The 71738-nt window shown below is 41.5% G+C and overlaps 3 protein-coding genes across 8 annotated transcripts in view; all 3 read left to right on the top strand.

The window, feature by feature from the left end:
• Positions 1-707, top strand: part of RPS6KA3 (ribosomal protein S6 kinase A3) — a 113367-nt gene extending 112660 nt beyond the window's left edge. For all 4 annotated transcript variants that reach the window (XM_039247386.1, XM_039247388.1, XM_039247389.1 and 1 more), the window contains one exon: positions 1-707. This exon is cut by the window's left edge and continues 674 nt beyond it. The gene's annotated coding sequence lies outside the window, so the exon portion shown is untranslated.
• An 11554-nt stretch (positions 708-12261) lies between these two features.
• Positions 12262-33824, top strand: EIF1AX (eukaryotic translation initiation factor 1A X-linked). The gene is made up of 7 exons (XM_039247403.1): positions 12262-12517; positions 19213-19296; positions 21828-21931; positions 23682-23732; positions 26432-26513; positions 29271-29362; positions 32712-33824. Exons 1-7 carry the CDS (start codon positions 12502-12504, stop codon positions 32715-32717), a joined length of 435 nt encoding a protein of 144 aa, XP_039103334.1. The 5' UTR covers positions 12262-12501; the 3' UTR covers positions 32718-33824.
• Positions 33825-43494: 9670 nt separating this feature from the next.
• The window catches only part of MAP7D2 (MAP7 domain containing 2), a 116898-nt gene continuing 88654 nt past the window's right edge, over positions 43495-71738 (top strand). For all 3 annotated transcript variants that reach the window (XM_039247407.1, XM_039247406.1, XM_039247405.1), the window contains exon 1: positions 43495-43621. In XM_039247407.1, the coding sequence (XP_039103338.1) occupies positions 43495-43621 (127 nt within the window). The remainder of the gene's footprint in view (positions 43622-71738) is intronic.

Below are 71738 nucleotides of genomic sequence, written 5' to 3'. Positions count from 1 at the left end.
TGACTATTAAATCTGGTTAAATAGTTCACCTGGATTAACAGTATTGTTGGACAGCCCTAAAAATGGCCAGATTGTGGAACAGCTGTTGAATGTAATAACTTCCAAAATGTACATATCTTTCCCCGTGTCTGTTTCACTGGTTCGTTCATTTGTTTGTTTCTTAAAGTCAGGTGCTTTGTCAGACTAACCTAGAGAGCTGTTATGGTAGAGAAAGTTATCACATGTGTGTGGCATGACATCAAGAGTACAACTATGAAGTTAGTCCATATACGTTGCAACTCCTTAGGGTTCTTTTTTCCTTAATTAAGGAAGTAGTTCTTGCACTTTTAATCTTGAATAGTATCCATATTTAGTATTTGGCATATAATTCGGGATTTTGCCAATATACATCAAAGGCCTTTAAGAGTTATGGTGAAGAGATTGGCAAAGGAAAATTTAGCAACACATCATTCAAGTCCCATTGGATCTTTCATATTTAAATAGATGAAGTTGCAGAATTTAGCATATGAATAACAGGATACCTGTTCTTGTATACCTGCAAGAAAAGTATGCTTTTTTTGGAAAAAAGGTAAATCATAATGAGTTCTATCCCATTACCATGCTCTATATTAAACACTAATTTGAATGTAATAAAGGCCACCAGCCTCTATATGAAATTGGATTTAAACTTTCTTATTCGAGGGAATAAAACATTCTTGATCAAACAATATCTGTTCTCACCTGAAATCATAGCTAAGGTAGGCTAAGCGAATGTTCACCATTGTTTGCTGAATTCCTTCTGATGATTTATAGCCATATAATGTTTCCTTTAACTTCAGAAATGATCAGCTTTCATAGTGGTCACTGGGTCTGCTTCCATTACAGTATTCATTATCTACATCTAATCTGGGTAGTTTTCACAATTTTATTTGATTAAGGAAATTTTTGTATCCATTATTACCTGTATTTTGGTCAAGCTATCTACCATACATCAATTTATAATATGAAAAACATGAACAAGGAAAAAGTGGTTTGGCTTAGCCTTATCAAGAATGTGCCCAGTGGATCTTAGTCATCTACTGAGCCATTTACATCAGAAGTCTTTTTTTCCTGCCTGAAGCTTTAAGGCTTCCCTTGAAAGTAAAAAGCCAAGAAAGCATACTTCAGTTAAATGTCTTGGAAGCCACTTATTATTTCTTAATTTCTCCTCTATGCTACTAAAGATAAAGGGAAAATCTGTAACATTAATTTTGCTTAAGTGACACAAAATTATTATCACATAGAAATCAAATGTAAGTTTATCTTCTAAATAAAAAATATATAGGAGGAGGGACTTCAGAAGATCTAGTAGGAGGAAGTTCTTCTTTTTAATTTTTGAGTATATGAATGCTTACTATCAAAAACTGCTTCCCATTGCCTGGAAAGAAAGCTTTCTTTCCTTTCTCTCTCTATTCAGTAGTTCAAACTGTGACCATCCCAAATTCTTGTCACTTGTAAAATGTTAATGTAACTCTGGGCAGAAAAAAGATACATTTGCAATTTTTGGACACTGTTGCTATTCCATAATTGCTTAGGTGTGTTGTCCACTAAGACTATGGTCTTAGAACCAGAAGTAAATGTGTAGTAAATCCTTATAAGTTATCTAGTCCAACTTTCTCACGTTGCATGTAAAGAACCTAAGACCCAAAGCAAAGACTTCTCATTTGGTTTTTTTACCCTCATAATACCACGCTGCCTTCCCCTCATATTATCACCCAACCAGGAGCAGACTTGTTCAAATATATACATATATTTCTTAGGACAATACTCTACTGGTATATGAATGCCAAGTTGATTGCTTTCAGAGATTTTGCCTTCTTTGCCTATTCCAGCTACCAATTTTATTGAAGAAAAGCAAGTCATATGTTCACAAAAGTGAAGGCTTTTGCCTAAAATGAAGTTCATGAGCTTAACTTATTTCATCTGTGGTCTTGGTTTTCCTATTGCCTTTGACTTAGAACAGACAAAGTTGGGCAACAATTGTGCTCTAAATGTAGTGCTTGCACTGGGTTTACCTTTTCATTAATTTCTGAGTCCAGTTCCTCCAGACCCTTCACCAGTTAGTTCTGCTGGTTACCAGGGCTTTTCCCAGAAAGATTTTAGTTCAGTCTTAAAGATATTTCAATGTGAAAGAAGGAAGGAAACTGTCAGGTCACTTTTACAAGCCCCCTTTTAGCTTATAATCCAAAATAATATCTAAAATTGAAGATTGCACTTAACTTTGCCAAGCACATGCTGAAAAATATGGAATACACTACCATGTGTTTTGTATCTTCCCTTTCAAGTGATGATGTTAAGGTAAGTTTTTGTCCTTTTAATTTTTTATGTAAATCATTTCAGCTCCTAATTTATAGAGATGCCTTTTTCTAAGTACAATAGACCCTTCCTTAACTTTAATGGTTTTGATGTGGATTTGTTTATTCACAAGCAACCCTAGAAGTCCAAAAATGTAATAATTTTGCCACGAATCAAGATGTTGCAAGGTTAATGTGTGGGAAAAGTCACTTAGTGAGTGATGTGGTGTGTATGCATTAGAGATTCACATTTCACATGCCATTGGCTGCAACGTATGGGTTTGGATCAACCATTTCCGACCTAATTTTAAGAAGTAGTTGCTGTTGGGGCCAGGACACATTATGGGAGGTGGGGCTGGCCTGTTTGCTGTGCCCTGTACCCTAAGTACCAGAAAGACTTAAAGGGGGGCGGGGGGGGGTGCAAAGGCTTCATGAGTAAGCAGAATGGGTTGGGTTGGAAAGGGGCTGAGGTAGGTCCAGCCTAGGATGAGAGCAGAAAAGCATTCAAGATTTGGGAGCCTTGGTATAGATGTGCTTAATCACTATGGGAGTCAGCAATACATATCTCAGCGTGACTTTGATGTTCTCTACTTCCTGGCCTTCATAAATGACTGAACAGTTTTCAGCTTGCTTTACCATATCTTATAGAGAAAATTCTCATGGTGATAACAAGCGTTTGTGAGATTTATGAAGGCATTGGGACAGATATCTCAGGAATGTAAAGGGTTAGAAAAGGTCTGTTTTCATTGATGAACAAATGCGGTGGGTTCCGTGGTTGACCCTTGGTGCTTAAACCAAGAGGTTCCAATCTAGTCCTTGAGTTCTGTCCCTCCAAAAGCTTCAACTCCTTGTGACTCACAAACTAGATGGATGCGTTGAGTTGTAGTTAATTCGCAGATAAGTTGACTTAACTCCGTATTTATATTTCAGTTAGTGAAAATAGTCCTCTTTTCACCTCCAGATTGCTTACATTTTGCTGGTTTCCCCAAGTGACCATTGGTGGAGACCAATTAATGAAGGAATGAAATTTGCTTTCTTGGAACTGTGGTATTCTGCAGAGCCACGTTTAACCACTTTTTCTAGTGAAGAATCTACAGAATGATAATACCTAAATATGGATGGCCAAGAACAATTTTATCTACAGTGTGCTTTATGTACTTCTGACACTGCTGTATTTTGTGTGGTCAAGTGACTTGTAACTGGTTCCAGTGTGACTGAGTGTTCTCAAAGAATTCTGGTAATTAAGTCGACTTAATTTTCTTAAGCCTTGTATTACTATCAGTCTCACATTTACCACTTTGATTCTAGTCTTTTAACTGTTCATAACAGGGCATACCAAGGGTTGGGATGAGAGTCTATTTCCTACCTCTTAAGGCACTTTCCTCATTATTTTGCCATATAACCTTGAAGTGCATGATAAGCTGTTTAAATGTCCATGACTTCTCCCAGAGCAACTAGCAAAGTATATGACATTGAATAGAGATTAGTGGAAAGGAAAACTTAGAGACTAAGTTCAGAGATGCAAACCTCAAGAAAACCTCTTGAGAGCGCGTACCATTTGAATACGAAATATGTAAATGTATGTGAGAGGAGAGTCTCTGTAATAGTCTAAGTAGATTAGTTCATTATCTAACGGAAGTGAAAATCTTTACTCCTATTATCACTATAGTACTGAATGAACTGTATACTGAGTTTTTCAAACAAGTATTTAAAGTAGAACTTTCAAATACAAAGCAAGGGCATAAGGATAAAGGTTTTGGTTTATGTTTCTCAAAGTGTAGTTTACCATCTAAAGCTTTTTTTTTTTTTAAATGTGTAATTGCCATTCCTTAGCATCCTTAATAATTGTGGGTGATGAGTTTTTAATTCTTAAAATTATGTACATGTGTTAGGTTTATCTTAACTCTTACCCTGAGCAAAAGGGAAGGTATATGCCTAAGGGTTGTAATTATTTTGCATTTCTGGCCTTGGGTGGGAATGGGGTGGGCATCTACTTAAACAGTTTTTAAAAAAGAAAAAAAATCACAAGTATTTTTCTACTATTATACATGATCTTACTTTATACTAGTTTCTCTCTAGTGAGGCATGCGAGAAGCCCAAGGTACCTTATCATGAGTTCCTATGTATTGTACCTTTTATCGGTGGTTAAATCACATCAGATGCTTGGCACCTGCTGCCATAATTATGAAATGCTTGTAAAGGATCAAATATCACTGAATACTTTAAATTGTTTTACTTAAGAGTTTAATCTGGGAAGTTTTCAAATCATACTATTAGTGTGTAATCTAAGCTCTTTCAGATGTATCCATGAATAATCCTGGAACAATATTGCTTGTATTCCTGTCACAGAACAGGTTTTGTAATCTTTAAAAGAAATGAAAATTTATATAATAAAGTTTCAAATAAATGCATGTATGTCATTTATCAAGTTATTTCAATTATATAATTAATCCTTCATATTGCCAAATTCTATCCAAAGTATAGTATCAGTCCAGATTGGATTGATAGAAATTAAAACAGGAATGTTTCTGAGTTAATAAGAAGTGCAAAATAATTTTTGTATGCAAAGTCTTGGTTAGCCCAAAGAGTGTCACATCAGACTCATAAGTTATAGATCTTACCCAGTACCAAACTGGAGTAATGATTCAAAGGATACAGAGGGATCGGTTGAAACCGGCTTTTCTTGGAGAAGTCCAAGATTATCAGACTTAGCTCCAAAATACCCTTTTCTTCCTCATTATGGTACATTTTGGACTCAGAATTAAAGGACAAGTTTCCTTCCGAGCAATGTATGTGGAGACATTGTTTAACTCCTTTGGTTTTGCAACATCTTTTTTTTTTTTTTAATGTTCTTTATTTATTTCTAGGAGAGAGAGACAGCGTGAGCAGGGGAGGGTCAGAGAGAGAGGGAGTCACAGACTGAAACAGGCTCCGGGCTCTGAGCTGGCAGTCAGCACAGAGCCCGACGTGGGGCTCGAACCCACGAACCGTGAGATCATGACCTGAGCGAAAGTCGGACGCTTAACCGACTAAGCCACCCAGGCGTCCCTGCCACATCTTTTTTTTTTTTTTTAATGCCTCATTAATTGCACAAATGATGAGCCCTCATTCTCCAGCCAACCATGCTTCATAAATCCAGAAGTTCCAGGTTTTAGAATAAGCCATCTCTGTACACCAAATGTATCTTACTAAAGGCATTTTGGAGATAAGGACTTCTCATTTTCTTTCTGCGAGTAAGTATTGGCACATTTAAAAGGAAAGTTGATTGGGGGCGCCTGGGTGGCTTAGTCGGTTAAGCGTCCGACTTTCGCTTAGGTCATGATCTCGCGGATCGTGGGTTCGTGCCCCGCGTCGGGCTCTGTGCTGACTGCCAGCTCAGAGCCTGGAGCCTGTTTCAGTCTGTGACTCCCTCTCTCTCTGACCCTCCCCTGCTCACGCTCTCTCTCTCTCTCTCTCTCCTAGAAATAAATAAAACGTTAAAAAAAAAAATTTAAAAAAAAAAAAAAAAAAAAAAGGAAAGTTGATTGAGGTCATTGATTCCTGGTAGAGAGGGAATGGGCTACAGGCCTACAGTTAGCCCTTTCCTTCCCAGTTGACATTTTTAGTAGCTTTTTTTTTTTTTTAATATTATGATGGTGTATTTATTAGTAGCTCAGGTTGCCATAACACAATACCACAGACAGGGTGGCTTCAACAACAGAAATTTATTTTCTCACTGTTCTGGAGTCTGAAAGTCCAAAATCAAGATGCCAGCAGGGTTGGGTTCTTCTGAGGTCTCTCCTTGGCTTGCAGATGGCCATCTTCTTGCTGCCTCTTCATGCGGTCATCCCACCCCTGATGTCTCTTCCTCTTATAGGGACACCAGTCATATTGCATCAGGTCCTCACCCTAACAGCCTCATTTTAACGCAATTACCTCTTCTCAAAGACCTTAACTCCACGGTACAGGGGCTAAGGGCTTCAACATATGCCTTTGGAGGGAGATGCAATTCAGCCCAAAAGAGACAGTTTAGGGATTATCCACTTGGATTAATTTAGGTATTTAGGTTAAGGTGGAGAGCTTCAAGGTCTACTTAGCATTATACAGAGGCAACATGGGAATGATACTGTATTTGTTTTCTGCTGCTTTAACAAATCACCACAAACTTGGTGGCTTTTAAAAAAATTTTTTTAATGTTTATTTTTGAGAGACAGAGCACACGCGCGCGAGAGACCTTGAGTCAGGGAGGGGCAGAGAGAGGGGGAGACACAGAATCCTAAGCAGACTCTAGGCTCTGAGCTATGAGCATGGAGCCTGACATGGGGCTCGAACCCACGAACCGTGAGATCATGACCTGAGCTGAAGTCGGAGGCTTAACCGACTGAGCCACTCAGGTGCCCCCTTTGTGGCCTAAAACAATGCAAATCTATTAGCTCATAGTTATGTAGGTCAGAAGTTAAATATGGGTCTCACCAGGCTAAGACCAAGGTGTTGGACAGGCTGAATTCCTTTCAGCCTGTAGGGGAAGCTGTAGGGGAGAATTGCTTCCTTGCTTTTTCCAGTTTCTAAAAGGCCACCTGCATTCCTTGCCTCTTAGCCCCCTTCCTCCATCTTTAAAACTAGCAACGGTGGGTGGAGTTGTCTTCACATGAATCTCTCTGACTCTTCTCTTCCGCCTTTTTCTTGCACTTTTAAGGACTCATCTGATTGGCCCCCTCAATTAATCCAGGATAATCTCCCCATCTCAAGGTCAACTGACTATCAACATTAATTGCATCTGCAGCCTTAATTCCCTTTACCATTGTAGGGTAACATACTCAGTTTTCAGGGATTAGGACACGGACACCTTCGGGGTCCATTAGCCAGCCTACCACAGTTATCTAGAGAAACATCTGGCTCCTCAGGCAAGCCAGCATGGAGCAGCACTTTTTGCCATGGTCACTCTTATCCAGCTTTGTAGATCCAAAAGTTTTGTTACTCCACCCTAAAATAATAGAATTGACTGACACTAGCAAAATTAGGTGAAGGAAGTGCAGGGTGCTGTAGGAATATATAGCAGAGTTGCCAAAGGATCAGGGCAGACCTTCTAAGAGAACAATGAATATGCTGCAACATAAAAGGTGAAGGGTAGACTAGAATGTACAGAGAGAGTTAGAGACACTCAAGAAAATGAAAAGTTCCAGGGGCGCTTGGGTGTACCCTCCTTTGCTCACACTCTCTCTCTCTGTCTCAAAAATAAATAAACTATAAAAAAAAAGAAAAAATTTCCGTATGAATGGAATTTAAAATGTAAGAAGGAAGATATAAGGTTCAAGAGCTAGGGGCCAGATCATCAGAAATAGTATGTCATAGGGGTGCCTGGGTGGCTAAGTAGGTTAAATGTTCAACTCTTTTTTTTTTTTTAATGTTTTATTTATTTCTGAGAGAGCGACAGAGAGAGAGAGAGAGAGAGAGAGCAGGGGAGGGTCAGAGAGAGAGGGAGATGCAGAATCGGAAACAGGCTCCAGGCCCTGAGTTGGCTGTCAGCACAGAGCCTGATGCGGGGCTCGAACCCAGGAACCGTGAGATCATGACCTGAGCCGAAGTCGGCGCTTAACCGACTGAGCCACCCAGGCTCCCTTAAATGCTAAATGTTCAACTCTTGATTTCTGCTCGGGTGGGTCATGATCTTTCGGTTCAGGACCTCAAGCCTTGCGTCAGCCTCCGGAGCCTGCTTCAGATTGTCTTCCTCTCTCTCTGCCTCTCCCCCACTAACAATCTCTCTTTCTCTCTCTCTCAAAAATAAACAATAAATAAAAAATAAAAATAAGGGGTGCCTGGGTGGCGTAATTGGTTGAGCATCTGACTTTGGCTCAGGTCGTGATCTCACGGTTTGTGAGTTTCAGTACTGCATCAGGCTCTGAGCTCTGTTAGCACAGAGCGTGGAGCCTGCTTTGGATTCTGTGTCTCCCTCTCTCTCTGCTCCTCCCCACCTCACTCTCTGTCTCTCTCTCCTTCAAAAATAAATAAACATTAAAAATATAAAAATAAAAATAATTTTTAAAAAGAAACAATATTAAGGAACTTGAATTTTATACCTTTGGTTTCTCCCCTCCCCCCCCCCGCCCCGAATCCTCATTCTTTCTTTCCTCCACTAGCAGGCTGAACTTCCTTACATCTTTGCTTTTATACTATACTTGAGCAGTAACTGATATGTTGGAAAAAACATACAATTTTGCCAATTGCTACCACTGCGAGTTTACATTTTTCTAATCTCAACTAGGCTCTCAGTACCATTTGACAATTCTCTCATTTCTTCTTGGTCAGATCCATTTTCCCAGTTCTTTTTTTTAACAGCTTTATTGATATAATTTACATACTATAAAGTTCACCCATTTAAAGAGTATAATTTATTGTTTTTTAATATTTTCACAGAGTGTGTAACCATTGTCATAATGTAATTTTAAAACATTCTCATCATGTCACAAAGAAACCTTATACCCTAGTCCAAGGCAATTGTAGCATCCTGCATGGTGTATTCCTCCTTTGCCCCTCTACAGTCTGTTCTTTTTTTTTTTTAATGCTGTATTTATTTTTGAGAGAGAGACAGAGCATGAGTTGGGGAGGGGCAGAGATAAAGGAGACATAGAATCCGAAGCAGGCTCCAGGCTCTGAGCTGTCAGCATAGTGCCAGATGAGGGGCTCGAACCCACAAGCCCTGAGATCATGACCTGTGCCGAGTCAGGACACCTAACAGACTAAGCCACCCAGGAGCCCCTACAGTCTATTCTTTATATAGAAGCTGAAATGATCTGTTCAAAACCTACCCAGGATTATAACAAGTCATCTGGTCTCCTTCCTGCTCTGATTTCATCTGCCCCATTTCCCCCTGGCTTGCTGTTTCTTGAATATACTACACATGCTCCCACTCAGGCCCTTTGTCCTCTGCTCAGTATCTGTTTCCCCCAGATGTCCCTATGACTAACCTCTTTGCAAGTGATTCTGATGATTAGTCAAATGTAGGAACCATCCTATAATAGAAAATTGGCAGGGACTTTTGGTTTTTAAATATTTGAACTTCCAGACACTTTGGAGTCTAACTGATTATTTACCATGTACTAGGCACAACTGCTAAACACTGAATGCATTATATCAGTTTTTTTTTTAAATTTTTTTAAAATGTTCTATTTATGTCTAGGAGAGAGAGAGAGAGAGAGACAGCGTGAGCAGGGTAGGGGCAGAGAGAGAGAGAGACACAGAATCTGAAACAGGCTCCAAACTCTGAGCTGTCAGCACAGAGCCCGACATGGGGCTCGAACCCACAAACCGCGAGATCATGACCTAAGCAAAAGTCGGACACTTAACCGACTAAGCCACCCAGGCGCCCCTGCATTATATCAGTTTAATTCCCACAACAACTCAATATGGTAAGTACTATTCCTATACCCAATTCACAGCTGAGACACTGAGACATAAATAGGTTAAGTGACTTCTCCAACAGTCATACAGTAATCAACTGCTGCAATGCTGCATTTGAACCCAACTCTAACTTCAAAGCCTAAGCTCATAATCGTTTGGTTTTGAAGCAAAATTCAAATAAATTTCATAAATATCCTTCATCCTCAATTGTGAATATTGCAAAATATTGCAAATGGAAAGAGAACCTCAGAACTTTAAGTGCCCGGCGTCTTTTAGTTTCCCTCTAAGAAATGCATGTCATTGGTTTCTCATCCTTAGCATTACTGGTGGTTTGGGCTAAATAATGCTTTCTTTGGGGGGTGGGAGGCCTGTACTGTACACCGTAGGCCCTTGACTAGCATTCCTGGCCTCTGTCTACTAGGTGCCAGCAGCAGTAGCGTTCTCGGTTGTGACAACTAGAAATACTCCAGACACTGTCAAACGTCCTCTGGTAGAGAACTGCTGTTTTCAACAATTATACTTCATTTCCCTGTCACTTAGGTATGTCCATTTCCCTAGGCAGATAATGCTGAAACCGTGATGTTTGCAGAAAGATGATTTATTTAGGGGCGCCTGGGTGGTTCCGTCGGTTAGGCATCAGACTGGCTCAGGTCATGATCTCATGGCTGATGAGTTTGAGCCCTGCATCTGGTTCTGTGCTGACAGCTCGGTGCCTGGAGCCTGCTTCAGATTCTGTGTCTCCCTTTCTCTCTGACCCTCCCCCTGGCTTGTTCTCTCTCTCTCTCTCTCTCTCTCTCCCCCTCTCTCTCCTCCCTCCCTCAAAAATAAACATTTAAAATAAAAAAAAATAAAGGTGATTTATTTAAAATAAATTTCTTTTTTAAAGTTATTTATTTTATTAAAAAATTTTTTAATGTTTTTTATGTATTTCTGAGAGAGAGAGAGAGAGAGAGAGAGAGAGACAGCGTAAGCAGGGGAGGGTCAGAGAGAGATGGAGATACATCTGAATCTGAAACAGGCTCCAGGCTCTGAGCTGGTAGTCAGCACATAGCCCGATGCAGGGCTCAAACCCACGAACCGTGAGATCATGACCTGAGTGGAAGTTGGACGCTTACCCGACTGAGCCACGAGGCGCCCCTTAAGTTACTTATTTTAAGAGAGGGAGCACACGCACATGAGCAGGGGAGACGCAGACAGAGAGAAGGAGAGAGAGAATCCTAAGCAGGCTTCCCACAGTCAGCACACAGAGCCAGATGTGCGGCTCAATCCCACAAACCTTGAGCTCATGACCTGAGCCAGAATCAAGAGTCAGATGCTTAACCGACTGAGCCACCCAGGTGTCCCTAAAATAAGTTTACTTTATAGTGAAGCTGTACATCCTGCATAGTCAGCTGTATTAGTTGGCTGGGATTAATATAACAAAATACGCACAAACTGAATATGCCTTAAACAGTAAAAATTTATTTTCTCGCAGCGTTAGAAGCTAGATGTCTGAGATCCAGGGGTCTGCACTGCTGGTTTCTTCTGAGGCTCTTCTTGGCTTATTGACAGTCACCTTCTTGTTCACATGGTGTTCCCCCTGTCCTAATCTCCTCTTCTTTTTTTTTTTTTAAGTTTATTTATTTATTTCGAGAGAGAAAGAGAGAAATTGCGCGCGTGCGCGAGGGGCAGAGAGACTCCCAAGCAGGCTCTGCACTGTTAGGGCAGAACTCGAACCCACAAACTGCAAGATCATGCCCTGAGCCAAAACCAAGAGTTGGGCACCTAACCGACTTAGCCACCCACCCAGGTGCCCCCTCATTTCCTTTTCTTATACAGACACCAGTCAGTATCGCATTCGGGGGTCCACCTTAATACATTCATTTCAACGTAATTACCTCTTTAAAGAGCCTCTTTCCAAATACAGTCACATTCTGAGGTGTTAGGGGCTAAGAATTCAACATAAGAAATTTGGGAGGGCACATTTCAGCCTGTAACACGGAGTTTGTCTTCTCCCTTCCCTCCCTTCCTGTGTATATTGAGCACCTACTGTGTGCCAGACATTCTGCTAAATGGTGGGAATAGTAAGCAACAGATGTAGTCTTTGCCTACAGTCATGTGGGGAAGACAGATATAAAGTAATAATAAGTGTCATGCAAATGTTATGCCTCGGTAATGGGGCTTACAGGAAAGCCCAGCCCTTAGCCTCAGGCCCCAGGCCAGGTCGGGCGGGTGAAAGGGCCAAGTTAAAACTCGCTGTGAGATTAATGAGTCAGCAGCTCAACCCAGAGACACCGGCTTTGTCACAAAGCAGCAGAGAGGTCTGACGTCAGCCAGCAGCGGGCGCCTCCTGAGTCCGTCCTTTAGCCTGACGCCTGGGCCCCGCCCACTCCCTCCCCGCCTCCTTCTCCTTCCTGCTCGTGACTCCCTCCCCCGCGGGTTTCTGCGAACTACCGCGAACGCTTCAAACGCGCGTCACCCTCCGCCCTTAACAATGAGCGGGGGGTGGTGTCAGTCGGCCAGGCCTGCGCTGTAGGGCTGGGGAGGGGGGGGGGGGCGGGCCAGCCGGCGTTGGTAGGCGGGGAACAGCGACGCAAGCCGTCGCGACGCCATTTGCTGCAGCCGAGTGTGGGCGCAGGCGGATCTCGGAAGAACTCGGTTTCGAGACTCTCCCGCGCACGCGACCCGGCCACGCTTGCCTGCTTGGTACAGCGCGGTCCCACGCGTCGCCCTTGGGGCCCTTCGGAAGAGTCGCCGCCGCCACCTCCGCCGCCGCCCCCACCACCACCACCCGAATAGGAGTCGGAAACGCCGGGAGGCCGCCGTCACAGCCATGCCCAAGAATAAAGGTAATGCCGCCCTGGACCCCGGGACCACGACTCCGCTCGACCCGGTTCTCCGGTCCTGCCCGCGCCGCTCCGCCGTGCCCAGGCCGCAGTGACCTTACTCTGCTCGCTGCCTGCACGCGGCTGGACGACCCAGACGCGGACTGGGGCTTGAGAGGGGAGCCGAGAAGTTGCCCCCGTGCACCAGTTTGGTCACATTGGGGTGGAGCCGACGCCATTTTTGTAGGGCCTCCTGCGGGGGAATGTGGGCTTTTGCTCCCGATTCGCGCCAGACTGACCGCGGCGCTTCACGGACCTGTGAGAAGACGTCTCCTGGGCGGCCAGGGTTTCTCCGATGGGCGCCTTTGGCCTTCCTGGGCAGGGACACTTAAGCCCCGGAAGCAGTTCTTAACTTTGAAAGAGTATTGCCTGCTTTAGAGACCAGCTACTCCTGCATGGGTTTCTTCATGAATAGTTGAGTGTTGTTGACACTACTCCCTCTCCGTTTCTAAACAGTGAATGAAACCTTAATGCAGATTTACATATTTAGGGTTCATTTCTAGAGATTTGCTCTTCCCCATCCCTTTACAGGGTTTACCTTTTTTTTTTTTTTTTTAAAAAAAAAAAACCCCAGAACACTTCTTCCATATTTAACCAGGTTTTCTTGTTTTTGCTTCAGATGTTGTATATATTGTATCGGGAGTAAAGACCTTTACGTTTCCTCCATTCTGAGGCTAAACGTCCGCAAAATTATCGGTCTTGAAGTTTATTTGGAACTTCCAAAATGGAAGGCCTAACCTACCTAAAACCAGAAGAGGCCTAAAGAAATTATCCCTTTTAGACTTAAGGGAATTTCTGCCTTTTGAAGTATCTTTGTAATTTCTCCAAGGAAGTAGTGCCACGAGAAACAGGGAGATCATTGTATTTTCCTCAGGAGAGGAGCATACTACACAACCCGCGGGACGTTTTCTCTGGTTATTCATCCTTGAGACCCCTACCTGGACCCAGGCATACTTCTGTTCTCTTATTCTCCCTCACAACCGGCACCAGGGATTCTACCTCATTTCCTCTTCGTGACTGTGGCTACTCATTTTATCCCTTGGGGTATTTGCTTGCAGTTTGGAGCAGGATTTGGTGCAGTTCTTTCAAGGCACTCCACTGCCCTCAGAAATCTAGCTTGCAGGTCCTTTTTGTCGCTTTTTCCTGCTAATTGTTCTGGGAAAAATAGGGTTTTAAAAGTCATAGTTTTCTTGTAACCTGTCCAGTCTCTCATTTCCTCTTAGATGGTAATTGGATCACCTCGGTAAGTATCTTCTTCTGACTTTATTTCTAGTGAGACTTCCAATTTCCTCACTAGACTGCAAGCTCTAATAGGCAGTAATGGTATCTGTCTTAAATCACATTGAATTGCTAGCACTTGACACTTGGTAGATGCTCAATAAATATTTGTTGTATTAAGTCACCTTCCTTTTGTAGACTTCACTCTCAGGTGAATAATAATAGGTTCCGCGGGAACAGGACTTTTGCATTAAACTTCTACATTAAATCACGTGTAGTTCACTAGCCTCCTTTAAAGTTGTAGTCTCTTACATGGCAGTAGGATAGACGGGAGTGATCAGGGTATGGTTAATTTTGATAAATTGACAAACAATAAATAGATCATTCTGTATAAATAGTATTTGAAGCTTAAAACAAAAAATATAATAGATAATACAGTGAACACCCGGGAATCCATTATTGTGAACTTGAGAAGTTAAAACACAGAATCAGTTAAATCTCTTTGTGTCCCTCTTTCCAGTCCTCTTCCCCTGTCTTCTTGTTCTTTGGAGGTAACAACCATTCTGAATTTGGTGTTTATCATTCCAGTACGTGTACAACCAATCTGTTCCCTTAGAGGAACAGTGCTTTCCAAGACCCCTGGATTTTATGAGATGAGGTTTACTAATGTAGAAATAAATTCATGTTTTTTGCTTGTTTTTCTTTGTTGGAAAAGCCGGAAGTCCTGTGAATATAATTTTGGTGATGCTCTCACAAGGATATAAATTGCCATGAACTGTGTGTTGAATGTGTTTTAGACTGATTCTTACCAGCTTGTTTCCTCTACTATCCTGTAGATGCTTTTGGCTTACTACCTCAGGAAAAAGGGTATCCTTTGGTCCACTCTTGATGACCATTTGGGGTAAGGTGCTGCCACACTTTGAGGAAGTTACTACCTATAATTTTAAAATTGCCACTCCTTTGGGAAGGTATGGACTAGTTTTGACGGACTCATTCAAAGAATTGCCCAGCTTGGGTATATAACTCCGTAAACAAAGCCGTTAAGATCCTTGCCCTAAAGGAGCTTTCACTCTGTTTTGTCTGACTTGAATGATTAATGGCTTGAAGCAGAAGTTACTTTACTCTTCCGGGGAAATCAGTTTTGCTTTGCCTTAAGAATGCCTCACATACTGAACTCTAAGGAGTCTGAGTGGGTCAGGAAATTACAGAGGCCCACCTGACAATAGCACCAAGCATTATGAAACTGCCCTTAGAACTGATTAACTGCACTGGATTCTAGAAGTTCTGTGTCTCTCTCTGCAGTGGCCGGGTGCATATTCATTATTTTCTTTGGACTGTGAACCATTTGCTGCTTCCAGGTTCTACCCACGAGTTCTTTAATATCACTACCACTTACAGCCTTTCTCCCACCTTGTGAAAATGGCCACCGGTGTGGTTTAGTAGGTTCTGGAATGGGAACAAAACGCTATGGAGAGAGACCCTAATGTGAGGGCTAGGAACAAAAAGATTAGGTTTGAGTCTCTTCATCCATACACCCTGGAATATGTTAAAATTCTCAGGGGTTCAGTTAATGAAGTCCCTGATAAGCTGGGGATAAATATTATTTCATAGGGTGCTTGTGACAAGTAAATGGGTGGCTTTATCGTATAATGGTTAAGAGTATAGTTAAGTGGGGACACACTGCTCCCTTCAAATCCCAGATCTCTCACTTCATATCATATCGCCTTGGATGAGTCACTTAACCTTTCAGAGACTATTAATCTCTTGTGAAATAAAGACAAAATAGTACCTGTCTCACAGGCATAGGCTTGTTAGGGGTGAGTTACCAGGACAATGAGAAGTCTATCTACTTGGACTGAAGTATAAGATAGTGGAAGAGAAGTATTGAGAGGTCGACTGGTGTGTTTTATAGGTTGAGAGATTTATGTTCTTTAAAGTGATCATGTTACCACTAACAGAAATGGGGGCGTTGGTTAAGGACCAGGTTTGTAAAGAAAAAAAAAAATGAAAAGAAATTGAGTTTTGAATAAAATCTGGAGCTTGAGATGACAGCAGCCCATTCACTGGAGCCATTAGAAATATGAAACCAATGCTTAGTTGAAATAGCAGGCTGAGATATAAAATTATTAGCATAGAAGTGATAAATGTAAGAGAAAATTTAATTTCCTTAGAAAGTGAGTTAGCAGATGGTAGGACTTTGGAATTAATGAAGCTCCAGAGGAATAGGCATAATGTGGGGTGGGGGCTCATAAAGATCAAAAATAATGCAAGTGGCAGGGCGCCTGGGTGGCTCAGTTGGTTTAGCGGCTGACTCTTGATTTTGATCTCACGGTCCGTGGGTTTGAGCCCTGGGGAGCCTGCTTGGGACATTCTCTCTCTCTCTCTCTCTCTCTCTCTCTCTCAGTAAATAAACTTTAAAAAAAAAAAAATAGTGCAAGTGGCCCTCTAAGTCAGAAAAAAGAGAGTTGGGGAATGAGTAGTAGTATCATCCTTCAAAGTATGAAAACCAAGGGGAGGGAGAGAATTACGCTTTTTTTAAGGGTGTCAGTACATAGAAGAGTCTAGGATTCTAAATGGTAGAAGGAATGTGGAGGTATTTAGATCTTCTCTTCTAACTCCCTCATTTTACATAGTCTGTAACTGAGATCCTGAGAAGTTTCTTTGTGAAAGCTCCATTCATCCTTTGCTTCTCCCTCCCTCTACATCTGGTCATAATTCTCTTGTTTACATCTCGGAACTATTCCTCCTGTTTGTCTCTTTTATGGCTTGGCTAGGCCTGCTTCATGGTACATGTAAGGACAGTGGCCTTAGAGGATCATATATATACCTCTGCATTTGTTGAAGTATTTTTTAAATTTTTGAGTAGTAAATATATTCACAGTTCAGATTTCAAAATGTGAAAAGTGCAGTGTCTTTCCAGAACGTGTCCTTTTGCCAACAAGTTCTCCTCACAGGCAGTCATTGTTAACTTTTTTACATATGCCTTTCCAGAGGGTTTTTTATGTATACGTAAGCAAATATGAGTACTCATTTTTCTTTTTTTTTCTTTTTTGCGTTTTTATTTTTTTACACCAATGGTAGCTTTATATTCTTCACCTTGTGGTATTCATTTTTAAATTCATACTATGAAGAATTTTGAATATATACATATGTACAAAAGTATACTGGTATAAACAAACATTTAGGTACTTAACCCCCTGGCCCCAGGCACAATCAGTTCACAACTAAACTTGGACTAGCACCGTCCACACCAAATCAGGATCCAGATTTGGTCTACACATTGCCATTGGTTGATAATGTCTTTTAAATCTCTTAAAAAAAAATCTGTAAGTTCCCCATCCATCTGATCCCCCGCCCAATAATGTATCTAGTGAGAAAAACAAATTGTCTAGTACTGCCCCCACTGTCTAGATTTTGCTGATTTCATCCCTGTCTAAGAGAGAGAGAGTGCACTTGCTTGCCAGCAAGCAAGGGAGAGGGGAAAAGAAGAGAGAGAATCTAAAGCAGCCTTCATGTTCAGCACGATCCCTTGACCTTAGTGATGAAATTTGAAGTGGAGTTTGTAGCAAACGGCTAAGAAAGAATTCTTGAGACATCTTTGGTGCAAAAAAGTGATTTTATTAAAACACGGGGGACTGGACCCATGGGCAGAAAGAGCTGTGCTGGGAGTGTGAGGAATGACTGGTGATATACTTTTAAGTCTGGAGGGAGGGGGGATAGAGAGAAAATTCGTTTCTAAGGAATTTCTGTATGCTGAAAGCAGGGTCTTTTAGGACTCTGAAGATGGAGCTGTTGTCAAGATAAAATTGCTTTTAGTTTTTGTTTTTGTTTTTAACGTTTATTTATTTTTGAAAGAGACAGTGCGAGCGGGTAGGGGCAGAGAGAGGGAGACACAGAATCAGAAGCAGCCTCCAGGCTCTGAGCTGTCAGCACAGAGCCCGACGTGGGGCTTGAACCCATGAACTGAGATCATGACCTGAGCTGAAGTCAGACGCTCAACCCACTGAGTCACTCAGGCGCCCTGGATGCTTTTAGTTTTTAATATCCTGTAAATATTTATGGCATTAATTAAGGCAGCCATAAACTCCTTGCAGAGGGTTACACGCTGCAGGTCTCTGGTGTCTTTCAGTGGGCTATAAGCTGAAAGGGGATTTAATTTACATTTTTCTTGCCTTTGTTTCCCTCATCACTGGGATCATGACCTGAGCCAAAATCAAGAGTTGACGCTCAATTGATCCAGTCACCCAGATGCCCCTGTTTTTTGATGGACTTTGTTTTTTAGAGCAGTTTTCCGTTTGTAGAGAAATAAGCAGAAAGTAGAATTCTCCCATTCCTCCCAGCATGTTGTTAACTTGAGCCACTGTATTAGTAGGATCTGGGCCTTGGTTTCTCCCAACCTGCCCAGCCAACTCCATAGATGACATTAAGGTTCATTCTTTATGTTGTATATTGTGTATTTGGGCATGTGAATAGTGAAATGTATCTACCATTACACTATCACACAGAATCATAATTTCACTGCCCTGAAAATCCTCCGTGTTCACATATTAATCTGTTCTTTTCCTCCTCCCCAGCTCCTGGCAGCTACTGATTTGTTTGTTTGTTTGTTTGTTTATTTTTACTGTCTAAATAGTTTTGCCTTTTCCAAAATGCTACCTAGTTGGACTCATACAATTCAGCCTTTATAGATCCCTTTAACAGTTTGCGTTTAAGGTTCTTCTCATGTTTCTTTTTATTGCTGAATAACATTCCATTGTATAGATGTACCACAGTTTATCCATTCCCCTACTGAGGGACATCTTGGTTGCTTCCAAGTTTAGAAAGTAGTAACTTGCTTTTTTAACTTCAGCTACTTTGCTCAGTAAATCTTTGCTACTGCTAGAAGATAGAATTCAAATTCTGAAGGTAGCCAGAGTAGTTCTTCCTCCACCACAGCTCCCCTTCCAGGGGATGTAACTTTACCCTCTCACCCCCAGTCATCCTAATTGAACTCAGACCTTTCATGGGGAGGTCTGGTAAGGGGGTGGGCTATTAATTTATTTAGAAAGTTATCAGTAACTCGTTGTATCTCCCACCCTGGCCCTTGTGGGCCACTGTGGAAGGGGTTCATTGAGCAGTGTGCTCAACCAGGTGATCATTATGATCCAGGAACTTTGGTCATTGAATGCAGATGTCCTCAGGGATGTATATACTTTTATATAGTATCTGCTTTCAGTTTGTATTTTATGACAGAAATAACCCAAAAGGAATTTCCAAGACGAGTAGGGGAGTAATGCTATGTGTGTGTTTAATATGATTAGAGATTGTGAATTTAATATGGTGTAACTTTATTAGGTGAATTTTTAAATGTAAGTGATTTTTTAAAAGAGTGTTGTGAGTCATTTAGTTTCTTTCTTATTTTGCAAATAATTAACATCTTTTTCTTTCTTTAAAACCTTTAGGTAAAGGAGGTAAAAACAGACGCAGAGGTAAAAATGAGAATGAATCTGAAAAAAGAGAGCTGGTGTTTAAAGAAGATGGACAAGGTAAGCGTTTCTGTAAGTGAGGGTTTTTTTTTTTTTTTTAGTAATAATTTTTTTTAAAATAGGGAATTTTCGATTGCTAAACATAGAAGATACAACTTTGTAATGCTGAGCAATAAGGTCTTGTGTTCCGGTTTGTCTTCCATTTCTCAGTCCTCCCCCACCTCTCTAGAGCCTTTCTTTTGGTAATCAGTTTTTGGTACGCTCAGTGTGTGTTGATTGGTGGCATTTTTATAAACCTCTAGGTTTCATTGTTTTGCATGAACATTCATAAGTAAGAATGAATTGTACAGTTCAGAAAGAACTAAGCCTCGAAAGCTATAGTTAACAATTCCATGGTTTAGTAAACCCTTTTTTTTTTTTTTTTCCTTAAGTAGGCTCCATGCCCAGCGTGGGGTCCCAACGTGGAGCTTAAACACGCTTAACTGACTGAACCACCCAGTAAATGTTGCTACATAGTCTTTTCATTAGATAATGAATTTTTAAGGGATGAGTTAGAGGCCTTGGCCTCATTTCTCCAGTACTATTAGCATATAATTTCAAAAACTAGAATACAGTAAAACTAAACAGTTGACCTTTCCAAACTAAGATCCATAACACTAGTTTCCCATATTTTTGAGCAGCTTCTTTCTTCTTCTTCTTCTTTTTTTTTTTTAACGTATGTTTGTTTATTTTGAGAGAGAGGAGAAAGCACGAGCAGGGGAGGGGCAGAGAGAGGGAGAGAGAGAGAGAATCCCAAATAGGCTCACCTATGTTGTCATTGCAGAGCCCCAGGCAGGGCTCAAACTCATGAACCACGCATGAGATCATTACCTGAGCCAAAATCAATAGTCAGACGCTTAACTGACTGAGCCACCCAGGTGCCCCACAACCCCTGAGCAGTTTCAAAAGCTGCTTCAGAAGAGTTGCAGTATTGGTGCAATCAACTCCCTTAAGCCCTTCATGTGTGTGTATTTCCTGAACCATTTTAAAGGTAGTTGCAGACATCATGATACTTTTACCTTACGCTATATCATGTCTCTTTAGTTTATTCTCTTTCATAATCACAATAGAATTCTCACATTCAGATAACTTAGCATGAATACATATATATTTTTGAAGTCCAGTTATTCCAGTAATTTCCAACATATTTTAACAAAGAACTTTTTTTGATTGTCCTTTTATCGTAGAACTTTGGTGGATTTGTTCGTGGCTATGTGTATATATAAGCCACCAAAAATGAAACACGTATTGTGGTTAAAAGAACTTTCAGTTTCTTAGCCTTCCTCATTCTTCCCTCCATGAACAGTTGACTTTATTACGATCATCACTTTTTCACTTTGGAAGACATACTGCCTTTGAGTTGGCCTACCATGTTGAAACTCTAGGTTCGTTGTAGTCTGAGCAACTAACTTCAGCGTGTCAGCCCCACAGTTGAGCCTTTCAAAGTTAGGACTCAGTGTATTTACAAATCAGTGGATAGCCTGTTTGGCGTTCAGTCTTCTGTACAACTTGAGTAAGCTAAAGGTTCTGAGGTAATACCCGCCCTTGCCCCCCTAGTCAAGGCCCCTGTGCAAGCTAAAGCTAATCATCTCCTCAGTTTTCCGAGTGGCTTCCTGGGTATCCTTTTGGAAAGGTTTTGATTAAAAGTTTGGCATTTTGCCGGAGAATATCTTTCTGGGTTCACAAAAACTTTAGAATAATCCCTAATGATGAATGCTAATTTCACAAAGACATTACTAACACTTAAGCTACTTTTATGTGCCAAATATACCAAGAGTTATGTTGGGACTAGCTTCTAAAGGCTTTGAGGGAAAGGAGGTCCAAAATTGGGAGAGGATCCAAGTGTGAGAGATTGATGAGGTGTAATGTCCACTTTGGAGCACGCCACCTTGATCTCCAAAGTAAAGTATACAGTTACGGGGTGCCTGGCTGGCTCTGTCCAAAGAACCTGTGACTTTTTTTTTTTTTTTTTTTAAATGTTTGTTTATTTATTTTGAGAGAGAGAGAAACAGCATGAGCAGGGGCGGGTCAGAGAGAGAGGGAGACACAGTATCCGAAGCAGGCTCCAGGCTCTGAGCTGGCTGTCAGCACAGAACCCGACGCGGGGCTCAAACCCACGAACTGTGAGATCATGACCTGAGCCGAAGTCGGGCGCTTAAGCAACTGAGCCACCCAGGCGCCCCACGAACATGTGACTCTTAATCTTGGTCATGAGTTCGAGCCCCATGTGGGATGTAGAGATTACTTAAATACAACTTTAAAAAGTAAAGTATGGTTATGAAGATCATAGTCATTCTGCTTATTCAAAATCAGTAGATAATTAAAGCATTTCTGTTAGCAGAGACAGTTTGCTTTAGAAATGGCATTATGGAGTGTAGATTCTGGCTCTGCCATTGGCTTGGTGTTTATCACTCATTTGTATTTATTTTACCACACATTTATTCCTATCCAGTATACCTATGTTTTCAAGTCAATTTTATGTGGATTTTTAAGTTGCTGTCTTATGAAAAGTTTGACAGTATCTTGTACACTTTTCTTTTCTCTCCCCTAAGAATATGCTCAAGTAATCAAAATGTTGGGAAACGGACGATTAGAAGCGATGTGTTTTGATGGTGTAAAGAGGTTATGTCACATCAGAGGAAAATTGAGGAAAAAGGTAGGTGTGGAGATTTGTTTTACTTTAAAATTACGATTAAGGGGGGAAATAGGTCTATAGTTTTTATGGGTCAGGGACCTCATTTTTGTAAATTCCTCAAAGATTTCAGTAGAACAGTGATATAGTATGAAAAATCAAAACAGCAAGCTCAATGATGGTAACTTTATACAGATTCCACCTAAAGACTCATTTACGAGCAAATCAGAGAACTCTAGATGCTGGCGAGGATGTGGAGAAACGGGCACCCTCCTACACTGTTGGTGGGAATGTAAACTGGTATAGCCCCTCTGGAAAACAGTGTGGAGGTTCCTCAGGAAACTAACATTAGAACTACCCTATGACCCAGCAGTAGCACTGCTAGGAATTTACCCAAGGGATACAGAAATGCTGAGGCATAGGAGCACATGGACCCCAATGTTCATAGCAGCACTCTCCACAATAGCTAAAACATGGAAAGAGCCTAAGTGTCCATCAACAGATGACGGGATCAAGAAGATGTGGTTTATCTATACCATGGAATACTACGTGGCAATGAGAAAGAATGAAATCTGGCCATGTGTAGCAACATGGATGGACCTTGAGGGTGTTATGCTGAGCGAAATAAGTCAGGCAGAGAAGGACAAATATCCTATGTTTGCACATATAGGAGGATTAGGAGGAACTTGACGGAGGAACAAGGGGGAGAAGAAGGGCGGAAATGGTGGGGGAAAAGGAGAGAGGCAAACCATGAGAGACTCTTGAATGCTGACAAAAACTGAGGACTGATGGATGTGGGGGGGAGGGGGGATGGGCATGGAGGAGGGCACTTTGGGGATGAGCACTGAGTGTTATGTGGAAACTAATTTGACAATAAACTATTTGTAAAAAAAAAAAAAAAAAACCTCATTTACATCACCTCTGTTGTTCTGCCCAAAATGTTTAACCTGATCAACAAATCCAAATTAAGGGAGACTGTAAAACAAATGGCCAGACCCTTACTACAGTGTTAAGTGACTTTAAATGTTGGGGTGGGAGGGCGGGGGAAGGCATCAGCAGGGGGGCTGAAGGTGGGAACTATTCCAGTTGAATGGAGATTAAAGAGACCTAGCAGTTAAATGGGGTAGGTGGCCCATGTTTGGATTCTGGTTTGAGAGTGGGGGAAATCCTTGTAAAGCCTGTTGAGAAAATTTGAGTATGAGTTAAATTAAATGTTAATGGTAATACTAAATTTATGGGATTGTGATCCTGAATGCCTTGGAAAGTAATGATTCATTTCCCATCAGAGTGGGTGTTAAGGCCGATTTATTAATCCAGTTGGGTAAAAGTCCCTCTGATTCTGATCTTATGGGTTATTTTTTAATCCCTTTATAAACTTTAAGGTGGTTTTGCCAGCTTTGTGAATGTTGGTTGGTAGAAGGGAGGGCAGAAGAGAAAAAACACATTTCTAACTTTCTTTTCTCGCATATAATGGATAGATAACTAACCACTTAGAGTAATTCACTATTACAAATTACTAAATTTCTAATCATCATTCTTCTGGAATTAATAAACTCAGTTAAATAAGATCTTTTTTTTTTTTTTTTTTAACATCCCCCATTACAGGTTTGAAACCTTCTCAGCTGTTTACTATAGGTCCCCCCCCTCCCCCACCAATTCTAACTCTAGGTACTTCACCCACAGTTGAGTGAATAATATTTTATGGAAAGACTGACTAAATGTTGCTTTGATTCTTTACTTTTAAATGTAACATGCAGTGACTTTTCTTTCTTAGGTTTGGATAAATACCTCAGACATTATATTGGTTGGGCTCCGAGATTACCAGGTAAAAAATAATAATTTTTTCATTGTTCACTTGATTGAATTTGATGAGCTATTAATTCTTAGAACTTAAGTCATGACCGTTTTTGCCCAGTTCCACCCCATCATGCTATTCACTGTTGTGTCGACAAACATTTCTTAAGGGCTAGTTACGTTTTCAGTGTTGTGCTAGTACACTAGTCATCGTGGTGCCCAGATGGCCAGTCTGTGGAGTCCACATTTTCACTATGGAAAAAATAACAGGCAGTGTGAATTTTCCATCAAGCTATAAATGGTCCTTTTTCCTTTTTTAGATATTTAAAAAGTTCCCTTTTTTGGAATAAGTGATGTTACATAGTGGTGGTGGTGTTCTTGTTCTTATTTGTCAAAGTAAAAATGTAATTTTAGGGTGGACTCCACATGCCAGTTTTTCTTTCTTTTTTTTTAAAATATACATATTGAAATCAAAATCTGGAAACTGCTGCTGTAGTGTATACAGCTGAATGAGTCAAGCTCCCATCCCAGAAAATACTTATGGCGTGGTAGTGAAGAAAATAAGGCACACAAGTAATTACAGTACAAACCATGATATAAGTATGTGCTCTAAATGTGGATTAGCACTTAGGAGAGAAAATGGTAGTTGCCCTTCATGATCTCAACCTGGAGAGTATTCATTGTGGGTCGGTGCAGTCCGTTTGGTTTCCACTTGTTAGAACTCATCACCATGTATTTAATCACGTTTTCTTTTTTTTTTTTTTTTTTAATTTTTTAAAATTTATTTCTGAGAGAGAGAGAGAGACAACGTGAGCAGGGGAGGGTCAGAGGGAGAGGGAGACACAGAATCTGAAGCAGGCTCCAGGCTCTGAGCTACCTGTCAGCACAGAGCCTGACGTGGGGCTCGAACCCACGAACCGCGAGATCATGACCTGAGCCGAAGTCAGACACCCAACCGACTGAGCCACCCAGGCACCCCATATTTTAGTTTTCTTAAATATATATTCCAGAATAAAGAATTAAAATATTTATTATAAATCAGTGACTCTCAACCATGAGTGAATTCTTTTTTCCTCGGGGGACATTTGGCAGTATCTGGAGACCTTCCTTGTCGTTACAGCTGATGGGGGGAGACCAGGAGCGATGCTGACTAAGCATCCTGCATTGCACAGGACAGTCCCTACAACAAAAGAAATATCCAGCCTAAAGTATCAATAGTGCTGAGGTTGAAAAAGCCTGCTTTAATTAATACCATTTTTTTTACATATTTTTAATTTTGTTTTTTAATGTGTGTTTATTTTGAAAGAGAGAGAAAGCACGTGCATGTGCATGCGAGCAGGGAAGGGGTGGAAAGAGACTCCCAAACGGGCTACACACTGTTAGCACGGAACCTAATGTAGGGCTTGATCCCACGAACTGTGAGATCACAACCTGAACCAAAATCAAGAGACGCATAACCAACTGAGCCACCCAAAGCTTACCCCAGTTAATACCATTTAATGTCCATTTTCCTCTTTAAATCTTAAAATAACCCCAGAAATAGGAAGAATAATCAGTTCTTTGTTTGACAGATGAGAAAACCAAGGTTTGGAAAGATCCAACATTCTAACTATAAAATGACAGCCAAGGTCAACGTTTCTGATTCTTAATCTCCCATGAGCCACCTTCTCTGCCCCTGCCACTTCGGGGGAACCAGTAGAATCAGTGGCTTTTGGGAACTTGTTAGAAATGCAGTGTTTTGGACTTCACCCCAGGCCTCCTAAATCAGAATACACCTTTTAACAATTTCCCTCTGAGCTTCTATGCACATTACACACAGCTCAAGAAGTGCTGGTTTGAGGGGCGCCTGGGTGGCTTAGTCGGTTAAGCGTCCAACTTTCGCTTAGGTCATGATCTCGCGGTTCGTGGGTTCGAGCCCCGCGTCGGGCTCTGTACTGACTGCCAGCTCAGAGCCTGGAGCCTGTTTCAGCCTGTGACTCCCTCTCTCTCTGACCCTCCCCTGCTCACGCTGTCTCTCTCTCTCTCCTAGAAATAAATAAAAATATTTAAAAAAAAAAAAAAAGTGCTGGTTTGAATCACACTGCCTTTGCATCACTGATCATTTTTGTAGCCATTTGGACCTGCTTTTAGGTTCAAAGAACTTTTTGAAGTTGAGATAATAAACTTGAACACTTTTTTTTTTTTTTCCTTAAGGAAACTTTAACAGTCTTTTCAAATGGGGAAGTGTGAACATTCTAAGGCAGTAGTTGTCTGTGGTATATTTGCATCAGAAACACTTGAAGAGCTTTAGAAAATAGAAACTCATGAGCGTTGTTCCACATCTACTAATCTGTCTTCTGGAGATGTAAAATCTCCTCTGGAGATTCTAGTCTCTTCATATTGTAAGCAGCATTGATTCAAGGAAAGGTTTAATTACACTATTTAATCATCCTGTAAAAAGATTGGGTTGGCACAGTTCTGGATGTTTTTTAGAAGGTAGGAAAAAACTTTTTACAATTGTTTTAATACGTATTTAAAATTTTAATTCCAGTATAATTAATAATATGGTCATTCAGCAGTTCCATACATCATCCTGTGTTCCTCACAACAAATGCGCTGGGTAGGAGAAAACTTTGAAATGTGAAAGAGAGTTGGTAAAAATGTGAGATTTAATTTTTTATCCAGTTTGTAAGTAACTTATGAAATAATACTTTTGCATAATCAGTTCTAAAATTTACCTATCTCTTTCAGGATAATAAAGCTGATGTAATTTTAAAATACAATGCAGATGAAGCTAGAAGTTTGAAGGCTTATGGCGAGCTTCCAGAGCATGGTAATGTCAGAGTATGCTTGCTTATACTTCATAGTAGTATACTTTATGCTTTATAAACTCTGAACTTCTGCATAATACCAATGAAAAGAATAATTTTGTTACAGTATTTACTTCACAGTAACCTTCTCAAGAGATTGTTAGTGTTCATCTACTTTAAGTGTGAAGCAAGGATCGTAATTAGGTACTATTGACTTTTATAAAGTCATTTTTCAGTTCTTGCCCTAGTATCATAGGATCCCATAGGATTTTTAAAAACAACATTGTCACCACTAAAACGTTAAGCATTCTCATGTGAAAAACTTAAGTAAAACAAAAATAAGTCCCTCATAATCCCACCAAAGGTGAAGTACACTTTACATACTGTATTATAAGGCTACATTTTTCACTTGGTGTTTTTGTTTTGTTGTATATTCCTTTTCGTTTTCTTTCTGTTGCATATTATTAGAAAAACAATATAATTTTACCTAAGCATGAAAAGCCTGCTGAAATTACATGCTTGACATTTTCAATCTAGGAAATGCTAGTATGTCTGGGAATAGGACCAGCATGGCCTGGTTCATTTTCATTGCTTAGGGGTAATCACGATTTGACTAAGTTTTCTGATTGGTGAGTCTGTCTGGTGTTACCATTTGCTGTGACCTTTTTTTTTTTTTTTTGAAGCATAGTTGGAAATTGTAATGGCTTCAGAATTTGTGTGATTGGAGCCTGCCTTACTAAAAATACCTTTGTGAAGTAAATAGTCGGGACTATATCAAACTAAAAAGCTTTGCACAGCGAAGGAAACCAACAAAACAAAGAGGCAACCTATTGAATGGGAGAAGATGATTGCAAATGATGTATCTGATAAAGGGTTAATGTCCATAATACATAAAGAACTTCTACGACTTAACACCCAAACCACTCCCCAAATAATCCATTAAAAATGGATGGGGGCGGTGCCTGGGTTGCTTAGTCGGTTAAGCGTCCGACTTCGGCTCAGGTCATCATCTCACGGTTCATGGGTTCGAGCCCCGCGTCAGACTCTGTGCTGACGGCTAGCTCAGAGCCTGGAGCCTGTTTCAGATTCTGTATCTCCCTCTCTCTCTGACCCTCCCCTGTTCATGCTGTCTCTCTCAGAAATAAAAAAAAAAAAAAACATTAAAAATTAAAAAAAAAATGAACAGAGGACCTGAATAAACACTATTTCTTCAATATTTTTTTTTCTGAATAAACACTTAATATAGAAGATGTACAAATGGCCAGTAGACATGAAAGGGTGCTCAGCGTCACTTATCATCAGGGAAATGTAAATCAAAACCACAGTGAGATATCCCCTGATACTGGTCAGGGTGGCTAGTATCAAAAAGATGAAATAACAAGTGTTGGTGAGGGCCAGGGTAAACAAATGTTGGCAAAGATGTGGAGAAAAAGGAACTTTCGTGCATTGTTGGAATGTAAAAATCAAATTAACAAACGAGAGACAGACTCCTAAGTATAGAGAACAAGCTAATGGTTGCTGGGGGATTGGGGTGATAGGCAAAATAGGTGAAGAAGGTTAAGAAGTACAAACTTCTAGTTCTAAAGTAGATGAAAAGTAGCATAGGGAATGTAGTCAGTACTGTAATAACTTTGTGTCATGACAGATGGTAACGATGCATATCATGGTGAGCATACCGTAGTGTATATAATTGTCAAATCAACTATGTTCACTTGAAACTAATATATTTGTCAACTATACTTGAATTGGAAAGTTTTTTTTAAATGTTTATTTTGAGAAAGAGAAAGCAGGGGAGGGACAGAGAGAGGGAGAGAGAGAATCCAACAAAGGGCTTGAGCTCACGAACCATGAGATCATGCATGACCTGAGCTGAAATCAAGAGTTGGATGCTTAATCGACTTAGCCACCCAGATGCCCCTGAGTTGGAATTTGTCTTTTTTAATGTTTATTTTAGAGAGAGAGAGGGGGAACAAACAGGGGAGGGGAAGAGAGAAAAGGAGAGAGAATCCCAAGCAAGCTCTGCACTGTGAACATGGAGCCCTGTGTGGGCTCAATCTCACAAACCATGACAACATGACTTGAGCCCAAATCAAGAGCCAGACGCTTAACCAGCTGCGCCACCCAGGTGCCCCCTGAATTAAAAATACCTTTGTAGGGGTGCCTAGGTGGCTCAGTTGCTTGAGTATCCAACTCTTAATCTTGGCTTAAGTCTTGATCTCACAGGTGTGAGTTCAAGCTCTGCATTGGGTTCTGTGCTGGGCATAAAGCCTACTTTTTAAAAAACATCTCCACAAACAAAAGTATAACTCATATTTTCCATCTTGGCTAGCAGTGACCTTGAGATTTTGTTGTATAAAATTCTGTAGAGTAGGGCTGCTAGGTACAAGTTAGAAGGATCTTTTTTTTTCCTTTTAACTTTTTTTTTTTAATGTTTATTTTTGAGAGAGAGAGAGACAGACAGACAGACAGACAGAACGGAGGAGGGGCAGAGAGAGGGAGACACAATCTGAAGCAGGCTCCAGGCTCCAAGCTGTCAGCACAGAGCCAGATGCGCGGCTGGAACCCACAGACCGCGAGATCATGACCTAAGCCAAAGTCGGACACCAAACCGACTGAGCCACCCAGGTGCCCCAGGCGGATCTTTCTTACAGTGAAACTTATAATTTAGGTATGACTCATAAGAGTCTCTCTATAATTCAACAGACTACTTCTTTTAGTGGACAGCTACTCATTTTAATATCATCTTGGTTATATGAGTATATTTGTTGTTGATTCTTTAGCCAAAATCAATGAAACTGATACTTTTGGTCCTGGGGATGATGACGAAATTCAGTTTGATGACATTGGAGACGATGATGAAGACATTGATGATGTAAGTAGATGCACCTTACATTTTTCAACTTTTGTTTCTGAATTGTCTATAGAGATACCAGCTCTTTCTCCTATCTTTGTTTAATCTAAGAATGTTGAATACATTAGGATATATTTGAAGATTTGTCCATGAATTAAAATGCTCAGTATTATTTATCAGACAACCAGTCAAACTGTTTATACTTTAAGAATTCTTACAGTCTTTTTCACCATTTCTTCCAGAAAAGATCAGTATCTGCTTTGGCAATATGAATGCTAGGCATTGCAATCATAACTTGTTTGAGTGTCTAAAGAGGTAGCTATTATGAAATGTAGCAGACAGTTGTAAGAAATAAAATTCTTCTCATAGAAACATGCATTCTTAATTGAAATACTAGTATGTTAAAAGAAGAATCTTGTTTTAACAGCTTGATATGAAGGATTGGAATTATACCATATTTTAAAAATTTTTTTAAATGTTTTATTTATTTCTGAGAGAGAGAGGCAGCGTGAGCAGGGGAGGGTCAGAGAGAAAGGGAGACAAAGAATCCGAAGCAGGCTTCTGGCTCTGAGCTAGCTGTCAGCACAGAACCTGACGCAGGACTCGAACCCACGAACTGTGAGATCATGATCTGAGCCGAAGTCAGACGCTTAACCGACTGAGCCACCCAGGCGCCCCGGAATTATACCATATATTTAAAGTCTTGTTAAAATTGAGACCATTGTCATTCCACTATTTTTTCTGTTGGATATGCATTGTTGGCAAACTCTTAGTTTGGAGTTTGTGTATTGGAGGAAAATGTACTGTTTTGCAAACAGTAAAGCAGTAATGCTCACAAGAGTAAATGCCCTTTTGCTGTTACGGTATTAAAATGAAACATACTTAGTTTTTGCCAATATTAATAATTGGGGTGTTATTATAAGTTACTCTTAACTCCAGTTTGGGCTCCTTTAAACTCCCTAAAATAAAACTGTAGTTTAGAACCCACCTTTGTATATATAGATCTAGGGGCGCCTGGGTGGCTTAGTCGGTTAAGTGTCCGACTTTCGCTTAGGTCATGATCTCTCGGTTCCTGGGTTCGAGTCCCGTGTCGGGCTCTGTGCTGACTGCCAGCTCGGAGCCTGGAGTCTGTTTCAGTCTGTGACTCCCTCTTTCTCTGACCCTCCCCTGCTCATGCTGTCTCTCTCTCTCTCCTAGAAATAAATAAAACATTTAAAAAAATTCTTTTAAAAATATTAAATGTATATATAGATCTAAAAATAATTATGCTAATATTTGATTTGATTCAAAAATGATATTTTAGTATGCCTAGGGTGGTCGTTCCTAAGACTGCAACAGGATTACCAGAGCCTTTCACAGCTCCAAAGGCTGGCCTTGGGGAAATCTGAGTTAGGCATCGCAAGTGATACCTACTAGCAAGATTCAGTAATAAACATTTTCCTGTCATTGATTTATCACATATCTGTATCTTTTTTTTTTTTTTAATGTTTTTTTTATTTCTAGGAGAGAGAGAGACAGTGTGAGCAGGGGAGGGTCAGAGAGAGAGGGAGTCACAGACTGAAATATGCTCTAGGCTCTGAGCTGGCTGTCAGCACAGAGCCCGACGCGGGGCTCGAACTCACGAACCGCGTGATCATGACCTAAGCGAAAGTCGGACACTTAACCGACTAAGCCACCCAGGCGCCCCTGTATCTTTATTCATGCGTCAATCCATCTTATATTTTGATGCAACTTCAGACTATTATGAGTGCTCGTGGTGAATTAAAATTTGAATACGTATCTTCAGTGTGTGTTTCTGAATTTTTACATGATATATCATTCTATTTTTTAATGTATTTCCCTTTGGAGATCCTGAGCCAGAAAATTCTTGTGACTAAATTGTTAATGATAGTTTCAGAGTAGATGTAACGGTTATATTCTGTTAAAAAAACAACAACAACCAGGAATTGTGTTGTAAATTAAGGGGTGATCTAAACATTTTAGAGCTGGTGGTAGAAGACCTCTTTTGGAAGATTAACCCAACCAGAGAACAATTGGAATATAAAGCCACATACACAGGGGTATTAGGATGAGGATCTAGTAAACAGGGTTAAGACTTTCTAAGAAAAAAATTCCTGAATCTGTGCCAGTGATTCCTTGGAACTGGACTCTGTAGTCTGGCAGGGAAAGAGATGCTAAAGACAGTGGATACTAAAGAAATTGGAGTTGTCTTGAACCTTTTGCAAAGGCAAAGGTTGCCCTTTTTTAACACCTGAGAACCCTACTTTTCAAAGACATTTCTCCAGATGGTTTATAGGTATGCTAGCCTGCCTTCCTATAACTAGATTGAGAGGAGAATTTGGTAAGTGTCACACTTGTCTCTTTCTTAATGAAATAATATTCCTAGGGGTGTCTGGGTAGCTCAGTTAGTTAAGCATCCAGCTTCGGCTCAGGTCATGATCCCACAGTTCGTGTGTTCAAGCCCCACGTTGGGCTCCATGCTGACAGCTCAGAGCCTGGAGCCTGCTTCAGATTCTGAGTCTCTTTCTCTTCGCGAGTGTGCGCGCGCGCACACACACCCCCACACACCCCCACACTCGCGTGTGCTCTCTCTCTCTCAAAAGTAAACATTTTTATTTATTTTTTTTAAGATTTTTATTTATTTCTAGGAGAGAGACAGTGTGAGCAGGGGAGGGTCAGAGAGAGAGAGGGAGATACAGACTCTGAAATAGGCTCCAGGCTCTGAGCTGCCAGTCAGCACAGAGCCCGACGCGGGGCCCGAACCCACGAACCGCGAGATCATGACCTAAGTGAAAGTTGGATGCTTAACCGACTAAGCCACCCAGGTGCCCCTCAAAAGTAAACATTTAAAAAATAATAATACTCCTGCATGTCTGCTCCCACCCAGAAGAAAAATCTCTCATCACCAGTACAAAAGGGAAGAGACACTAAACTTTATTAAGAATATTTTGTATGGCAGCATTCTGAAGAAGGTTGTAAAGATTTACTGGCAACAGACTAATTAAGAAAAACCTGATGTATAGGGGCACCCGGGTGGCTCAGTCGGTTAAGCGTCTAACTTCAGCTCAGGTCATGATCTCACGGTTTGTGGGTTTGAGCCCTGCTTCAGGCTCTCTGCTGACAGCTAGCTTGGAGCCTGGAGCCTGTTTCGGATTCTGTGTCTCCCTCTCTCTCTGACCCTCCCCTGCTCACGCTGTCTCTCTCAGAAATAAGTAAAACATTTAAAAATTTTTTAAAAAAATAACCAAAAACCTGGTGTGGAGAATTTCTTCTTCAAAGATAGCCTTAGGGGATGCAGGCCTCCCTTCTATGGTAGACTGCTGGAATATAAGAATTCTTTCATTTGATCTGATGTTCTTTTCCCTTCCAGATCTAAATTGGATTCATCGTTTTACATTCCAGTTTCTTTGTGGATTGTTCCAACAATTTGGATTTTGGCTGTGACCTGTTAAAGAAGATTAAAATTTTCATTAGCATGAGTGCAATTTGTTAAAGCAGACTGATTTGTTTCTAAGGTATTTCTTTAAATCTGGTAATGCTGAATTCTCTTAAGTGAAATGTTAAGCCCCCTTTCTTCTTTTGATGTACTGGAGCTTATAGGTAAAAGACCACATATACTATTTTTTAAAAAGAGGAGAAAAATGTATTATTGCCTTTCCTACTTTGACCACTTCCAGTAAGTAAATGACTGTTCCAAATAAACCATTTACCGTACATTCATTATGGATCATGTTTAAGCCCTAACTTTGACTAGCCTTTTGACTGTACATTGACTCTCTGTATATTCCAGTTACTTAGATGTTCCCTGGAGATTTTGATACAACTTAAAAGAGGCAGAAATCTGCATTTGAAGTAAAAGAAAAAATGATTAGGTCTGTTTTTCATATTTAAGTAGTGTGTGGCTGTTTTTGTACTAATTTTGATAATCACTTACATTCTTTCAGAACCTTATTTTGCCATTAAACGTATCAATAAAAAAGCATTTACAAAATGCAGGTTTTAGAACCTGGGTTTTAATGGCAATTTTCAATTTGTAAGGTTAGTAGTTACAGGAATTAAACAGTAGGTGGCACCCAGTCATCTTAACATTGAAATATTTTCTAGCTGTCATTTTTTTTTCTTTCTACGCTTAGGAAATTTCCCAAACAAGAAAAGATTGTTTTGATCATATGCATGTATGTAGAAAATTTTTAAAGAACAAAACTATTGTTAAAAGTGTCATTTTATTTCAGAAGTCATATACATAGAAGCTGCAATTTTGAGTGCTTTGTAAACACTTAAAGTATATATAAATGAAATTTTAATTTCCTAACAACTGTATAATTAAGCCTTTTTCAAACCATCCCTAAACTGGTTAAAAAAAAAAAAAAAAAGAGGGAATAACAATTTACTGAGAAGATGGGTTCTCCTTTCTGGATAGAAGAGCTACAGCTAAGAAATATAATAAAGACAATGTCATGCTGCAGAGTATATTATACCCTTACTTTGTGTTTAGGATGTATTTTATTGTGTGTAAAGATTTGTTTTTCTTGAATATTATTGGGAATTTGGATTTTCTCTTATTTAGTGTTTTGTTCTCAACTGGACTAAGATGAAATTAAGGGCTGGGCTGTTTAGACTTCGGTAGCCACATTGAAATCTTCTGCAACTTCAGAAGAGATTCATCATTTAGGCTGTGAAACGCTTATTCTCCTGATCTCCAGAGATGTTTTCAATGATGAAAAGTTGTGCCAAGGGAAATAAACCTTCATGTGGCTTCAAAAAATAAGCACATCTTCTCCAGTCATACTTATTCTTAAGTGTGCAAACTCTGGAATCAAAATCTGAAGTACTATAAAACATTATTAAATCAAAGAACAGAAATAAGTGGATAGTTGCGATTCGTGATTCTTATTCTTTGGCGTTCCGAACATTTACCCAGATGGAATGTATCTGAGACCATGGGCTGGTTTTTTAATACTTGTAAGAAATTAGCCTTGAAGAATTGACTTAGTGATTCTCTTCCTCAAAATCTAAACTTCCAAAGATATTTAGACCTCTGTACAAAGAAGTGTTTTGCTAAATTTGTGGTATATATAGATCCTTCTTCTCTGTTATTTTACCAAGAATGTTGTAACTCTGCCTCTGTGGTAGTTCATGGTAGGGATGGTACAACTCACATATTAGTTTTTCTACTTACCTCCACTAGCAAATATGTTTTATCTAAAGTTTCTTAAAATTACAAATATGGCCCCCATTCATGTGTTTTTCAGTGATCTATTTTTTTCCTTGCCTAGGTAGTAACAGCTCAATTTAATGCCATTGCATCCTGGAAAAATCTCATAATCTCATACCATAATGATTATAAAATGGATGGTAAAGTTGTAGGTCATATGGTCATATGCAACACTACTTGGAAGAATTGTTTTACTAACTTGTCTTTAACGTGAAATTTTTATAGATTTACTGATTTATTTCAAATGAGGAATGGAAGTGGTCCTTAGTTTTTTTGTGGTGTTTGTATGTGTGTTGTCATGTTGAGTGTTTTTGTTTGTTTTTTGAGTTTTCGTTTTTGTTTTTTGGTTATACTCCTTGATTCCCATAACACAATGCTATAGGGTATGCCCTGAAAGAAAATAAAATGTTTGAAATCCAAGAATAATGATTCTTCCTGCTAAGAGGGTATTAGATATTAGGTATTACTAATGAATTTGATAGGCTTGCATTTTTCATGCAGTGTTGATTCTACTTCCAGTTAGAGCACAAATAAGTTGTAATACTAAAATGGCTCAATAACCAAACCAAGCATTTGTGTGAAAAAAGATTTGCCAAGATTTAATTGCTTGACTGTTGAATCTTTTTTGAGCATCCAGCCTCTTAAGAGGCCACCTCTTAAGGAGCCTATAAACTATGCATGATGAAAACTCTTGTATTTTATTAAGGAATGGCCATTGGTTTACTCACCACATCTACAGAATAATCATGGCTGTGAATATAGTTGGTTACAAAACTTGTGACTTGTAGTTTAACTTAATCTCATCTATCTTGTGTAAATATTAAATTATAGGATGGTGAATAACATCTTTAGTAGATAGAAACTGCTGTCAGTATTGACTTCAGAGCAACTGAGTAATCAAATAGGTAAAAGCATGTTTGAAATAAAACTATCTTGGTGGAGTTATACTTTATTTCTTTTGTTTACAGATTTTAAAATATCCAGTATTAACTATAGCTTTACAGTTAAAGTATCAGAATGAAAGTGAGGCTCTTTATGTTACCCATCATAATGATTAAAAAGATTTGTGTTGATAGGAGATGCTTAGATCTTTATCCTGCTTAGCAAGAAGTTTCATTTATAGTGTTTGGACTCCCATGAACTTTTACACATCACGTTGTGTTTCTGATTTACGTTAAACAGTCATTCTTTTTATCCTTGCTTATTTCTTCCTACTCAGAAAAGAACAAAATCTTAAGTCTCGCTACACATGCTTTAAGACATGAGCTTCTTAAGTACAGAATGAATGAACCAAGGAATTTGGAAAGTATTGAACTGGGTCCTCTTCCCCCCACCCCCTGCCAGGTACTTAGTAAGCAGTGTGATGGAAAGTGAAGAGCTTGGGCCTTGGGGTCTGGAGGCCTTTTCCACACACCCTCGACTTTACCCTTTACCTGCAGGTGACCATGAGCACCTTCTCTGACTTGTAGGCGTTTCAAGCTTCTCACCTGTAAGATGGGGATGATAAGAATAGTACCTACAGAATTGGTGGGAGGGTTGATTATGTGTCCATATGTGTGATGCACCTAGAGCAGTGTCTGCCACTTTTCACTTGGTATCCAGGACCATATAAGATCGGATATGCACATCTTTTTTATTTTATATTTGTCATTTCTTTCACCTGCAGTCTTTGGTTACTATAATAAAAGAAACTTGTTGAATATATATATATATATATATATATATATTCATTCATGTCAATACAATATTTAAAATAATGGTTGCCGTCATTTAATTCAGCATAAGAGTAACAGATAGGAAGTCTCTAAATTGCTTAAAGATGTTTTTGCAAAATACCAACTACTCCATATTTCTTTATTGAAAGTTTATAGCTCTTGATAGCTCTGGTCATATTTCATTCTTAGGTCTAATGAGTTCTTTTACTATGTAGATTCATGTCAGCTAGTTAGTACTGACTGATTAAAATGTTTACTTTCTGATCATTTGGAATAATGTAAAAAACATTGGACAGAAACTAATGCAATTAGAAAATAAAATATGAAATAACTTTCAGTAGTATGCAGTTGCTTCTTTTTGAACTGTTCGTGACTTTTTTTTTGTTTGTTTATTTATTTTGAGAGAGAAATCCCAAACAGATTCCACACTGTTTGTGCAGAGCCAGACTTGGGGTCTCTATTTCATGAACTGTGAGATCATGACCTGAGTGGAAATCAAGAGTAGGATTCTTTTTTTTTTTTTTTCTTTTTTTACAAATAGTTTATTGTCAAATTAGTTTCCACATAACACTCAGTGCTCATCCCCACAGGTGTCCTCCTCCATGCAAGAGTAGGATTCTTAACTGACTGAGCCATCCAGGCACCCCGTTTATGACTTTTTTTCTTTAAGGAAATTCTATTTTTAAAAAAAATTTCATGTTTCTTTTTTGAGAGAGCAAATGAGCGCATGAGCGGGGAAGGGGCAGAGAGAGCGGAAGACAAATGATCTGAAGCAGGCTTCAGGCTCTGAGCTGTCAGCACAGAACCCAGTGTGGGGCTCGAGCTCACAAACAGATCATGACCCAACCTGAAGTCAGAGTCACCTCTATGAATTTTTCTAAACTATTTAAAGTTACGTTCATGAAGATTCTTTTCTGAAAACCAACTGTAATGTATACTTTGTATTTTATTTTCCTGTTATTGGTTTGATTTAATACATTCAGACTACAAATATGGGGTTGCATTTTGTGAGTTACAAACCTGTGCAAAAGATGTTTTCAAAAGGTAGATAGATCAGTCATCCAGAATGACCTCAAATTGCCAAAATCACGTTTACCAGATTGGACCTTATTTTGTGCTCTGCACAGACACCGGTGAAACACATCCTCTCTGGTGAACTTGCTCACTTTTTTTATTTCCCCAACCTGCTCACTTTTTAAAAACTGGTCTTTTCTGTTCTAATCCAGGCTTTGTCCAATTCACAACTTCATAATGGCAAATCAATAAGCGGGGACAAAATTTGACTAAAGTCCCATTGCTGATCCCCTGGAGTGTCAGGTATAGAAATAGTTGGATTTTTGCAAATTTAATGAAAAATCCGTGTATATTCATGACTTAAAATACCTTAGAAATCTAAGACTAATTGGAATTTTGTTAACTTGAAAAAATACAGAAACCCAGTCTTTTAAAAAGGCCAATTTTACTTAAGAGTGTCCCTGAGAGGCAATAAAAATTATTAATCTCATTAAATCCAGCCCTAGAGTACATGCCTTCTTGATAAATAGTGCATGTGACAAAGTAGTCACTGGTACATAAAGCACTTCATACTGTGAGTGAAGTCTAACAGTTATCTCAAGGAAAGATGCTTGTGTGATTCAGTTGTAAGCTTAATTGTCCACTGGTTTTCATGGAATGCTATTTTTACTTGAAAAAACAAGTGACAAACTGGCTATTGCAGCTTGTGTTTGTGGTTCACATTTCCTCATAAATGAATGAGATGAGGCTGTTGTCTCCAGGAAAACAACTGGCAGCATTTGTTGGTGTTGGTAAGATTCAAGCTTTCAAGCAAAAATTAAAAGAGTTTTGGAAAACTAGTATCAATAGCTTGGCAACTTCACAGTAGAGACTTAAGAGATTAGTGAATGCTGTTAATGAATGACTTTTTAATATTGTAGAATGAAATGTGTTGACGTTTGGAAGATCTTCATAGCTGAAGCAACCAATATCTTCTAAATGATGAGTAGATTTAATGTAATAGAACGGAAAGATCATTGATTCAGTGTTAGATTCCACATTGCAGCTAACCTTGAAGAAATTACCATTTGCCAAGATTGGGTAGTCACAAAGAACATACACAGTTATCTGAAGAGGCCATTAGAATGTTCCTCCCTTTCCCATCTGCATACCTACCTGGCCAGATTTTCTTTATACAAAAACCACATACTAGAATACATTGAATACAGAAGGAGATCTGAGACTACTATCAAGCCAAACTAATAGATTTGGAAAAATGTGAAACAATGCCTAACTCTAGTCAATAAGTTTTTTGTTTTACTTTTCATTAAAAGTATGTTATTTTAGGGGCGCCTGGGTGGCTTAGTCGGTTAAGCGTCCGACTTTCGCTTAGGTCATGATCTCGCGGTTCGTGGGTTCGAGCCCCGCGTCGGGCTCTGTGCTCACTGCCAGCTCAGAGCCTGGAGCCTGTTTCAGTCTGTGATTCCCTCTCTCCCTGACCCTCCCCTGCTCGCGCTGTCTCTCTCTCTGTCTCCTAGAAATAAATAAATTAAAAAAAAAAAAAAAAGTATGTTATTTTATATTAAAGCAATCAGTTTAGTGTTGAATTAATTTTTTTAAATTTCGGGGTGCCTGGGTGGCTCAGTTGGTTAAGCATCCAACTTCGGCTTGGATCATGATCTCACAGTTGGTGAGTTCGAGCCCTGCATCAGGCTCTCTGCTGACAGCTCAGAGCCAGGAGCCTGATTCAGATTCTTTCTCTCTCTGTCTCTCTCTCTCTCTGCCTCTCCCCCAATCACGATCTCTCTGTGTCTCAAAAATAAACATTAAATTGTTTTTAATTGTTTTAAATTTCTAGTATATTCATAGGTATAACCCACAAGTGAACCTGTCATTTCAAGGAAAACTGACAAGTGTTTGTTGCCAGTATTACATTTCTGCTATCAAGTAAGAAGAGTTTTGGAAAACGGGTGCCTGGCTGTCTCAGTCTGTAGAGCGTGCCACTCTTGATCTCAGGGTTGTGAGTTCAAATCCCAGGTTGAGTGTAGAGCTTTAAGTTTTGGAAAAAAGTTTTGGAGTATCTGTTTTAGGTGTAAGGGTAGGGGTTGGTGAACTTTTCTCTAGAGGACCAGATAGTACATATTTTGGGGTTCATAGACCATATGGTCCCTGTTAAACCTACTCAATTCTGCCATTGTAGTGCAAAAGCGGCTGTAGACAACACATAAATGAGTGTGTCTGTATTCCAATAAAACTTCAACAGAAATAGGTGGCAGGCCACATTTGACCCATACATGGGCTGTAGTTTGCCAACCTCTGCTCTAAGGGTTTCACACAAAAACTTTGAGAACTACTCTAGACTAGCAACTAGATGGTATAGTAGATTTTAAAACACCATTCAAGTATAATTAGGTTTTTAGGAAGTTAGTCTAATGTAAAAAGCCCAACAAACTGATTTTTTTTAACAAATGGCTTAAATAGAAAGACTGTGTTCATAGATATGACATGCTATACAAGTGCCAATTCTCCCACAAATTTATCTGATTTCCATATGATTCCAGTTAATATTCCATCATGATGGGAGGTTGTAGAAAAACTGATTCTAAGATAAGTTTATAAGGAAATTGTGAATTCTAAAAACCAGAAAGAGGACCTCTTTGTCAAACACTAAGTCACGCCATAATAACAGTTAACAAAAACATGAGAACAGAGAAGTCCGAACCAAGTCCATGTACATGTATATGTGAGATTTTGATAATACGATGGAAGTGGCTTTGAAGTCTTTGGGGAAAGGACAGATAATTTAATGGATGGTGCTGAGAAGCTATGCTTTACAGAGAAAAGTAAATAAGGATTCATATCACTGTAGGCAAAATTGCTTTAGAGGCCAATCTATAAAGTAATGGAGGAATGTATAGACTATATTGGGGCTCGGGAAGTATAAAACAACACCTCTTTGATCTTTATTATTTCTTTCTGCTAACTACATGATAGCTGTGGTTTGAGTTAATCCCTTTCCTCCTTGACTCCCATCTTAACTGGGGTTGAAGGGCTGCAACAAACATCCCACAATTTGGCCTTTTATAGCTGCCTTTAAAAAATACCTCAAAGTACAAGCCTTAAGGTGAAAAATTGATAGATTTTATTTTTTTAGCCATGGGAAAGGCTAGATTAAGAACTATTTATGGGTTCTAAATCTTGGGAAGTTTTGACAAAGAGTAGGGTATTTGCATGGCTTTATAGTGCCTCCCCACAGATGGCCTATTAGTTTCAAGAGAAAGATAGTACCTCTACAGTGGAGAAACTGGCAGTCAATTAAGTAAAATTATCTATGTTATATTTACTGAAGTTGATAACTGATGTGGTTGTATAAGAATCTTATTACACAATACACGTTGCAGGTTTAAGGGGTAAAAGGGCCATGCATATGTATGCAACCTTCAAAAACCGTAGAGGATGAAATGATATAAATAGCACAAATGATAAATGGAGTAAAATGTTAACTACAGGTGAATCTGAGTAAAGGGTATATATATATGAGTGTTCTTTGTAAACTCACAACTTTTCTCTAAGTTTGAGATCATTTCCATTTTAGAAGCTTTTTAAACGGATGGATTTTGGCATAACAAGATTTGCTAATCTTAGAAAAGGTTAACTGACTAGTGTGAATTTGCAACATTTAAACCAACAAGGAATTGTCTGGAATATGAGAAACTCCTGAAAATCAACAGGAAAAAGGACAGCCCAATAAAAAGACAAGGATTGAAAATGCAATTTAAGAAGAGTAAGCCAGAATGAATGAATGCTCTAGTTCTGATTTGTATACAGCTGCAATAGATAGATGTTGACAACAATTCCAAGCAAGGGAAAACAATGATAGCTGTTGTGCAAAGCATTTATATAAGTTAAAACCATGTATGTCTTTACAACACTATATGTTTGAAAAATAGAGCTACAAAAATAAAGAGGAGGTGTCTGTGACTAGAATGCAAGTGGGAATAGAAAGTAAAAATATACTAAAAACTAGGATGAGGTGCTACTCTGACATGTCAGTAAGGCAGGAGGTACACAAGAGTTGGGTGAATTACGAACTACCCAAGGTCTGTAAGAAATAAAGAGGAAAAAAGTGAAGATGTCTCCATGTCCTAATTAACTTGGCTTAATCTTACTTGAGTTAGAAACTATTCTCTTCAGGGGCGCCTGGGTGGCTCAGTCTGTTAAGCGTCCGACTTCGGCTCAGGTCATGATCTCACAGTTCGTGGGTTCAAGCCCCATGTCGGGCTGTGTGCTGACTGCCAGCTCAAAGCCTGGAGCCTGTCTTCGGATTCTGTGTCTTTCTCTCTGACCCTCCCCTGCTCACACTGTCTGTCTCTCAGAAATAAATAAAACATTAAAAAAACAAAACAAAACTATTCTCTTCACAGCTAGGGGACCAGCCCCCACTTGCCCACTTTCCTGCTCATTTGTGTCTAAAGCCCCCTTCTGCCTTTCTCACCACAGTCACACCCTACTCCCAGCTCACCTTTGGGAGTGTCACGAACAAGTTCATCGTGTTTTTGTGCCACAAGGGACTTTGAAGCTTTGCACTACAAATCCAGGTGTGGGTTCCTGAGAGTTTCAGCTTGGTGGGTTTTATGTTGTTTTTATTAATTTATTTTTATTTTACACAGAGGGTGGGAGTGAACAGGGGAGAGGGGCAGAGGGACAGAGAGAAAATCCTAAGCAGGCTCCACGCTCAGCACGGAGCCCTGTGCACGTCGGTCCCCCAACTCTGGAATCATGACCTGAGCTGAAATCAAGAGCTGGAGGGGGCTCAACTGACTGAGCCACCCAGGTGTCCCCCAAAATTGTATAATTTACATACTATAAAGTTCATCCATTTAAAATGTTTTTTTAAACATTGTTTTTAAATGTTTACGGTTTTCTTAGTATACTTGTGGAGCCAACCATCACGTAATCTAATTCTAGAATCTCTTAATCATCCCCCATAGAAACCCTGTACTCTTGCTCAGCTTCATTCGGTTTTTAATAATAGATGTCTCTCTCCCCCAGGGTTGGGAGTTAAAGCCTCAGAGGGCTGGTCACTGTCCAACAGAGAAACGCACAGCCTGGGGCCCCACTGAGACGGGTTATCACTTGGCAGCCATACCTGGGTAAACAACCCGGAAGCTTGAACTGGCGCTGTGCAGAGATACATTTTTCAATATGTATGTTTTTGAAAACTGAGAAATGTTCATGGCAAGGGAAAAAGGCTGTCCAGGAGAAGCCCATCACCACCGCCACACACCCTTCCCCGCCCTCTACTCCTGAGGCTGCCACACGTTTAACAGTTTGCCCTGTGTCTCCCCACAGAGGTCCTGCTCGGAGAGATTTTCAGCCCAGCGGAAAAGGAACCATAGAGCAGCCCTCTCGGTGGAATCCGCCAGGGAGTGAGGGCCTGGTTGGAAGGCTGAGGTCCCTAAGACTACATGCCCCTGTCCTGCCTTGAAGGTCCTGTTGTCCTTGGGTGGCCGCACGCCTTGGCTGGGGTCAGGGAGAATCTAGCGCCGGCCACCCGGGCATCGGGAGAACTGCAACCTAACTGGGCTTGACGGAGGGCCCACAGGGGTCTGGACAAGTGGCATCAGCCTGAGGACCTAGTCAAAAACGGTTTCCAGAGCTTCAGCGTTGAGTATGTGTGTGGATGCCTAGTGTCGGTCAACATATGCAGGCTGCGTGAGGACGTGTGTCCACTGTAAGAATATGCGCGTGCTGGGTGAGCACGTGTGTGCACGTGGTATGCGTGCGCTCTTTTCACACTTTGTGAGGACGCGTGCACTCCGAGAACTGCATCCTCCGTGTATAACGCTTTGGGTGTGCGCACTGTGTGGGGAGGTGTGTGCACGCTACATGTAAGCGGCGCCTGAGGACACGTACACACCGTGCGTACTTGCGCGCTGAGGGAGGACCGGTGTGCACGTCGAACGTGCGCGCGGTATGTGCGCGTGCTGTGAGAACTAGTGCGCACGTTGCTTGTGCATGCGGCGTGCCTGTGCCGTGCTGTGTGAGGGCCGGTGTGCCCCTCGCATGTGCACGCGGTGCGCGCGCGCGGCGTGAGAACCGGTGCGCACTTCGCCCATGCACGCCGTGTGCGCAAGCTGCGTGAGGAGAACGCGTGCGCGTGCGGGCGCGCGCGGGTCCAGTGCGGCGCGGCGGCTGGGGCAGTGCGCCTGTGCGGTCCGCGCGTCCCTATGGAGCGTGGCGGCGGCTGCGGGGCCGGCGCGGGGACCGAGGGGGCTGCGCGGGGATCCCCCCTCCCCGGGAGGCTGGCCGAGTCGGGCGCTGTGCGGACCTCGCCGCCCAACCACCGGCCTTCAGGTAGGGCCCTTGGGGTGCGGCGGACGCGTGGGGGCTTCAGGTCCCCCCCGGGGGCGGGGCGGACCCGCCGTGGGCCGCGCAGGGCAGCGGCTCTGGAGCGCGCGGGGCGGGGACGCAGCTCGATGCTGGGCTAAACGCCCTTCATCCGGTTCCCGGTCGGCTGGGTGCGGTATCCACGGCCGCGTCGCTCGCGGCGCCGGTGGCAGGATCCCCTCTCAGGTGGCCCGAGTGAGTGAGTGCACTTGGGGGTGGCTTAAGGTGGGTGGCATGTTTGATGTGGGAAGCCGGGGCCCACGCTGGATGCCCCAGGGGTCCCTGGTGGCCGGCCCTCCCTCGCGGAGCAGCCGGCGTGGGGGGCACCGGGGCAGGCCGCGCGGGCTCAGGGGGGTCGCCGGGGCCTGCGCGCCCGCCCACTCTGCGTCTTGGGAAATGCGCGCGAGCTGCAGCTGCAGCCGCAGCCCGCCGCGAAGGTGGCCGGCTTCAGGCTTCGCGGCATCCCGGGGACAGAACCCGTACGTCACCCACTGCCAGGGGGCGGACGGAGCGCGAGTCCCAGGCCGGGTTCCCCTGGCACCCGCAGGCCCTCCCACAGGCCTCGGGTGCGTTGCCCAGGGGTCCGGTGGGGCCGCAGGCCCCCTCAAGGGGCAGTGTGACCATTGCGGCTCCCAGCCTGCGATGCTGCAACTACTAGGAGCTATGGACGGCTGGTCCCCGCACTGGCTGCCCAGAAATGAGAGAAGAAGGGGGAGATTTTGAGGACATTTGGCAGAATTTTAGATAAGCGGGTCTCATGTCTTCTGACGCTCTGTGAAGTGGTTGCAGGTAGTGCGGGGGTGTAAGCATCGTGGAAACCGGTTTCATGCTGTTTTTCCTGAGACCACTTTTTTCTTAAGTTAATGTGACCGATTTTTAAAACATTTTTTTTTTTTTTTTACTGTAGTACAATATGTATACCACAAAAGCACACAGGTCTTAAGCATGTGATTAGAAGAATTATCACACAGTGAAGATCTGAGTATTTTATATGAGGTGAAACAAGGAAGGGAACGAAATCAAGGGAATTGTTCTTTAGTCACTTAAAACATGCTTTTCATGGCGGGTGGGAGATATTTTCTGATTGGGCCTTCATTTGCATCATTCATAGAAGAAGGTGGTGGCTTAAATCTTCCTTAATTTGCGTCTTTCTTTTTTTTTTTTTTTAATGTTTTATTTATTTCCAGGAGAGAGAGAGAGAGAGGCAGCGTGAGCAGGGGAGGGTCAGAGAGAGAGGGAGTCACAGACTGAAACAGGCTCCAGGCTCTGAGCTGGCAGTCAGCACAGAGCCCGACGCGGGGCTCGAACCCGCGAACCGCGAGATCATGACCTGAGCGAAAGTCGGACGCTCAACCGACTAAGCCACCCAGGCGCCCCAATTTGCGTCTTTCTTTTTAAAAAACTTTTTTTTTAATCTTTATTTCATTTTGAGAGAGAGAGACACAGAGAGTGAGTGGGGGAGGGGCAGAGAGAGAGGGAGACAGAATCTGAAGCAGGCTCCGGGCTCTGAGCTGTCAGCACAGAGCCAGACACGGAGCTTCAACCCACCTATTGTGAGATCATGACTGTGAGATCATGACCTGAGCGGAAGTTGGATGCATAACAGACTGAGCCACCCAGGCGCCCCTAATTTGCGTTTTTCAACTTGCATTTCTTCAGGCAGAATTTAACAAATATCACAGGTTAGTGTCATAAATAATACTATAAATGTGTGTACTTCTGTTTTCATCCTTTTTTCTTAATTTGAGAAACTCAGATGTGTCTGCTAGGGAAGAACCCAGAACCCACCTACCCATCAGAATCAGGCTTGGGGAAGGGAGACCTAGTGGAAGAAAACATTGGAAAGATTGTTGAAGTTCACAGTTTAAATTGGGAATTTAAATAATAGGTTATTTCCATGTTTTAAAGGCACAAAGGTGCTGTATGGTTGTGCTGGCACTTTATCTATGGGATTTAATATATTTGAAGGAACTTAATAAGGGTATGTTTGTTAAGTTCTAGTAGGAAACTGTATTACAGAACTATTTAATGTACTCTCTGCTGATATTAAGGTTAGCTTAAAGCTGTTTCCTTTTATTTGGAGTTGGAACCATGGAAAAAGATGTGTGAAGGTTTAAAACGTTACACTTACATGTATTACGGTTGTTGTGGAAAAATTGTGGAGCGTTCCATTTAGGTGTCAGGTAGTACTATGGTTTGTTTTTTTGAAGGCTGGTGAGGCTAGGTGCTTAGAAAAATAATGACATCCTCAGAAAAACCTGAATTATGGAGGTTTTATTTTAATTCGTCCTAGATACTGATCATTCTTGGTTGCCCAGAGGCCTTATCATTTGGGATCCATTCCTAATGAGATTCAAGCTGCACATTTGGGGGATATGAGTTGCTGAGTGGTTTTCCTAGGAGCTGTTGTAGAAGGTGGCAAGGGATACCTCTGGTTGTTTCTTTCAACAGCAGGTTCTTCCAATATTGAAATCCTGTGCACGTTCCCATTATCCACCAGTGATGCTTTCGGGATGGAAATTACCAAATAAACGGTTCCTTCTAATGCTTGTGTTATATGTGCCATATAACTAACAGTGAGCAAGCGCCTGTTGCTTGGATCTGCCTAAAATGCCTTGAGCCAGCAGATAGAATCACTGCTTCATTGTCACACAGGTCCTGTTCTTCTCTCAGCCTGAGATTCCCCCCTTTTCTCTTTTCCCTTTCCAGGGTTCACTTTCTCTAGGTTCCTCTCCGTTAGAGTTAAGGAACTTCCTCTTGTCTGTACCTGCAGCATCTCTGTGAAGCACTCTTAACTCTGCCTGTGTTACTTTCACCTTCCAGTTCTTCTCAGCAGACGAGCCCACTGTAAGCTGGACCTTGTGCTGGTGGCTTCTGCCGTTGCTGAAGCTGAGGAGATGGAGTTCCAGAATGCCTGGGTGTGAATGCCACCCCTCCGCTTTCCTCAGGAAGGTTATTTGACATCTTGAGCTTCAGTTTTCTCACCTTTAAAATGGGCTTAATCACATCTCTATAGGGAGCGAGAAGCAGTGCTTTGAGGATGAAGGAGCTAGTATCTATAGAGCAGTGCCTGACTCACATAAATACTCGAGCTAGTTAGCAGTTATTTCCCATTATATCATTGCTTGAGAGCAAGGCCTGGGTCTAGGTTATAGATACTCTTTAAGTGCCACCTCGTACAGAGGGTGGCTGTGTGGTCATGCTTCCCCTTCTCAGAGTTTCTGCGTGCAGTAAGTCTGTAACCGGTGTTTAACAATTGTATTATGCCAGAAGCATCTACACTGGGTTGAGAGCTCAGTAAATTTTCATGAGTTGGACTAAACAAGTGTCTTGGTGGGTTTTGTGATAGTGGATTTTTTTTTTAAGATTTTATTTTTAGGTAATCTCTATACCCAGTGTGGGCCTTGAACTCATAACCCCGAGATCAAGAGTCACATGCTCTACTGACTAAGTCAGCAAGACGTCTCTGTGATAGTGGAATTACAAAGCATATTTCCCAAAGCCTGTTGAGTTTTCTGGTGCATTTGCTGGGTGAATATTGTTTATTGAGTTGACCTCATTTGCCCATTGTTCCTTAGTAAGGAGAGAATTGCTTTCAGGAAAAATGAGGTTTCCCATTGTCCTTCCATTTGCATGTCTTCCATTTCCTGCCCTAGATCAGGATAAAGTAGGGGTGCAAACTAGAAGTTCAGCAGAGCTTTCCCCAGGAGCCGAAGTAGGGTGGAGCTGAGTAGGAAAGGCAGAGAATAGGTTTCCAGGAAATCAGAATTCTTCATCCCTTCTCAAGTTGCATTTAAGATCACTCTTGAACACTTTAATCCTTTTTTAAGATTTTATTTTTACATGTCTTTACACCCAACATGGGGCTCAAACTCACAACCTCAAGATCAAGAGTTGCATGTTCCACTGACTTAGCCAACGAGGCACCCCAAACACTTCAATTCTAAAACTGGTTGGACCTAAGAAAAGCAAGTTGAGTTTGCCTGTGTATTAACATTTCAAGCCCCCTTGGCATTAGGAAGGACCGGTGGGTCAGGAGGGAGAGACACACAGTTGTACTTAGTCTGGGGCTTCTGGCCTTGCTTAATGATGGCACTATAGGACTTGGACTTGGCAGGACCTTCAGGGCAAATTGCTGAAAATCTACCTGATCATCAGTGTTTCTCTTTTGATGTCCCAACCCTGGTGATACAAGTGGTCAAAGTCTGTTGTTTCTCTTCCTAACCCTTCTTTCTCTCCAAGATTAAAGGATGTTTTTTTTTTTCTTATTCAGATTCCCCAACTTCTATAGCGGTTTGTATTTTAAAAGAACATCTCATCTTCTGTAGGAATTTTATGGATTGACTTATAAAACAAGGATTTGCAGAATTGATTTGAGCAGGTGAGAAATGGGGGTTTCTGAGGGATGATGATGCAGTCTGGTGGGCCTTGTTAGGAGGATTTAACAGGATATAATACAGAATGTACTCAGCATAGTAAACGCTCTCAGGATGATGCTGATGATGACACTGCCTGGTTTGGGGGGACTGTGTGCTGGATTGGCCCTGGCAGCAGTCTGAGGATTTGAAAACTTTCCCCAGCCTTCCCCTCCAGTCTCTTGTCAATGAGTTAAACCAGAAGAAGGAAGTGGCCCTGGTTGGGGATAGCTGCTCTTGGGGTACCGTGGCCTGGGAGAGATTGCCCACTGCCCACTTCACGTCTCAGGTAACCTCCTTCCAATGTGGAGTCTGTTGGCTCGGCACCTGAGGATCTGGGGCAGGCTAAGCTTCAGGATCCCCCTCATCCGCCTCTGAGGTCTGTCTGAATGAAGGCCCTAATCTCCTTTTCTGTCAGGAAGCATTTTTGGTTCCTTTTGGCTTAAGAAGTTTTACTCTTTTTAAAAGCCCTGTGATTAGCAGAGTTCAGGTTGTGGCTTAAGCCAAAGGGAGACAGGTGTGAGTGAGCTCCACCACTTTCAAGCAGTCATGCCACGTGATCCTTTGGAATGGCAGAGTGTGTCCCCAGGGTAAACAGCTCCTCGCTGGCACCAGCTTCATTCACTATCTGAAAATACCTGCTTTTCCTCTTTTTTTTTAATTGTTAAAAAATGTTTCATTTATTTTTGAGAGATCGTGGCAGGAGCTGGGGAAGGACACAGAGAGAGGGGGAAACGGAAGGTCTGAAGTGGGCTCTGAGCTGACAGCAGCAAGCCCGATGCGGGGCTTGAACTCACAGACTGTGAGGTCATGACCTGAGACTCTGTTGGAAACTCAGCCAACTGAGCCACCCAGGTGGCCCTGCTTTTCCTTTTAATCCCAAATAGGCTGGCATCTTTTAGCCCCAAACAGCCCTATGGAATGCTTCTTGGTCTTTTGTCATTTACACTTTCTCAATTTTACCCTTCTCTTTACTATGTGGTAATAACTTCAGTGAGACATTTATATAGTATACATTCACCCATTTAAAATGCACAATTTGGGGCGCCTGGGTGGCTCAGTCCATTAAGCACCCGACTTCAGCTCAGGTCATGATCTCATGGTTCCTGAGTTTGAGCCCCGTGTTGGGTTCTGTGCTGACAGCTCCGAGCCTGGGACCTGTTTCCGATTCTGTCTCCCCGTCTTTCTGCCCCTCCCCTGCTCTCTCGCTCGCTCGCTCTCTCGCTCTCTCTCAAAAATAATAAACATTAAAAAATTTTAAATGCACAATTCACTGGTTTTCAGTATTTTCACAGTTGTGCACCCACTCCCACAATCAGTTTTAGAACATTTTCATCACTCACGAGAGCCCCCATGCCAATTCCTTATTTCCCTTTGCCACCTGCCCCCCAGGCAGTGGCAGCCACGCATCTACCCTGTCTCTGTAGAGACCTCTTGGGTTCTGCCATGGCCGTCGTTAGCCTTTGGTGCATACACGTGTTGTTCTTGCCCAGCAGTTCATGCGTGCGTCTCCGTGTATCAGAGGGTTAGAAATCATCAGTCTGCATTCTCCATCTTGCAGGTGTCCAGTACTTGATTTCATCACAAAGCCTTGCCTTCTCAGCTGTGTATTCTGCTGCCAGCGCCTGCAAGGCTGCAGAGCCTGCACGTAACCTCCCAGACAGACCTCACTTACACGCTGCACAGGCATGTGTTCGTTTTAGCTCCTCAAATGGTTAACAGCTGGCAGTTGTTGAGCATTTCTGGGCCAAGCACCATTATAAGCACTTGCCATACATTATTTTACTTTATTCTTCACAACCATTCTTTACACTGTTTCTTTTCTGTTTTTATCCTCATTTGAGAGATTTTAAATTCTCTATTGCTATGTAACACACTGCTCCAAACTTACTATTTCTCATGATTCTGGAGGTTAGTTGGGCTCATTTGAGTGGTTCTTCTTTTCTGTGTGGTGCAGCTGGAGTCAGAGTCAGCTGGAAGTTCACTTGGACTTGAAATATCCAACATGGTCTGTCATGGGCCAGGTGTCTAATCACAGGGACTCTTTCCTGGACTTCTCACAGCATAGCAGCTGTGTTTCAAGAGTGAGGAAGCAGAAGTTGCCAGCTGTCTTAAGGCCTGGGCTTGGAAGTACCAAAATGTCCCTTTTGCTGCATCCAGTGGTTAAAATAAGTCACAAGGCCAGCCCATATTCAAGGGGAGGGGAAACAGACTCTACCTCTTGATTTGAGGAGTGGCAAGCGCTTACTGGTAGAGGAGGAATCTCCTTTTTTGGAAATTCTCTACTGCAACAGATAAGTACTTTGAATTGTAAGAGAGGTTAAGTAATTTGCTCAAGGTCATACAGTAAGTGGCAAGCCAGTATGTTTGACTCCAAGGTTAAGTATTCTTAACCTTCATGCCACTGTGCCTTTCCAGATACATTATAAGAAACTCCTTTAGCAAATGAGCCATGCCTCTCACATCTTCTGTACCCCTCTTGAGATCTAGCTCAGTGCTGTTGGTCCATATTTTTTAGGGATATTGTATGCCTTTTCCTTGGTGCACAGGTTTTCTCCCCAACAGTAATGAGGACCCACATTTCTTAGAATCACAGCAAAAATTTTATTAATTACAATGCTTAGAGGAGGAAAGGTTCCATTTTACAGAATTTCTGGTTTGCCAGGTATTAACTCCTCACTTTTTCTGTGCCAGCCTTCATTGTAGGGCTCTGGAATATCTCCTTAGTATACTTTGTTGTATCAGGACACTGTTGGGTGTGACTGAGGATTGCAGTTCTTGGGTCATCACTCTGGAAGGACCACGGAAGATTCTCTTATACTCTAAGCCAGTGTATCTCAAACTAATTCTGACGACCAGTTTGGGGTTTTTTTCCCCCTAATTTCTAATCTGCTATTGATTAATATCTTGGTAAAATACAATAAAAAATATTTACTAGAAAAATAAAATGTAAAAAAACATGGAAAATACAACTCGTGACTTTTAATATTAGATTAGATATTAGATTCCAAGATATCAGTGGATATTAGATTACACTATCAAATTGCTCTAAATGTTTCTAAATGTATGCTCTCAATTTATGTCCTTATTGTGAATGATGACAAACAGTAAGAAGACTGGCATCCGTCCACAGGCCACACTATGAGTAGCTCTGCCCTAGGCCAGTATTTCCCAAAGGGGATGGTACACAAGAGGACTTTAGGTTACATGTGGATAAATTTATCTTTTTAGTTTTAGGTTAATAGTTCTGTGGGTTTGAAAACTGTATTTTAAAAATACAACTAGTACCTCAAACTGTAATCAAACTGTAATTTCATGAATATTTTCAGAATGAGTAGAAAATGAACACGCAATGATAGAAAAATACTAAGTAGTAGTATAGGTTGGTGCTGGTTAATACAAATAGAATGGTAGCCACACATATAGTCCTAAATTTTCTAATAGCTACATTTTAAAAAGTAAAAAGAAACAGATGAAATTAATATAATATTTATTTAACCCAGTATACCTAGAATATGATCATTTCAAAATGTCATTAAGATGAAGAATTATGAATAAGAGACCTCATAATCTGTTCTTTGCAGTGAGTCTTCCAAAACCAGTATATATTTTATATTCCAGCACATCTTCATTTGGACTAGTCACATTTCAAGTGCTCAGTAACCAACTATGGCTAGTTGCTAGCATATTAGACAGCAGTCACTGATCTAGAGCATTTCCATCATGGCAGAAAGTTCTTTTGGTCTAGGAATGAGACCATGGTCACATAGGGCATGGTGGTATTGAGTGCTGGTCAAGGGTGGTACGAAGAGCAGAATATGTGTTGTGGTATTCAGTCCAGCCTGGGTGGGCTTAGTGGAAATGGAAAGATACTTTGATAAAATGGTCTCCCCTACAATAAGGCCAAACAGGCTTGATCCCCAGGATCTTGAAGGAAGAAGCTGCTTTCACTTTCTGCAGTGCGGGCACGTGGTAAGGTCCTCACACAGATTGTTGTCATGGGGACCCGACAAGATGTGGAAAGAGGGTGAGCTTGACTTTGTGGTAATTATTGAGCTGTTATCCATGGAAAGCATGGTAGAATATTGATAGAAGGGTGGGAGAGGACAGCAGTAGTAATCGGCTCAGGATCTGCCAGGTTCATTGTTGGGGTCCAGTGGAGAATCCTCTTTGGTGGGTGGGATTTGCTGAGCTGGATTGGGATGGGCTCTGTGAGGTCAGGCCTGGTCAGTTCCCCCCAAAGTTGGTAGTGTACCTTCCTAATGCTTGTTTACAGAAGCTGATGATGAGCAACAGGTACTTGCTGGTCCTGTCAACCACTTCTGGGGACCCCATTATTGGATAGTTCCAGTGAATTCTTGGGCTGGTCCCACCTATTGTGACCTAGGTTTGATTATGTGAGAGAGCTGGCACTGACTATAAAGGGACTTAGTTGGGCAGAGCCAGTTAGCTAGCACTCACTTTCAGGGCCTGTGGGATAAGTCCTTGCCCAAGCCGAGTTGTCTTCCTGCTGAGCAGTTTGTCTTTGTCTACCTTTGACACCAAGTCTTTAAGAGTTAACTATTGGCTCAGCAAGTCTACCAGTGTGGAACCCCAGTTCCTGTGGTAGGTATGTTGGATAAACTTCCTTCCTTCTTTGTAAATGTTTATTATTTTGAGAGGGGGAGAGAGAGACAATGAATGAACATGTGAGCAGAGGAGGGGCAGAGAGAGAATCCCAAGCAGGCTCTACATCATCAGTGCGTAGCCCTACGTAACTTCTTCTTAGCTCCATTTCTCTAACTTTACTCTTGTTTTCCTCTTTCTCACTCATTTTTCATATTTATTTCTGCTCTATTTTATATAAGCAGAAGGACAAAAAGAAGGAGGGCATGTTCATAGCAGCACTCTCCACAATAGCTAAAACATGGAAAGAGCCTAAGTGTCCATCCACAGATGAAGGGATCAAGAAGATGTGGTTTATCTATACCATGGAATACTACATGGCAATGAGAAACAATGAATTCTGGCCATGTGTAGCAACATGGATGGACCTTGAGGGTGTTATGCTGAGCGAAATAAGTCAGGCAGAGAAGGACAAATATCATATGTTTGCACGTATAGGAGGATTAGGAGGAACTTGACGGAGGAACAAGGGGGAGAAGAAGGGCGGAAATGGTGGGGGAGAGGGAGAGAGGCAAACCATGAGAGACTCTTGAGTGCTGACAAAAACTGAGGACTGATGGATGTGGGGGGGTGGGGGGATGGGCATGGAGGAGGGCACTTGTGGGGATGAGCACTGTGTGTTATGTGGAAACTAATTTGACAATAAACTATTTGTAAAAAAAAAAAAAAAAAAAGGAGGGCATAAATAATTACCTGAAATTAATAAACAGAGCAGGAAATGCCTCTGTAGCTTGTGTCTTTTACCAGGCACCAAAAGCCCTTACTTAAGTAGTGCTTTGTACCCCTGTTTCAAAACAGCACCTTAATATGTACCCTTAACTTGAAACAGCCATCTGAATTGTAAACTAGACAAAACAGGATTCTCTTGGATTTATTTTTTACCTCCTCCCCCCAAGATTCCTATCCTCTTTCCTGAGCACCCAGTCATGCATTCCGCTTGCTAGAGAGGGAACCACCCTTGTGCATGGGGATAGTGTTGTCTCTTAGATTTTTGCTCTTTTCTACCTTAATTGTGTGTGTGTTGGGTTCTCTTGAGCGCCAGTCAAGGGTGACAGTTGGTGGTGAAATATTATGGCAGCCTTCATTGGAAGCTTTATTTCCACTTGGGTAATTTTTCCCTCCCCACCCATTAGAGGTATGTGTTATTTAGGTGATCATTTTCATTAGCTAGGTAACCAGTAGTATTTAAGCTGTTTCAGTTACATTCTCAGACTAAAAACCCTCTTTAAAAAATTACTGATTCTAATTGCAGTTTTCTTACTGCAAAACATGTTTCTGTTCTCCTTTTTTCCCCTTCTCACCCACCTAAATTTCTACTTCACTTGATTTTGTTTTTGTCAGTCATGAATTTTTTCTAGAGAATAATTGCTTCTTATTAATGGTCCATTAATTTCCACATATTCCTAATCTTCTGGGATGAGATTAGCTCTTTGTATAGAAGACAGTCAAGAGAGCAGAATGTGGACTGTTTCACTCTACCCTGTTAGCTTTCGTTTCTCTTAGTTGTTTTTCACTTTTTCTCGGTTTTGACTGAGGGACCTGAAAAGACTTGGTGCCTTTCTAATAAGGAGTGCTGAATGTCCTTTTTGGTAACTAATTTCATCTTCATTGGTTAAAAATTGAAAGGATTCTTTCCACTTTGGTGTGTAAAGATGATTTCAGAGTAAATGCTTCTTATAATCAGACCAATTCAAGCAGGAGATACCATGCACAGGGATCAGCGCTGTCTAATAGAAGTTTCTGTGAGGATGGAAATGTTCTGTGTCTGTTCCATATGGTAGCCTCCAGTCACCATGTGACTATGGAGCACTGAGGATCTGAGTTTTTAATTGTATTTGATTTTTAGATAATTTAAATTTAATACATTTCTTGTTTAATTTATTTTGAGAGAGAGAGAGGAACATGAGCAGAGGAGAGATAGAGAGAGAGAGGAGAGAGAGAATTCTAAGCAGGCTCTGCACTCACAGTGCAGAGCCCATTGCAGGGCAATTTCCCGAACCTTGAGATCATGACCTGAGCCAAAATCAAGAGTCAGACATTCAACCTACTGAGCCATCCAGGCGCCCTGTTAATTTAAATTTAAATAGACACACATGGTAATGACTTTTGAATTGGACTGTGCAGTTAACTAAATGTTGACTAACCTTGCCAGATTAGGATCAGAAATTAGGAATAAGTTTCAGGCCTCAAACAAGTTATTTCAAATCCATCTATTCTTGATCTCTCCTCTACAAGTTCTGATACTTGGCCCTTGTCATTCAACCACTCTCAGATGTGCACAGGCAATCAAAAACAGAACGCAACAGTTACCTCTGTGGTTCATATCAGATCTCGTAGGTTCTTGATGAAATCTACTAGCCAAGACTTCTGTCTGACTCCTGGTGGCCCTGGGGTGCCCATGGTCAGCCAATTCCTCTATGTCCCTGCCTCAGTTTTGGTTGCACAACTTGGTTAGAGGATAAGTCAGATTGACTTAGAAGGCATTACCAAGCCACTTGATGAAACCATTAGCTGTACAGGATTTGGTTAGGCTGTGGGGAGAACTTTTCTAATGAGAGATTGGCAGAGACTGAGACCATAAGCCTAGGCTAGAGAACCCTGTGGTGGAAGGTTAGGTTGGTGAGGGCATTTGGGGGCATTGGGCACCACAGCTGAATGAGTCATGTTCTCTCTTCTCTAGAACATACTCACCAAAGTAGATAAGCCTCAGCTCTCTCATTTCAGCTTGTGCTTTACAAACTGTGGCCTCAGGAGTTAGCCCGTGAGAAGACCTCAGTTGCTTGTCTGTGGATGGTACACTAGGAAATCTCACTGGTGCTTTCCAACTCTTTAGCAACTGTGATCCTCCACTGGTGGCTCAGGAGGGAGGGGCAAGGGTAGTTTGGTCTTCACCTTTGTGTTATGAGGATCACCAGTCAAATAGGCATGGAGCCAACAGACTTACCAGCCTTCTCCTTTCCCTCCCCCATTACAACCAAGTAGGGAGTTAGGCCTCCTTCATCTCTTATGACTCCATCCCTATTGCCTGGGTCAGACCTGTCATCTGGGGCCTGACCATTATTACAAGAGCCTTAGGGGAGTCTCTGTCCCTCCAGGTCACCTTCCTGTCATTGATCCATCTTGTCATTTCTTGCTTAACCTCCTCTGACATCTGCCTAGCATATGTACAGTCTAAACTGCTGATAGAGTTTCCCAGGCATTTTGAGATGGGGACCACCATTACCCCTCCAGCCCCCTCTTTCTGGCCAGTGACCACCTGCAGCTCATGGTATTTAGCATACTCTACACCCACTTGCACCTCACTGCCCATGGGCCTGCTCTTCCCAGTGCCCAGAATTCCCTTCCTCTCTGTATCTGCCATGTTCATCCTTCAGTACTTGGCCCACATTTCACCTCTTCCCTGAAGCCTTCCCTGACCACACAATTTTGGTGGATTTTTCTTTTCCATTGCCATTACATTGTTGATCATGCTAATGCAGGTAAATCAAATCATATGCAAATAAATGTGGGACTGGCATTTGGAAACTAAAATGCACAGATCTTAAGCATACAGTGTGATGAATGTTTGCCTATACACCTATGTAACCAACACCAAAATAAAAAAAACATTTCCAGCACCCAGAATGCTTCTTCCTGCCTCTTCCTAGACATTAGCCCCTCCCAAAGTAATCATTATTCTCACCTCTATTCACTCTAGTTTAGTTTTGCTTGTTTTTGAACTTTATTAAAATGGATTCATGTAGCAGGTCTTTTTTTTGTGGCAAAATATACATAACATAAAACTCACTATTTTAGCAGTTTTTTAATTTAATATGTTTTTTAAAAGATTTTTTAAGTGTTTATTTTTGAGGGGGAGAGGGGCAGAGAGAGAGGGAGACACAGAATCTGAAGCAGGCTCCAGGCTCTGAGCTGTCAGCACAGAGCCCGATGTGGGGCTCGAACTCACAAACCACAGGATCATGACCTGAACCGAAGTCGGCACTCAACCGACTGAGCCACCCAAGTGCCCCAAGTTTTTTGTTTTTAAATTTAAGTTAGTTAACATACAGTGTAGTCTTGGCTTCAGGAGTAGAACCCAGTGATTCATCTCTTACGCGTGACATCCAGTGCTCATCCCAACAAGTGCTTCCTTAATGCCCATTACCCATTTAACCCACCCACCCCCACTTCCCCTCCAGCAACCCTCAGTTTATTCTCTGTATTTAAGGGTCTCTTATGGTTTGCCTCCTTCTCTGTTTTTATCTTGTTTTTCCTTCCCCTATGGTCATCTGTTAAGTTTCTCAAATTCCGCCTTATGAGTGAAATCATATGATTTCTTTCTCTCACTGACTTATTTCACTTAGCATAATACCCTCCGGTTCCATCCACATTGTTGTTGCAAATGGCAAGATTTCATTCTTTTTCATTGTTGAGTAGTAGTCTATTGTATGTATGTGTATACACACACACAGACACACACACACCACATCTTCTTTATCCATTCATCAGTTGATGGGCATTTGGGCTCTTTCCATAATTTGGCTTTTGTTGATAGTGCTGTATTTTAGCAGTTTTTAAGTTCATTGGCATTAAGGATATTCACATTGTTGTGCAGCCATCACTGCCATCCATCTCCAGGACCTTTTCATCAAGTACATACTTTTTTGTGTCTGGTTTTTTTCACTCAGCATTATGTCTATAAGATTCACCCATGTTGTAGATATCAGCAGTTCATTTTCTATTTCTGAGTAGTACTCTGTAGCGTGACTCTACTGTTGTTTGTTTTATCCTTCCTCTTGTTAATGGACATTTGGGCGATTTCCAACTTTTTATTCTTTTGGCTAAAACTGCTATGAACCTACCTGTACACATCTCTTGGTGCCCATACAAATGCATTTCTATTGCTTGCATACCTAGGAGTGGAATTCCTGGGTCATAAGGTAGGCATATGTTCAGCTTTAGCAGACAGTGCCAAATTGTCTTCCAAACAGTTGGAAGTAGTTTCCTATTGTGGTTTGAACAACTTACCACAAATGTAATCGCTTGTAGAAACACGAATTTATTATCTTATAATCCTGGAAGTCTGAAATCCTAAAAATATGTGTCAGTAGAACCTTTCCAGAGGCTGCAGGGCAAGAGACCATTTCCTTGCCTTCTCCAGCTTCTAGAAGCTGTCTGTATTCTTTGGCTTGTGACTCCATCCTCTGTCATCAGGGCCAGCAGCATAGCATCTTCCAGTATCTCTCTCCAACTTCCGGTTCCATGGTCACATTTCTTCTCCCTCACCTTCACTCTCCCGCCTCCCTTGTGATTACATTGGGCCACCTGGAAAATCCTAGATAATCTCCCCATCTCAAGAGCCTTAATCTAATCACATCTGCAAAGGCCTTTTTGTTACGAGGTAACATTTTCATAGATTCCAGGGATTAGAACATGGACACCTCAACAGGGATGGCAGGGAGGGCATTATCCTGCCTAAATGGTAGAATGCTACATGGCTGTACTATTTTACATTCCCATCAGTAAAGCATGAGAATTTCAGTTCCTCCACATCTTTGTCAGCACTTGGTATTGTCAGTCTTTTTAATTTTAGCCATTCTGGTAGGAATGTGGGGTACATCCACAGCTACCACCTCCAGTCAGTGTGTCCTCTTTTGCTCTGATTAAGCTTTCTTGCATCTTATCAGGATTATAAATATTTGTTTATGTGCTTCTGTCTTGGCCAAACTGTATATCCTTCATGAGGCAGGTAGTAGCTGGTTCAGTAAATCCTCCTTGGGTGATAAATGACAGAGGGCATTTTTTTAACAGGAGTGAGCAGAGCTAAAGATGTAAATGAAAGCCTGTGCTTATAGTCCCATCTCTGGCTTGAAGTAGGGTTTTTCCCAAATAAAAAATAGGACCAGAGCAAAGAACCTGGTTTCTAGCTTTGACATGCTGTTGTCTTTCCCAATATAGTTAATCTGTAAGTGAGTAATGCCCTAGAAGGAGATGTAGGCCTCAACTCCTGAGGGCGTTGGTTGGAGGAGACTTCACCTTATATGTAAATAAGAAGGGAGTGCAGTTCCGGCAGGCAGGCTTCTGGAGAGTTTGACCCTGGACCTTTTACAGCATCTGAAGCTTTCCTTTTCCCTAGATTCCGATCCAGTATAGCAGCACACTGCAGCTTCTGCTTGCAGAAGGATGGACTAGAAGGTGAGTGGGGTTTCTTGATCTCAAGGAATGTAGTGTATGTAGACTTAAACCCACTTTGTTTTTATTTTATTTTATTTTTTTAAATGTTTTTATTTATTTCTAGGAGAGAGAGAGAGAGACAGCCTGAGCAGGGGAGGGTCAGAGAGAGAGAGAGGGAATCACAGACTCTGAAACAGGCTCCAGGCTCTGAGCTGGCAGTCAGCACAGAGCCCGACGCGGGGCTGGAACCCACGAACCACGAGATCATGACCCAAGCGAAAGTCGGACGCTTAACCGACTAAGCCACCCAGGCGCCCCTACTTAAACCCGCTTTGAAGACTTGAGGCTGGAATTTCTGAGGAAGGTGAAGCCAGAGTAGAAAAGAATTTCTAATGCCCCCAGACACCGAGTGGTGAGCGCAAATGTCTTGGCACTAGGGATATAAACCTGGAAGGAGGAATTAGTATTAGACAAAAGTCAGACAGGATTGTGGCTTCCTTTGGGAACATCCTGATGTGAGTAACCACTTTCTGTGTTCTCGTTTGTTCCCTAGTCTACTTTGCTGGGCACACACCTGGTTTCATGAGAGCTGTGAGTTTCAGGGCCTCAATCTTGTCTTTCCAGGCCACTGAGGTGTTGGCAGCATTCCTGCAGCTTGGCATTACTTTGACCCTCTGGGGTGTGGCATGTGTGAGACAAACCTTGCCATCCATGTGGCAGACGACTTCTTTGACTCTCAAGAGAAAACCTCTCTGTTTGACAAGACCTGGCTGGTCAGTGTTTAGATCATAAAGGAGTTGGTCTTTTGAGAAAAATACTAGCTCAGGGTAAGAGTTCCTGTGTTGGGCTTATGTGTTGGTCCCTATTTAGACGTACTGACAATGTTACAGCTTTAGTGATTTGAATAAGACTCACAGGCTGATCTGCAAACAAGCCAGCTGTGCCAGAATGGAGGCATGCCTGGGCCTGGTGGTGTGGCCGACGCACACACCAGGAAGGTTGGCTATGTTTATGGAGTTCCAGTGACTTCCTGGATGTCCTCTTTTCTCCACCTGGTTTATTCAAGTTGCAGAGAAGTCATGTGTCTATTCCTGGCTTTTTGGAGTTCTCCTCTGTGGGCTCCAGGTCTGGAGGGGATCTTGAGAGAGAATGTGGGGTGCTGCCCCCTGTAAGTAGGTGCGTGTTAACTTTTTCCATAACAATGGACCTTTCCTCCGCATTCTCTGAGCCTAGAGAGACACCCTTTACCTCCTAGGTCAAGAAGCCCTTTATGTTCATAAAAGCATCTTAGGTCAGTTACTCAGCAAATTGTTACTGGAGGGCCTGTCTTTGGCCATACTCTTCAGTTTCTGCATAGGAGTGGTGGTTCTTTTTCTCCTACTCAGAGCTCAATTTATATTTGAGATTCTTGAGGGATACAGTTGTGCCCCATTCAGGAGCCTGTTCAGCCAGTGGCATTTCTTTTCCTCTTCCTATAAATATGTCAGAGACTCATCCTAGGTCCAGTTTCTCATTGTCCTGGGTGAACTTACTCTTCTCAGTTTGTGTAGTTAGCATTTTTCCACAGGGGACACAGAATAGAGGAAAATTCTTATTTTTGTCTTCTACCCCTCTTTAACACCCACTGCTAGATATTTTGCTTCACAAATTGGCCCACAGCTCAAGAGATCATTCAGTTTTCTGGAACTTTGGAAACTGTATGTGGCTTTTGGCAAGATAAGAGAGTTGAGTGGCCTACTGTAGGTTTGTAAGTTTAGAATTTTTAAAATTTATATATATATATTTTAATATTTATTTATTTTGAGAGAGAGAGAGAGAGAGCACAAGCAGAGGAAGGGCAGAAAGAGAGGGAGAGAGAGAATCCTAGCAGGCTCCACACTATCAGCACAGAGCCCGATGTGGGGCTTAAACTCATGAACCATGAGATCATGACCTGAACTGAAATTCAGAGTTGGACGCTTAACTGACTGAGCCACCCAGGAGCCCCTGTAAGTTTAGGATTTTAAATTTCATGCTGACCAGTATGGTAGCCAGTTGCCACAGGTGGCTATTTAAAGTAATTAAAAGTAAATAAAATTTAAAATTTAGCTCCTCAATTGCACTGGCCACATTTTAGATGCTCAGTAGCCCTGTGTTGCTAATGGCTATTCTGTTGGACAGCACAGATACAGGACATTCCTTTCATTGCAGTAAGTTCCATGGGACAGCACTGGTTTAGAGGGTTATCTTAAAGTTGTAGGCTACTAAATAGAGAGAGGAAAACGTAGATATTTATCCATGTTGTTATGGTTTTGATCCTTCTTCCAAATGACCCAAATTGAATATATACATATTACAATTTCACTAATGCATATAAAATATTTAGACCTCAAATTTGTAATACAAAAAGGGTATTCGCTTTCTGAAGTATTTTTTTGTACTGCCATATTACCCTGAAGTAGCTCTCAAGTGTGGATTCTTAGGTGATTGAGCCCTAATTTTCTTATTGTTGTAAAATATTATATAACATAAGCTTTACCATTTTAACTTTTATTTTTTAAAGTTTATTATTATTTTTAAGTAATCTCTACATGGGGCTGAAACAACCCCAAGATTAAAATGTACAATTTGGTGGCATTAAGTGCACTCACAGTGTTGTGTGACTATCGCCACTATCTTTTTCCAGGACTTTACATCATCCCAGACAAAAACTATATTCATTAAACAGTAACTCCCCATTATGCCTTCCCCCTAATCTCTGGTAACCAATATTCTGTTTTCTGTCTCCGTATTTATCTGTTCTTGGCACCTCATATAAGTGGAATCATACAGTATTTTTTCTTTTGTTACTGGCTTATTTCACTTAGTATAATGTCCTCAGGATTCATCCATGTTGTGGCATATATGAGAATTTCATTTCTTAAGGCTGAGCAATATTCCGTTGTATGGATAGACCACATTTATCCATTCATTTGTTGATGGACCCTTGGGTTGCTTCTACCTTTTGGCTCTTGTGAACAGTGCTGCTGTGAATGTGAGTGTCTAAGTATCTGTTTGAGTCCCTGCTTTGAGTTTTTTGGGATATACACCCGGAAGTAGAATTGCTGGGTCCTATGGTATGTTTGGCTCTGATTTTTGGAAACAGTCTAAAAATTATTATTAAGGTATAATTCCTATAACAAAAGTGTCCTGCTTGTAAAGTGTATAGTTAAGTGGTTCACCCGGGTGCCCCTTGTCACTGATTTTTATAGCTTCTTCGGAACCAGAGTTGGAGACAGAGACAGAGTCTTGAAGGCAGGTTAGGTGGAAGGAAAGGAGCTTTCAGGATTAGTATGATGACTTGAAAAAAAAAAAAAGAGGTTTATTATTTGCAGGTTGTCTGGCTGGCTCAGTTGGTGGAGCATGTGACTCTTGATCCTCATGGTCATGAGTTCAAGCCCCACAGTGAGAGTAGAGATTACTTAAAAAAAAAAAAAAAGGCGGGGGGCACTTGGGTGGCTCGGTCTGTTAAGTGTCTGACTTCGGCTCAGGTCATGATCTCACGCTTTGTGGGTTCAAGCCCCACGTCGGGCTCTGTGCAGACAGCTAGCTCAGAGCGTGGAGCCAGCTTCAGGTTCTGTAACTCCCTCCCTCTCTGACCCTCCCCTGCTCACACTGTCTCTGTCTCTGTCTCTCTCAGAAATAGAAAAAAAATTTTTTAAAAGTTAAAAACAAAGATATTTGTACCAAATCCTTGGAATGCTGTGTAGTCTTTAACAAGAATACTCTGCTCACTGCGAGGCTTTTAGACTGAAATTCAGAAAGGCTCCCTTGCTACCTGACATATTTTCAGCTACTTCTGAGGCCTTGTTTTATGGAACAGGATGTTGAATAACCTCACAAATGGGTCAGACTCCTTAGAAATGCTCTGGAAGCCATGGCTTCTTTCTTTCTTTCTTTCTTCTCTTTTTTTTAATCACACCTATGTTTGCTTTGTCAGATATCCTTCCCTGGCTTGGAACTGGTTCTGTTGCTTCTCTGGTTCTGATTCCAAATTCCAAAACAATTTGGTTTCCAAACATATTATTTACAATAAATACCTTCAAAATTGAGTTTTAGATTTCAGATTGCTCTGCTTTGCAGCAAATAATAAAATCATATACTTTTATTATTACAGTCATCCCTTGAACAACTCGAGGATTAGTAGCACCAACTCCCTGTGCTGTTGAAAATCTGAATATAACTTTGATTCCCCTCGAATTTAACTACTAATAGCCTACTGCTGACCTGCAGCCTTATTGATAACATACACAGTCGATTAACACATATTCTGTGTTATAAGTATAAATGTACTATATTTTTACAATAAAGTAAGCTAGAGAAAAGAAAGTGTCATTAAGAAAATCATGAAGAGAAAAATATACTCCTTACTTTAGTGTACTTTATTGACAAAAATTCTCATATGAGTGCACCTGCATAGTTCAAACCTGTGTTGTTCAAGAGTCAACTGTATATGCCATTCATTCATACCAGGGTGCTCTGATTTTTGCTCATTCTTGCCATGTAGTTGTGGTTTTCATATTTTATGCTTTGGGGATGGTTTTATTGTAGTCTTCTGATAATTGGCCAGCACTCTTCACTTTCTTTTTTTTTGTATATATATACTGTACAGTTTACCCATTCAGTGTGTATTATTCAGTGGTTTTTAACATATTTACAGAGTTGTGCAATGTACAACCAATACCACAATCAATTTTAGAACATTTTCATCACTCCAAAATGAAACCTCGTACTTTAGCAGTCACTCCCCCTTTTTTCCCCAACACCCAACCCGTGGCAACCCAGTCACTAATCTACTCTGTCTCTACAGATTTGGGGCGAGCTGTCTTACATCCTTGTTAACAGTGATTTTTGACTTTTTTTTTTTTTTTTTTTTTGGAGAAGACGCAAACGAGTGAGGGGCAGAGAGAGAGAGTAGAGAGAGAGAAAGAGAAGTGGGGCCCGCCCTATGTGGGGCTCCAACTCACGGACTGCAAGATCATGACCTGAGCCAATTTATGCTTAACTAACTGAACCACCCAGGCACCCCAACGGTGATTTTTTTCCCCTCTCCTAAATTCTACTGTAAGTCACTCGCCCAACTTTACCTCCATGTTGCGTTCTTGTCACTTGCCTATTGTTTCTGTTTTTTTTTTTTTTTAATTCTTGTGATACTAGCAGGTTAGCTATAAATCTTCCTTAAACAGCTTTCAAAGTGAATGGGGCACAGCTGCAAGAATTCATCCAAAAACAGCAAGGATGAACAGATAGCTGCTGCCGAGCCCTGGAATGCCTTTTTACACCACCTGCCTTCATTCTGTACTCTGAAGCTCACTTTCTTTTCACTGGCTGGGCTGCTGGGACCTCAAGAGCTAAGCCAGTGAGAGCCCCTGGACTGGAAGCTGCCCTGGGATTGATCCCTGGTCTTGTGTAAGTTCCAGAACAGAAATCAAATGAACAATTTCTAGTGTAAACTCAGTAACTTGCTTCTCTAATAGAAACAATATTTAATAGTCATTAATCGTAGAACAGCTTCACAGTCTGCAAATATGTCTCTACCATGCCAATCACTGTTATTGGCAGTGACAAAAGATTGGTGCACTTGGGCATAAATAGTTTTATTCATTTAGTATAGTGTTTTTCTTGCTTTTGTAGCCAGATGCCTTGGGATTGAATCCTGGTTCTGCTCCTTTTATTACCTAGGTGACCTTGAGCTCTTCACCTTTTTGGAAGACTCCTCTCCTTCTCTGTGAAAGGGGAGATTAATAAATCAGACTGCATGAGGTTGTTATGAGATAACATGTGCAAAGCACTTAATATAGTGCCTAGCCTAGAGTAAGAGGTCAATAAATATTAGCTGGTATTAAGGGGCCATGTTTTATTGTGTACCTGCTATATACAAGGCACCAGGTTAAGTTCTATAAGAAATAAACCAGAGTCTCATGAATGGAATTCAAGCCCTGTTGGTGTTACACTTGTGCCTAGAGCTTGGTGGTTAATGCTGGGGAAGCAGAGGCTGGGTGACATTCACATTTTACTTGTCTCTTTGGAACTATAAATTTTATTAAATACTTTTCATAAAACATGGTATCAGTTTAAACATCATCATAGGTGGGGCACTTGGGTGGCACAGTTGGTTAAGCATCCGACTCTTGGATCTCAGCTCAGGTCATGATCCCACAGTTAGTGAGTTTGAGCCTCACATTGGGTTCTATGCTGATAGTGTGGAGCCTGCTTGGGATTCTCCTTCTCTCTGACCTTCCCCTGCTTGTGCTCTCTCTCACTCTCTCTCAAAAATAAATAAATAAACCTAAAAAAAGTAACCATCCACACAGGAAAGATTTGGCTAAGGTTAGTTTTTTCCTGGGAATGGTAGATATTATAATTTCTTGTGGGCAAATTAAAATATTTTATCATTTACTATTGGCCACTGGTAGCTATAATATTTGTCAAAACAAATAACCTTGACAAAAAAGGGTAGTGACGATCCTAGTTAGTGAATCTCCTTATTGATTTTGGTGTTAAAAAGACATCAATAGTGTTCATTCCCAGGCATGATCTGTATACAGTATCTCTTATTCTGTTCCATTTCCATATTGCTGCCACCAGAACAAGTACAAGCAGGCCGTTTCTGTGGAATTTTCTGAGCCACATGAGAGAAGCATGGTGTGCTCTCAGAACAAGATCTGTCCTGCCTTTCGTTGTATTCCAGAGTCTACTTTGTTTGAGAGAAATAGACTAAGCTTCTATTTGGGGAGGAACTTTGGGTTTTTGTTTATTTCTTAAAATAGAAAATGGTGAGCATTCTGATGGTAGAGTCCTCTATCTGTTTTAGCCTGAGAGAACCACTTTTGACCTGGTTCTAGATGATCAGAGTCAGCTGCAGTCTGGTGCAGGCTAAAGCCTTTTGACCCACAGGAGGTCAGGGCTAGGGGCTGAGCATTAGACTGTCTCCCAGAGGCATCTTTAGATACAGCCTCAGTCCCTTAACTCAGTGCCATCTTGGGAAAAAAATCTTTTAGGACCTCACTTTCCCATCAGTAAAATGGGATTACTTCTTAAAATTATATTAAGAATTAGAAAAAAGTGCAACTAAAGCACACAGCATGCTGCCTTTTGTGGGTTAGACCTGTTAAATAGTCTTTCTAGGCCTGGGAAAGGATGGTGAGTTTGCTCTGTGGCACTTTCAAATAAGCACAGAGACCAGGCCAATCCATTTCTTTTGGTCAGTTAAACATCCCTCACAAAAGTATGTGACACATACAGTGACCTTCCTTTATCCCATCCACCCCATGCTAAACTCAAGTCATCACCTGGAAGTGGCCTCATCGTCCTTCCAACACCATGCTCCAGGTAGCCACTGACATTCAGCCAAGTTCAGCAGGAGAGCTGGAGTCTGCTTGTCACCCCTGCCACCTGTAGAGTGGGTGAGGTTGCTGACCTCTACCCCCACTCCTCCATGGGAGTGTCTGTTGAATGGCCTGTCTAAACATCTAAACATGAGGCTTCCTGAATCACAGCCCTGTAATACTCTTTATTCTGTTTCCACAGCAGCTAACTTTTTCTACTTGTCATTTGTGTTAGTCCCCATTTTCTTCTAGCTTCTATATAAGCAGCATTTCCTTCAGTGTGAAAATATCCAGAAGGCCATCCTAGTAACAGCCTTCACAAAGTCTGAGGACAGATACTTAAATGAAGCTCTTGGTCCACTCCAAAAATGTTTATTGAGTGCCTGACATGTGCTAACCTGTGATACATGATAGAGTCAACACGGTCCTTGGCTTTCCAGAGCTCAGTCTGGTAAAGATAAAAAGTGGACAGACTTTTATTTAGTTCTCCCCTCCATCTGTGACAAAGGGAGAACTAATCTGCTTTTACAAGGAGAAGGGAGGCTGAGAGAGCTGTTTAGGTTTGTTAAACAGCTACTGCATGGTGCCAGGTTGGTGTTTAGCAGCATGCTGGTGAAAGCATTGTTTAGGGACACTCTCTTACTGGCTGGCAGCGGGGCAGCCACACAGGAGCATGAGTGGTGGGGCAGGCTATGGACTGCTGACCCACAGCCATCCTTTTCTTTTTATAGAGCTCAGGTATTGGGGTAGAGAACAGTGGGCCCAGGCTAAGAAAATTTAAAGCCATAATCATTCCTTTTTATTATTTCTTTTTAATTTATTTTTCTTTCTTTATTTTGAGAGAGATTTACATGTGAGCAAGCAGGAGAGGCACAGAGAGGGGGGAAGAGAGAGAATCCCAAGCAGGCTCCATGCTGTGAGCACAGAGCCCCACGCAGGGCTCCATCTCACAAACTGTGAGATCATGACCTGAGCCAAAATCAAGAGTCAGACGCTCAACCAACGGAGCCACTCAGGCGGCCCAATCCTAAGTGATTCTTGGTGGTTCATTCTCCTTTGCCACGTATTCACTCTCCTGGTATCCCTTGCGGCCATTTGACCTAGTACCTGCCAAGAAAACTTCAGAGGAAGAGTACTAGAGGCCTTTCTGGGATCAAAGACAAATGAGCATGAAGAGTGAGCTCCCTCGTTCCTGTTTGGCCCCTACTCTCTTCATCCCACTTCACCTGCTCTCCTGTGAGAATGTGATGGAGCTGTGGCAGCCATTTCTTGGTCTTGAGGGGGAGACCCATGGAAGGGTGGCTAAGTAGAAAAGCAAACAGGTCTTGAGTCCTTCATCTTCCAACCATTGAAAGAACCCCAAGACCCTTCCTGAGTACCTCTTGATGAATGAGATCCCACATTTCTTTGTTATTTAAGCCTAGGCTCTTCAAAGTGTGATTCATGGACTGGCATCATTGATTGTCACCTGGAAGCCTATCAGAAATGTAAATTCGTAGGCTTTACCCCAGCCTTACTGGATCATGATCTGATGCTGTCGAGGCTGGCACTTTTGCTTTGACAACCCTTCTGGGTGATTCTGATGCAATATCAAGTTTGAGAAGGACTTTGTAGCTTTCCTAAACTTGATGCCATCAGGGTCGATAAGAAAAGAGCTGGAATTTACCAGTCAGTTCTCTGTGTCCAGATGAGGACCAGGTTTGTCAGCAGTGACAGTCAAGTTATCCCTGTGGCTGTGACGCAGATCTGTTGGCTCAATTGGTTTGATGCTGCTTTTCCTAGGAGGTCCCAGTCAAACCTGCCTGGGTTTACAGGTGTCACTGTCTCTGTCTAGAGGCACTTGTCTGAGGCCAGCTTAGCCCCCATATTCTTCCACTCCCTGTGGAGCTCTAGAAGTCCTTTGCTTTTAGACCTGAATAAGGCAGGTATAGATATTTGTTTCCCCCGAGGAAAAGAATTCAGTAAGTAGAAGCTGATGGAGGAGATGTCAGACTTCAGAGTCTCACATCTCTGTGAGATGTGATAGGTGAATAGAGTGATATCTGAGATGTTCAGACAGCAAATTCTTGCTGGGGGCCTATTCTAGGCTGGACTCTGAGGTGGGTGCCGAAAAAACAGTGGTAGACTAGATAAAAAGACATGATGGGGCTAGAGTATCACAACTACAGTGATGAGGACAGATGGGGGCTGTGGGGACAGATAGAATGCTCCCTCCTGGGATACCAGGGTAGAGCAAGGAATGCTTCCTGGAGGAAGCAACTGCTCATCTGAAAGTACTCAGAGTATGTGTGTCAGGATCCGGAGTGGGATGTTGAGGCAGGGGCTACAGCTTGTGCACAGGCCTAGGGGTAAGAGAGACCTTGCCTTCTTCAGAGAAGAGATAAGAGCTCATTTGCCAGGAGGGTAGAATCCCTGGGAAATGGTTCTGTTCAAGCTTTCAGAAACCTTGGATACATCTGAGAAGCAGGCTGAGGTGTGTACAGAATGATATTTAAATGATTTATTAATGTGAACTAGGCTCTCACTGTCTTAAATAAAAAGAATTTATTTACTGCTTTTTATTATGGCCTGCTAAATGCTGCTTGGACCATCAGGCGTGTCATGGACAGTGCTCTCATCTCACCTCCTGTACTGCCCTGTTCCCTCTACATTTTGCTGTTAGGTAAAGTAATGATACATACTCATTCCTGTGGACACGGGCACTTGCTCTTTATTTGGGACCTTCATAAAGCCACTTCATTTCACAATGAAATGAGTCCCTCTTTTCTGTTCCTGTGAAGTAGACTAAAATAGTATTTTTCTCACTTATCTGATCCTAAAAACTATCTGGTATGCTTGTTGGAAATTCAGATTATCTGCCAGGAGATGCCATTTCACCAGGTGTAAGAAGTTTGGGAATCTGTACATTTTGAATTAAGTTTATTGTGTGTATATATAATTTATGTATATACATAGTTTTGTATATAATTTACATACAAGAAAAGGCACCCATTTTAAGTACGCCAATAGATGTGCTCTGACAAATGTATACACTCCAGGAATCACTCCCACGATCAAAATGCAGACTAGTCAGTTCCCACACCTTGCAGACAGTCCCCAGCCCTTGCCCCAGGCAACTATTGATCTGTTTTCTGTTACAATAGATTACATTTGCCATTTTTAACATTTCCTATAAATAGAACCTTATAGAATGTACTCTTTTTCTCTCTGACTTCTTTCATTTGGCATGTGTTCAAGATTCATATGTGTTGTGTGTATGTAAGTAACTCATTCTTTTTATTGCTATATATACTGAGAATATATGACTATTTTTGTGGCATTGTCATTCTAGCCATCCTCTTGCTGGTAGACGTTTTTTGTTCCAGTTTCCAGGTACCACGGACATTCACGTGCAAAACTGCTTTATACGCATACATTTGCATTTCTCTGGGGCAAATCCCTAGGAGTGGGGTTGCTGCGTCATGATAAATGTATGCTTTAACTGGGAAAGGAACTGCCAAACTCTTTTCCCGAGTGATTGTACCAGTTTACATTCTCACCCGCACTGTAGGAGAGAGATGTAGTTGCTTTTGCATCCTTGCCAGCACTTGGTATGGTCATTCTTTCGTGGGATGTTAAAAATTGTTTGCCTTTCTAGTGCTTGTATAATGGTATCTCATTGTGGTTTTACTTTGCATTTTCTTGAAGATTAAAGATACTGAGCATCTTTTCAGGTGTTTCTTGGCATGTGAAGTGTCTGTTGCTGTATTTTGCACGTTTTTTTTTTTTTTTTTTTTCTGAGTTGTCTGCTTATTTAGCTGTAAGAATTTTTTTTATTTGCTTATATTTCAGAATTTTACATCTTTATCACAGGTGAGGTTGGTCAAGAGTTTTTGTTAGGTTCAAGTATTTTTCTTTTCTAACTTATTATATTCTGGATGCAAGTTCTTTGTCAGACATCAGTATTGTGAATATTTTCTCCTTGTCTCATTTGCCTTTTCATTTTCTTTTTTCTTAAATCTTTTAAATGTTTTATTTTTTCAGAGAGGGAGAGAGAGGGAGGGAGAGAGACAGAGAGAGAGCGAGAGAGCAGGGGAGGGTCAGAGAGAGGGAGATACAGAATCTGAAACAGGCTCCAGGCTCTGAGCTAGCTGTCAGCACAGAGCTTGACGCGGGGCTCGAACCCATGAACCCTGAGATCATGACCTGAGCCAAAGTCGGATGCTTAACCGACTGAGCCACCCAGGCGCCCCTGCCTTTTCATTTTTCTTTCCTTAGTTTATTGTCAAGTTGGTTTACATATAACACTCAGTGCTCATCCCAACAAGTGCCCTCCTCCATGCCCATCACCCCCCTTCCCATCTCCCCCACCCCTATCAGCCCTCAGTTTGTTCTCAGCATTCAAGAGTCTCTCATGGTTTGCCTCCCTCCCTCTTCCTATTTTTCTCCTTCTTCTACCGCATCGTCCTCCATTAACTTCCTCCTACTCCACCTATATGTACAAACATATGGTATTTGTCCTTCTCTGCCTAACTTATTTCTCACAGCATAACACCCTCTATTTCCATCCATGTTACTACAAATGGCCAGATTTCATTCTTTTTCATTGCCGTGTGGTATTCCATTGTACAAATATACCACACATCTTCTTGATCCGTTCATCAGTTGATGGACACTTAGGCTCTTTCCATGTTTTGGCTATTGTTGAGAGTGCTGCAGTGAACATTGGGGTCCATGTGCTCCTATGCATCAGCACTCCTGGATCCCTTGGGTAAATTCCTAGCAGTGCTATTGCTGGGTCATAGGGGAGTTCTGTTGTTAATTTCCTGAGGAACCTCCACACTGTTTTCCAGAGGGGCTGCACCACTTTACATTCCCAGCAGCAGTGTAGGAGGGTGCCCGTTTCTCCACATCCTCGCCAGCATCTAGAGTTTTCTAATTTGCTCATTTTAGCCACTCTGACCGGCGTGAGGTAGTATCTCAGTGTGGTTTTGATTTGTATTTCCCTGATGAGGAGGGATGCTGAGCATCGTTTCATGTGTCTGTTGGCCATGTGGATGTCCTCTTTGGAGAAGTGTCTGTTCATGTCTTCTGCCCATTTCTTGACTGGATTATTTGTTTTTCGGGTGTGGAGTTTGATGAATTCCTTACAGATATTGGATACTAGCCCTTTATCTGATATGTCATTTGCAACTATCTTTTCACATTCTGTCAGTTGCCTATTAGTTTTATTGATTGTTTGTTTTGCCATGCAGAAGTTTTTTATCTTGATGAGGTCCCAGTAGTTCATTTTTGCTCTTGATTCCCTTGCCTTTGGGGATGTGTCAAGTAAGAAATTACTGTAGTTGAGGTCAAGGAGGTTTTTTCCTGCTTTCTCTTCTAGGGTTTTGATGGTTTCCTGTCTCACATTCAGGTCCTTTATCCATTTTGAGTTTATTATTGTGTGTGGTGTGAGAAAATGATCTAGTTTCATTCTTCTGCATGTTGTTGTCCAGTTCTCCCAGCACCATCTGTTACAGAGGCTGT

This window comes from Hyaena hyaena, unplaced genomic scaffold, assembly GCF_003009895.1.
Source record: "Hyaena hyaena isolate Hyena2069 unplaced genomic scaffold, ASM300989v1 scaffold_295, whole genome shotgun sequence".
NCBI classification, from domain to species: Eukaryota; Metazoa; Chordata; class Mammalia; order Carnivora; family Hyaenidae; genus Hyaena; species Hyaena hyaena.
The sequence above is the reverse complement of the archived record's forward strand: the minus strand, read 5'-3'. Positions and strand labels throughout refer to the sequence as shown.

Coding starts and splice junctions, on each gene's coding strand:
- EIF1AX (XM_039247403.1), top strand. Junction 23,733..26,431: donor TTGGGCTCCGAGATTACCAG/GTAAAAAATAAT, acceptor TATCTCTTTCAG/GATAATAAAGCTGATGTAAT. Junction 26,514..29,270: donor TGGCGAGCTTCCAGAGCATG/GTAATGTCAGAG, acceptor TTGATTCTTTAG/CCAAAATCAATGAAACTGAT.